The 72,089-nt window shown below is 39.8% G+C and overlaps 1 long non-coding RNA gene across 12 annotated transcripts; it reads right to left on the reverse strand.

Annotated features, from left to right (window-relative positions):
• Window positions 1–4,931: 4,931 nt before the first annotated feature.
• Window positions 4,932–58,423, reverse strand: LOC309636534. Of its 12 annotated transcripts, XR_014250061.1 has the most exons (8): window positions 47,415–58,418; window positions 24,567–24,823; window positions 21,859–22,206; window positions 20,644–20,698; window positions 20,214–20,292; window positions 18,745–18,813; window positions 18,385–18,533; window positions 4,932–13,225 (listed from the first exon to the last, which is right to left on the reverse strand). It is a non-coding gene; the product is annotated as an uncharacterized lncRNA (long non-coding RNA). The 12 variants fall into 12 exon arrangements; XR_014250060.1 differs by having other exon boundaries at window positions 20,214–20,698; window positions 47,415–58,420; XR_014250051.1 differs by having other exon boundaries at window positions 18,385–20,698; window positions 47,415–47,584; window positions 47,669–58,422.
• Between the last annotated feature and the right edge of the window lie 13,666 nt (window positions 58,424–72,089).

Consider the following 72,089-nt stretch of genomic DNA (forward strand, 5'->3'; position numbering starts at 1 on the left):
ATGGCTACTGTAACAAATTACCACAATCTTAGTGGTTTAAAACAACAAAAATGTATTCTCTTGAGTTCTGGAGGGCAGAAGTTCTGAATCAGTCTGCTGGGCTAAAGTCAAGGTGTCAGGAGGGCTGGTTTCTTCTAGAGGCTTTAAGTGGAAAAACAATTCCCTTGCCTTGTCTACATTCCTGAGGCTTTCCACACTCCTTGGCTTGTGACCTCTTCCTCAAATCACTCCAACCTCTTGCTTCAGCCATCACCTCTCCTATTTCATCTTTTCCCTGCCTCCTTCTTATAAAGACCCTTGTGATTACATTTAGGGCCTTTGTGAATCACCTAGGATGATTTCTCCAACTCAAGATACTTAATCACAGATGCAAGTCCCTTTTGCCCTGTAAGTTAATATTTACAGATTCCAGGGATTAGGACCTGGATATCTTTGGAAGCCCTTATTCAGCCTCTCAGATCTGACAAGGGCAGTATTTTTGGGGCTTTACAGCTGTGAAAGACAATTTGCCCAGGTGAGGAATGATTAGTAGTTTACCATGCCTGGAATACAGAGATGGGAAGTACTGGGATATAAGACTATGAAGACAGATGGGTCTATTGGTCAGCTTGGGCTACAACAACAAAACACCACAGACTGGGAGATTGAAACAACAGAACTTCATTTCTCACAGTTCTGGAGTCTGGAAGACCAAGAGAAGGTATTGGCAGATTTGGTTTCTCCTGAGGCCTTTCTCCTTGGCTGGCAGTTGGCCATCTTCTCGCTGTATCTTCACATGACCTTTCACTCTGTGCTTTAATAGCCCTGGTATCTCTTTCTCTTTCTTATAATGCCAAGAGTCATATTGGATTAGAGCCTACTCGTATGACCTCATTTAATCTTAATTATCTTTAAAGGCCCTATCTCCAAATATAATCACACTCTAAGGTACTGGGGGTTAGGACTTCAATATATGAATTTGGGGAGGATATAATTCAGTTCATAACAATTGGGATCAAGTTTTGAAGAACCTTGACTCTGACCTGCCTAGTAACCTTGATCTTGAGAGTTATAGTGAACTAAGAAAGGCTTTTAAGAGGATTAGAATGACAAAATCAGATTGTTTTTTAGGCCAGTAACTCTGAAAGTAGAAGGAAGAAGGAAGCAGTGACCTGTAGCAAGGAGAACAGGTAGAAGCTTGCTGGTATTTAGGCAGCACATGTCACAGGGGAGGTACTGAAGGAGGTAGTGTTGGCACTCTGTGAAGACAAGGGCAATGGAAACATCAGAATTGTCCCTGTTTTCTCCCACCACAGACTCATGGAATCCTGAATAAAATATTATAACAAAACTACCTTTTTGAGGGGGCTGCATAGCTGAATTTAAAATAAAGCCCAGTTGCCAGAAATTGGGCAGGAAATCAGAGCCAGAGTGGTAAGAAGGGCCTGGCACTGCATGGGTATCAGATGAGATATTGCACCTATGATCTGGGAGTGGATGTTTTAAAGCCCATGTAGGGGATAAGACCCACCTTTGGGTCCAAAAGATTATGGAGTCTATAAATCCAAGAACTTCAAAACACTGTCCTGCCTATGGAAGAGGAACTAGATAAACTTGGATCCCTTATTCTGGGAAGCCATAAGAAGCTTGTGATTATCCAAGAATGTAGATGGAGGAGAGTAGAGGGTGTACTCTTTAAGAAATGGAACCACTGATCCTACTTTAAAAGACTTTAAAAGGTCTGAATTTATTTTTCACGTGTTGCAAGGGAAACCGAAACTAAGAAATTAACTCAAAACTTCCTCCAGAACTGTTGAAACCCCTAGGGCAAAAAAGGATTAAAAAATGGAATGGACTAAAGAGAGAAAAAAAATGAGAAAATGAGATGACCAAACAACATCCCAACATCTGAATAATAGGAGAGCAAGAATAGAAAATGGAGGACAGTCTAGCCTGAAAGAAATAAATCAAGAAATTTTCCCGAATCCAACGAGTATGAGTCAAATGGAAAGAGTCCACCAAGTACCCAGAGTAATGAATTTCAAACACTAGGGACCAAAGTTTGTTTTTTTTTTTTAATAAGTTTTCAGAAAGAAAAACATAGAATTTATATAAATAATCAGAATGGTTTCAGGGTGTGTGTGTGTGTGTGTGTGTGTACACAAAAGACAACTAATCCTTTTCTTTCAAAGCACAAAGTCAATAAATAATGCTTAATAGTGGAAAGTGGAGGAGTGGCAGTGTATGTATATTTTTTAGAAATGTAAAGTAAAATGCCAAAAAAATTCATCTAAAATAGTTGAAAGGGACTACCTTTGGATACAGCTGGGAATTGGTGTCTTTCTTGTTCTTTATTTCTATTTCTGGACCCTTGTCCCTCCCTTCACCCTCCCACCACACCATCTTTGGACCACACCATTTTTTCCTTCTCCCTGTTTCAGCCACCTATCCCCTAAACACTACTCTCAATCACTGAAGATTTTAGCAATCAGCTCACTGTCTTTCCCTCCACTGTTATTCGTGCCATTATCCCTGGAAATTTCAATATTTACACCCTGCCTCTCATTTCCTTGACCTCATTACATCCTACAAACTTTCATCTGTAAACCTCTCAACACCTTCCATGGTCTGATCCTAGGACTTGAAAGTATTAATAATTTCACCACTTCTAAAAGTTTGAGTGTCAAATACCCCATACTCTAAACATTAAAATCTTAATTAATGAATACTTACTCCTGGCAAATTGCAAGCCCTATTTAAAATTTACCCTTATGTTTTAGCAGCTAAATAGAGCTGTAGACAAAATAAAACAACACAGAACAAAATCAAAAACTATACAGACTAGTTTCCTTTTAAACTGACGACTCAAATCTCAAGAAAACTTTCAGCACAGTCTGGAAATCTTATTACAGTCTATTAATTAATTTGCTTTTCTATTCTCTAAGATGATTATCTCACCTTGTGCTCTATTTTCAAAACTCCAAAATTGTTTCTTCCTTTTCACTTTCAGCTAATGATGGTGCCTTTTTATTTCACTCAAGAAAAAAAATGGCACTTGGAAGAGGCAGTTTTAGTTTAAATCCTAGTCTTGCCACCCATTAGCTGGGTGAACTACCTGGGCCAGTTACTTGTTCTCCCTGGGACTCAGTTTCCTCATCTATATAAGGGGGAAGATAATAATAACAGTATCTGCATATGAATGAGACATTGTTTATGCTTACAGAGAAAGAAACTGAAAACTGCCTCTTTTTTCCATTGTCAAGTCTTCTGTCCTACCAGCCCATGTACCCCTGGACCTTGCCTCTCTTCTGATACATGTACCTGTGGACCCTGCCTTTCCTTGTGCATATATCCATGGACACAGCCTCCCTTTCTGTTACAGTGGGTGAACTGCCCCTGCACCTATTTAAGGACAATCCTTCTACATGTGCATTGGACCTCATTCCCTCTCCCCTATTCAATGACTTTGTTCCTGCAATTATCTCTCCTCTATCACGTCTCATGTGTTTTTCTCTGTCTACTAGATCATCCCATCAGCATACAAGCATTCTGTAATATCTCCCATCTTAAACGTTCTCCTCTGATGTGATGGCTCTCTCCATCTATCACTCATTTCTCTGCTTCTCTAGGTAGCAAAACTTCTTGAAAGAGCTGTCTATATTTGCTTTCCTTTTCCGCACTGTTTTCAACCAATTTCAACACTTCTTGTCAAGGTTCATCTTAGAACATTCTAGTGAATTTCTGGCCTTATTTCATTGAATGTTTCAGAAACGTTATCTTTCTAGGCTTCTAGATTTTACTTGGTGCCTTAGTCTTTTTAGGCTGCCAAAATAAATACCATAGACTGGGTGGCTTAAACAACAGAAATTAATTTTCTCACAGCTGTGGAGGCTGGGAAGTTCAAGATCGTGGTTCAGGCAGGGTTCAGTTTCCAGTGAGGGCTCTCTTCCTGGCTTGCAGTATTCGAGTTTCTGCTCAAATATCACCTCCTCAAAGAGGGCTTCCCTGAACACCCCTCCCCAGCATCTAAAGTCACTTTCTTTGTGTGGTATCACTGTTTTCTATTTTTTAGTAGAGCATTGGGTTTAAGAGCCTGGAATCTGGAGCCGGCTGCTTTGGTTGAAACCCTCGCTCCATCACTTATAAATGTGTGACCTTGGCCAAGATACTTAACTTCTCCATGACTTGATGGCCTCCTCTGTAAAATGAGGATAATGATAATACCCCTGTCCTATGAGTTAAATGAGTTAAATGAATTAAAATATGCAAAAAGCTTAGAATGTTGTCTGGTGAAATTTAATGGCTCAATAAATGTTAGCTATTATTTTTTATTCATATATGTCTATTGTCCCCAATAGAAAAACATAAAAACTCCAAGAGGACAAAGACTTTCTGCCTTGCTCACCACGGGATCCCCAGAGCCTAGAACACTACCCTATGCATAAGAGATGTTCCATATGTAATTGCTGAAAGAACGAACTATGAACGAATGGTTTCTTGGAAGAATTTCAGGCAGCGTGGTGGATGGTGTCAAATGCTTCAGACAGCTCAGCAGATGAGGACTTAAGCCATTTGTCTATCAGAAGGTCACTGGTGACTTGGGCGGTAATAACAGCCGTAATTTATTAAGGCACCTTGCTAAGTGTGCTAATCTACACAACGACCCTACAAGAAAGCCATTATTATCACCATTTTATAGATTACAGAGCATTTCAGCAGCTCTGTGGCACAGAAGCAAGACTGAAAAGGATTTAGAGATGAACAGGAATTAAAGATGTGGAGACAACTTTATTATGACTGGCAGCTTGTTTAAACATATTAGCCTATATGAGGAAAATGAATTTAACTGATCAGAGACATAATCTATCAGCCAATGTTATCAAAGAAACCAGTACCACTGATGAAACAGGAGTGAGTAAAATATAAAATAAATAAAATTTCTCAATTTTATAAATTTTTTTCTCTTGGGTCATTTTAACTGCTACATCACTGATGACCTCAGTTTCAGTTGTTCTTTGGATCAGAGATGATATATAAAAATTGCTGTCTTGTTAAGAACCTTACTGGATGAGAAATATCTTTTTACAAATCAAATTGCTGAAGAGATTCCAACTGGATTTGGAATCCAAATTAACTCAGCCTGTGGCAGAATGACTTCAGAAACAAGTCCCTGGAACATTTGAGAATTTCCAGCCTGCACTTCTGCGAAGATTGGTATGTTCTTTAGAACATAAGTAAGGGGCTAGGAGGAAATTTTCTAGGTAGGCCTACAAAAACAAGCTTTCCGATAGGTTGCAGTGATTATGAACTACATTTCTGAAAGCTGGGACTAGGGTTTGAATGTTTATATTGATCTTTCTTGGATAATTAAAGACACAGTTGCCCATATCAGAGAATCTGCCTTCTTCTACCTCGCTTTATATAGGTGGTATGACCTGGATTCTTTTCATGTCCATCCTGCCTGTCACTTTTCAGAAGCAATAGCAATGAAGAGATCTAACAGTCACCCTGGCTATGGAATATTTTTAAATTTTTGATTTTTTGTTTTAAATGGGGGGCTGAAATACTATTGTTTGTTTTCAGGGCAATCGAGGACCATGAGCGATGCTGGGATGGTGAAGTTGGATCCAGAGAAGGCACGGTGCATATTCACCAATGTGTTCATTTCTTTATCTGTGTTAGTTTTCACGAGCCATGTCTCCCCTCAGCCCAGCCTCCCTGTTTCTGTTTTTCATCGGCTGTTTCCCGTTCTCCATTTCCCTATTCCTCAGTCCTAGCTGTTTGAGAATTGATAAAGAGGCCTGCTAGGGGTTGGCAGGGGCCAATGGGTGTTTAGAAAGTCTGGTTTGCCAAAATAAGAAAGCTCATTTCATAATGTATTTCTCACTTGGAGTAAGGAAAATTAAAGCTGAAAAATAAAGCTCATCACCAGTCTTTTTTTTTTTTTTTTTAATTTAAAGCCTCCGTATTGCTGGGGTGACCTTTCCTGTTCTGTCCTGTGTTAACATTGCCATATGAATTTTAAGTCCTCCCCTGCCCCTGTAGCTATGTTAGCTTGGTAGTTAATTCCCAGGCTTCTGTTCTGAAGTGCTGCACTGTTCGTCTCAGCTCCGGGCCACAAGGGGTTAACTGAGTCTCCAGCGCCTTCCAAGTTGTAAAAGGAACTGCTGAAGCTGATCAATGACCACTGTTAAGACCTGGAAACCAATTATAAACCTGAAATTTGTGATGAACAAAGCCCTGAAACACTGGGATGAAAACTACTGAATTAGTCCAGTTCATTAAAATCATTAATAGTCATGAAATGAAAACCACCAGAGTCCAAAAAGGCTTAATGCTCTATCCATATTAATTAGATGGGAGCAAATCTGAACTGAAAAGCAGCACATGCTTTGTAGAATTAGCAACTGGTCTCTACAGACTACACAGATCTCTATTAAAATTCAGTTTAATTAAAATTGATCACGTTAAGAAACTGATGTGGTTAATTAACTGAATTCCTGGACTTCTTTTCATACATTTCACAGACGCCTGTACCCTGCTTTCCTGGGTGACACTTCATGTTGCACAGAGCAAATCTGATTGCAAAGGTTAACTCTCTGTGTTCCTGGAGAAGATACAGACCACAGAGGAGGGGTGTGGATGGGGGAGAGAACTCTACACTTTGTGGAGGATCAAACCCCAAGCTAGACTCCTTTGGAAAATTTGCACCCTTCGTGGTGTATAAATTAATGTGTACCTGGCAATGACAAAGAGTTTCTCTCTCCCAGGCTGCCATCTCTGGAGGAGCTGAGAAGTATTACCCCAAATTAGGAGAGTCGCTCTAACATCAAAGGTAAGACAGTGCAGAGCTGGCAAAGTGCAGCCATGCAGCTAAGGAGATACAACACTAGTCTTGCTGCAGGCATCTTTTTTACTGCCCTACACAGCTTCTTATTCTGTTGGGTTCAGAATCAGTCATTTTGTGTTTTTCCATCTGCAGAATGGGGCTGATGACATTTCTGGATTTCACCAGGGTGTTGTGGGCTGCCCTGGCCAAGTCTACTCCCCTCCAAGTCCACCAAGCATATTGCTGCCAATAGAGCCTTCCCCTCAACTACTGTTTATTATGTCATGACCTGCTCAAGACTCTCCAAAGAACGAATGTACTGCCAATGGGAGAAATTCCAGACTCTGTAGATTTGAATTCAGAGCTCTCCATCATCTGCTCTGACATACCCTTATCTTCCTCACCTCTTGGCTTCCTATGAAATATACTCCCTTCTTCTGACCAAACTGGCCATTTACAGACTTTGACTTTCTCATTTTCTCTCCCGCCTCCACTCCCTCTTCCTCTTAGAAATCTATTTTTAACCAGTGCACCCTTCAGGGTTCAACTTGAATCCCACCTCCATGAAGTCCTTCTGCCATCAACCTACCAAAAGGGATCTATCCCTCCCCTGTTCTCCCATAACAGGTATTGAATATTATCTCAACTGCCTATTTGCCTCTTCTTCCCCAGAGTCTGAAATAGTTACTCATATGTACACATCAGCTCCTAAAAGATTTTAAGTTCTTGGCAGGTAGAGGTCATCGCTCATATTTCACTGAAAGGCCACAGGTCTTGGACATGATGTGTGCTTCATAAATGTTTATTAATAATGAGGATGATGCTTATCTTTGATAGTTTCTGGAGATTTTTCTCAGAGAGGCAAGTTTGACCTTTATCTTATAATGAACTGATAGAAATATTTGAATGTGATGTGCTAGTAACAGTAATAATGATAGATGACATTATTAAACTCATATGTAAAGCATTGGGCTAAGGACTTACATTTTACAAAGAAATCACCCCTTTCCTCTGGTTTGTTGCCAGGATTGCAAGTGCCTTTCTGAGCATTCTCTTGATTTCTTTTGCATCTATGATTGTGTCTTCCATCTCATTTCTAATCTTGTATATGTTTGCTTTTTTTTTTTTTAATTGGGCTTTCTGGATTTTTTTTTTTAAATAGATCTTATCAAAGAATCAGCTTTTGAATATCTATGTTCTTTGTTTTTGTCTTCACTTAATCAATTTTAGCTTTTGTCTTTATTAATTTTCAATTACTGTTTTTTGATAGATTTTATTGCTTAATTTTTTCTAATAATGAGTTTAAAAATTCTTTGTAAGTATTCAGTTCCTTTTCTCTCCTTTTTCCCTTTTTAGTCTTTCTTCTTTAATGATGAAGACATTGAAAGCCATACATTTTCCTCTAAATACAACCTTTATTATGATCCTTTCATTTTGGATGAAATATTTTCACTTGCACTCCCTCCCAGACCATCTGTAATTTCAGATTTGATTTCTTTTTTGATCCAAGGTCTTTTATTAATTATTCTTTCAATCTATTTAAAAAATTACTTATTCCCAACTTTATTATATTTTAATCATGGAGCATGCCCTATACAGTTTCTTTAGCTAAGAATGTAATTAATTCTTATAAACATTCTATGGATATACATATACAATGTATTTTTCCATTTAAAAGTTATAAAATTGTATTATTCAGCTCTTTTTTGTATGTTCTCATTTTTGGTCTAACACAATTGTCTAATTCTGAAATAGGCAAATTAAAGGGTACCACTATATTTGTGTTTTAATTAAATTTTAATTGCTTTTCTGTGCATTTTTGCTTTATATTCAGTTGTTATGCATTTTGATGCATGAAGGCTTATGACAGGTATATCTTATTCTGCCTAGCATTTTTAAACTAAATTCATTATCTGATTTCACTAGTCACTCTTTTTTTCGTATTATTTGCCTTTGACTATTATCTCTTTGCCATTCCTTTACTCTCAAGCTTCTTTTGATTCTTTTTGTGTGTGTTTTTTGTCATATTTTTCTCTAAAATATTTTTGTATGTAGGCTCTTTTTTTAAAAAAAGTATATTACATCTTATTATCAAAGACTTTTCAAAATGTATACTATATCTTGTTATAAAACTTATTTAAGGCAATTTACAAAACTACATGGACTGTCAAAAAAGAAAATATCTGGGAAAATTAGTGCCAAAAAGAGAAAGTTAGAAAGTTCAGAGCCAAAATTTTTGCTCAATTCTAAAATGCAAAGTTTATGGTACATATTTTTCTATTAATTAATTTTTTGCCTCCATTTAGTTTTTTAAATTTTATTGTTCTTTGTATTTCAAACCATTGTAAAGATAGAAACAAAATCAGCTGATGATTGACCAAATCCATGTGCCCTTTTTTCTGAGATTTGATCAAGCAAACTACTCCAACCACTGTACCTTACCTGCATCCATTGACTTAGTATGGCTAATGCATTTTCCATTTCATTAGTGGTGAATTTCTCTTTCCTGAAACTCCTACTTTTCTGTTAATACTTCTCTATTATTATATGAAACCAAAATACTAACACTCCCCTCCCAACCTCCATCCCAACTCAAGAAGATCTATTTTCTCACAGTTTGTCTGCTGTCTCTTATTCTTTCTCATTTCTACCACCTTGACAACTCAGGTTTTGCTAAGACGGTTCAAAACTTTTAGTTCCAATCCATTATTATGTCTTCTCTTGAAATATAGCTCTTATATTTTAAGAATCCTTGTATTGCTCGTATATCTATGCTCTCAAATTTTGGCTGCATATTTTGCAAGGTTTATTGTTTTTCCTCCTCTTTGTCTTATCCTATCTTGAGTTCTCTGTTCTGACTCATTTATTTATGTTTTGATGAAAGTCATTTCCTCAAAAGGGGCATAAGGGCACTAAATTTTTTGAACTCTTTCTTGTACCTGAACATTTTCCCAACCTCCTAGTGGTTGAATGATTGTAAATCCTTCTCTCTCAATCATCTGTAGATGTTATCCCAATGCCCGAGTAGGTGTTTTCCTTTGCAAATAGTTGTTATTTCTTCTCAAATAATACTTGGAACTCAGTGAGGACTTCTACTCATCAGACTCAAGCTTTCTTTAGCATGGGTACTTTAAATCTATGCCTCTCTTCTGTTTTATTTTCTCCTTCTACATCTTCTATTATTTATGCTTAGCATGTTCCAAGTCTTTGACCTTTTTCCTCACAATTGCTTTCATTTGCAGTTTTGCAATGTTTCAGGATACATATTCCACTTGATATGCTGGAATACCAATTAATTCTCTCATTCAATTTATAAATTAAATTTTTAGTTCAAAAATCATGATTTCTAGGTCCACGGTTTCCTTTCAGGCTGAAATTGAATCTTCTAAGTGCTTGCATTATTTTAGTTGTATTATTTTAGTAATTGCCTTCTATTTAACAGCTCTATTTAGCTAAGGACCACATTTTCTGGATGTTCTGAGTGTTCTTCCTCTCTCTGGACATTAGGACGCTTTACAGAAATTATAGTTTTTCTTTGCCTATTCAGAGGGCTCAGGCTGAACTCATGGGGTACTCATTTCTGTGGGTGGTGAATCACAAAGATGTCTCTGCCTGTAGGGCTAGTCAAGTACCATCTGGCAGGTGTCAGTAACCAGTTGAAGCTCCCAGAGAAGAGGAAAAGGAAATTCTCCCTGGAATACTTTGGGGGATGACACTACTCTTCCTCTTGGAGTGCCATAGATTTCTAACAGCTATGTTCTCTCCAGGATTATGGATGTGCTGATGTTTGCTCCAGACTTCTCCACAGTTCCAGGCTCTGCCCACGGCTGGAAGAAAAACTCTGGCTCCAACATCCTCTGTCTGTATCTACAGAGCCCAAAGCCACACTCCTACCATACAGGCCCTGCCTGCTAGATGGACTTGGGGGAGGAGGATAGCTATTAGATAGGAACTGAGATTAGCGAACAGCTGGGACACATTCAGGGTGCCGTAGTCCCAGCCTTCCCCTAAATACATTTTAAATGTTTTAAATATGAAATATAAAACTCATACAGAAATGTGCATAAATCATAAATGTCAGTGTAATAAATGATTATAAAATGAACTCTTGTATAGGTACTTCCAAAGTCAATACATAGGATATGCCAGCAACCCAGAAGACCCCTGTGTCTTCCTTCTTTAACACAATACCCCTTCTGCCTCTCTAGAGATAAATAACTATCTTGTCTTTTATGGTAATTAATTTTCTTGCCTTTCTGAACAATAGTCATATACATGTCTCCTTTTGGTTCTGTTTCTCTGGAGAACCCTGACTAATTTAACCTATAGGCTTTCCTCTGAGCCTGGAAAGAGACAGTTCTAGTGTCTCTTCCTCTTTTTATAAGGGCACCAGCCCTATGGGATTAAGCCCCACATTTGTGACCTCATTTAATCTTAATTACCTCCCATTTTATCTCCAAATATAGTCACATTGAAGGTCAAGTCTTCAACATATGAAATGGGGTGGGGGGATACAATTTCATCAAAATGGTGCTGCTATAAACATTCTCAACATTTCTCTGATTCACAGGTACACACGTTTCTCTAGAACATATAATTAGAAGTAGAATTGATGGCAAATCAGGCTGCATATCTTTGATATGAGATGATGCCAACCTGTTTTCCAAAGTAGTTGTATCAATTTACAACAACTAGGAATTTATTAGAGTTTTTATTGCTCCATGTCCTTTTCAACATGTTGAATCGTCAGATTTTTAAAAATACATATTTACCAATCTGCTGGGTGTGTAAGGTTATCTCATTCTGTTTTTAATTTACATTTCCCTGATTCAAGGTTAAGCAATGTTTTACACAAGAAAAAAAAAAAAAAAGAGACAGGTCTAAGGAGCCATTTAGAGCTAAGAGAGTGGAAGTAACATAGCTGTGCTAAGTGTTTCATAGAGTAGTAATTCCTATAACAAACCTGGAGATAGGTACTGCTATCACCCCATGTGACAGATGAGGAAGCTGAAGTTTCGTGAAGACACAGCCAGACAGTGTAGAACTGAGATTTGAACCCAGACTTGAACTTCTCAGCCCTGAGTGCCCTACGCTTTCAGAAGCTCACACAACAGCCATGTGGATGATTGTCTAGAGGCAGGATTTACTAATCTGAGGGAGAGCAGACACGAGGCTGCAGCAGTTGGTGAAAATTTTGAGTCAGTCACAAAAGTGTAGTTTTTAAAAGCTTGTTAGCTAAGGACTTAGGAAAAAAAAGCAAAATGGCAGATAAATTGAGATTTAGCCTGAACTATGACATGGGGATTTGAGTATTCGTGGCACCTAAAGTGAGAGGTTTTTGAATTTTAAGACTCAAAGTGATTTTCAAAAATAACTTTTAAACATTTCCTGATGTTAAAAAAACATGTGCATTTTTACCGTCAAAATTTTGGAAAATTCAGAAAGCCACAAAAATGAAAAGAAAAATCACTTAATCTTACTACCCAGAATTAACCATTATTAAGATTTTATTTTATCTTTCCAGCATTTTCAAGCCCATAAACATGTACTATTTTTAAACAAAGTTGAGATCAGATGGTTTATGCTATTTTGAGGTTTTTGCCCTAAACAAAATATTAAGAATAACTTTTCATGTCATCAAAAAATGTTTTGCACATGATATTTAATAGTAGTTTACTTTATGGTTGTATCACAATCCTTTTATAATATTTCAGATAACTAACTGCATGATGAAAATGCGCATAGATAAATTTTTGCTAGTTTTCTAATTATTTCTTTAAGTCATAGTGCAGGCCTGTGACTCATATTCCACAAACTTAGGTTTGCAAAAAAATATATCATACCTGTGTAGTGTCTTTAGATCAACGCAAATTTGATCCCCAATCCTCTTACCTCTGATTGGCAGGAAATCAGATTGGCCCTTTGGATTTTAAAAGAATCTGAGAGGCTTCTGTGGTGCCTGGAACGCAGGGGAAGGACACAGTCACCCCACACCACCTGGGTCAGCATGGACAACACCCCCATTGTTCCTTGAAGCCATGTAACTACTTCTGTAGCAACCACGAGACAGGAAGATTTTTCCAGACCTCGGAACCTCAGTGCCCGGTGTCTCCAGGAACAAAATCCAGCAGCTTCTCTCTGAGCTTTTGTTACCATTCTGGGTGATGCCAGGCAGAGGGTATGGGGTCACTGCAGCCTCCCTCTGCAGTTCGGGAGAGAAAAGCTCGGTCTTTACCTTTTCATGTTCTTCAAAGGCACTCTTCTCTCCCATTCTCCCTGGAACACTTAACATTGGCTCCTCCATGATTTTAGGCTTTTATGTGAGACAGAACGTGTTCTTGACTGTAAGCAGCTTCAGCTTTCCAGCAAGCAGCAAACTTCCCTTGGGGAAAGGGGGCCTCAAGATTTTACCAACAGCTTGAAATGGGGAGGAGAAAAAAATATGAGAATACTACCAGTCCAATTACCTGTGATTCTCATCTTTAAACATTTCCCTTTTTTTTTTTTTTTTAACCACCTTCACCCATTTCATCCAATGCCCCCCACCTGCCTCCAATAACCAGCAATCTGTCCTCTGTATCTATGAGTTAGTCTGCTCGTTTTTTAGATTACACATATCAGTAAGCTCACATGGTATTTGTTTTCTCTAACTTATTTCACTTAGCATAATCCCCTCAAGGTCCATCTATGTTGTAACAAATGGCAGGATTTCAGTCTTTTATGGCTGAATAATATTCCGTTATACGTAAGTACCACGTTTTCTTCATCCATTAATCTATCAGTGGACATTTAGGTTGCTTCCATCCTTTGGCTATTGTGAATAATGCTGCAGTGAACATGGAGGTGCAGAAATCCTTTTGAGTTAGTGTCTTCGTTTCCTTCGGTTAAATACTGAGAGGTAGAATTGCTGGATCATATGGTAGTTCCATTTTTAATTTTTTGAGGAAACTCCATACTGTTTTCCATAGTGCTGCACTAATTTATATTTTCATTTGCACATTTCTAATATATTTTCTTGTCATATCTGAAATGCTTCTCAAAGTGATTTCTGTTTAGTGGAGTAGATAGAATATGAGTAATTGCAACACAAGGTGAAAAAGTAAAAAGTACCATATGAAAGACACCGATAGAGTTCTAAGGAAAAGCAAACAAACAAAAACCCTCAGGGCACCTCCTCATGGAACAGAAAGCTTGAAAATGGGTAAATTGGACACTTCAAGCAGAGAGAACACTGTGAACACAGGTATCGAGGTGGGAAATCACAAGTGTTTAATGTCTTGCTATGGAAAGTGTGGTCCATGGGCGAGCAGCCTCTGCATCGCCTAGGAGCTTGTTAGAAATGCAGAAACTCAGGCCTCCTCCAGACTGACTGAATCAGAATCTTCATTTTCACAAGAACTGCAGTGATTTGTAGGCAATTAAGGTTTGAGAAGCATTGCTCTAGGGTGGTGATTCTCAAAGCGTGACCTCAGACCAACAGGATCAGCTCCACTTGAAAATTTGTTAGCAATGCAAATTCTCAGGCCCCTCCCCACCCCAGACGTACTGAATCAGAAGCTCCGTGAAGGTGGTGCCCAGAAGGACGTTTTCCCAAGCCTACAAGGTGATTCTGGTGCATGTGCAAATTGGAGAACCACTGCTCCAGAGCAGATTGGAAAACAAAACCTAAATGTTTCAGGCTTTGCGGACAATGAGGTCTCTGTCACAACTACTTAACTGCTATGGTAACAAGAAGGTACCAGTAGGCAACATGCAAACAAACGAGCATGACTGGGCTCCAGTGAAATTTTATTTACAAAATAGCTGCTGGCTTTGGCCATATCCATTGGGTCACATTTGCTTATAGCTGCCCTAAAACACGGACTTTGAAACTTGACTGTACATCTGAATCACTTGGGGGAGGGTCATAAATCTTGATACCCAGTCCATGCCCCATACCAATTAAAGCAACATCTTTGTGGTTGGGCTGAGAACTCAGTATTCTAAAAAACTCTCCAAGTGATTCGAATGCATAGCTAAGAATGAGAATCAGACGCTATAGGACGTAATAGATGGGCCCAGAAAGAGGGTGTGAGAGGACCAAGGGAGATTAAGTATAAAGGATGGCTGGGAGCCTGAATGTGGAAGCCTTTTAAATGGGGATATTCCCCAAGCACCACAATCACACGGGGATTTTAATATCCATATAGGTCAGGGTGCGTATTTTCATATTTTCTTAACCACGTGTTACTGCATTTACACCACAATATTAAAAATGAGAAACGTCTGAATAAGGGATAGGCCAAATGGCCTTTAATTCCCCAACAGCAAAACCCTGTTAATACCTTGCCCTGTGTCAGCAAAATAATTGTGGTTCAAGTGAATATAAAATACTTCCATTCAATCTTCTCCCTCCTCCCTAAGGCAAACGCTTTCTTATCATGGAGAAACAGTAGTCCTCAAACTGTCAGACTGCATCAGGGGAGCTGAACAAGAATTATAAAGCCAGGCTAAATCAAGGCATCAGCTAAGAGGGTAAAATTCGTTTGCAGGTGAGCTTTTTAGCCTCTTCTCTGACCAGAGCCTCCCTGGTGCTGCTGTGCAAATGCTGGAAGAGAAGAAGCCAACACTTTTGCAGGAGAATGAACTAAATTTCTTTGGTAGCAGAAGCTGTCACTGACTAACTCAAGTGAAAAAAAAAAGTATTAGCTGAAAAGATCTGCAGTGGTCCATAGATCTGGGTCTTTGTAACAGGATCTGTGGACGATCTCTTCATGGTGCTTCTTTCTAGGTGGATGAGCTTTGTCTACTTTCTGCCCTAGAGTTACTTCATCTAAGATGTCAGTCTCAGGAAGAGACCATCTGATTGGCCAAGCTTGGGTCACGGGACCTTAATGAACAGTCCCACCTTGATTGATGGGTCCCCAAAGTCCAACTGGGATTCTTTCACCTCAAGAAGGAAGAAGAGATGCTAGGAAGGCAAAACAACAGATGTCCACTACAGAGGGCAAGAATCAGTATTTTTAAACACTGCATCTAAGTGCAGTGTTTAAACTCTAACAGTTTGTCAGCATATCCACACATTGATCATGAGTCTGGAGTACACCATCTCTTAAAATTCAGAAAGGAAATTGCTCATTGAGTCATAAACATTGGAGCAGGAGCAATCTTAAAGATCCAACCCCTCATGTTACAGGGGAGGAAACTGAGGAAGATGGAATAACTTTCCCCTGCTTATTCCTATTTATATTTAATGTTATTCATGAAAAGCATACAATTAAACAAGAGTCCAAGTTAGACTCTTCTAGGTCATTCTGCCTGTGGTTGTGAAAGTGAATGTTTTTAATTTCCCTGAAGAGTCTGTGCACACGTCATGGCTGCTCTTTTAAAGATGAAAAATAACAGGCTCTCACATTTGTCCAGAGGTTCTTATTAAAAGCACCAATTCCCAGGCCCCTGCCTCCAGAGATTCTGATTCAGTAGGTCCGAGTTAAGACCTAGGTCACTGCTTTTTTAAACGAGCACCTGTATACAGATGGTCTGTACATAACACCTGGAACAACAATGTGGTCCCACACGTAAATGTTTGCAGAGGCCAAAATGTAATATGAGTAAAGCTGGGTGGGTATAAGACAATAATAAGAAGAGCTGAGGATGGTAAGTGGGCGTGTCCTATCTAAGGGTACTCAGATTCAGTCTATTTTTTTGAACACCTTGCAAACCGAACAAATTCTATTTGCAGGACATATTCTGCTCTCATAGATGCCATAAATTGTAAGCCCTATTAGTGCTTTCACAAGAATTTTATTATTCACTGAACTTCTAAGATAGATAAAACAACTATTATTCCCAACTCCATGAATAAAAATTGAAGAGAGAGAGAGACGTAAAGTAACCCACCCAAGGCTAATGGCATCTGCTGAGTATGTACACACATCTTCTAATTCCTAAACTTAGGTACTTTAAAATATACCCAAGTAATGCACCCCTGCCCCCTTTATTTTTTTTTAACTCTTCTCTGTGACGTAGTTTGCGTAAACAACATTCCTTTCAAATGTGATTATGTCTGTCCAATCACAAACAGAGCAGGAAAAAAAGCCTAGCTATTATTTTTTAAATATGTGAAAAGCATGTAAAACATACATAATCCTTAGGATTTTAAATCATGATACAAAGCTTGGCACATCATTATATAAAATTACTACATGCCTCTTTAAGATTGGCCCAGTTTTCATCATTTTATCCAATAAAGTTAATATATTATTTTTGTATCACAGCTGGATGATTTAGAAACACAAAATATGTTTGGCACAGATTCACAATTCCTTAATAAATAAAAGACAAAGTCTCCACAGCAGTTAGAAAAGAAATATAATTATTTATCTTGGCCAAAGACTCCGAATGTGCTATGTCAGAGATTTAAAAAGCACTTTTCAAATAAGGTGGCTATTTGATGTCAAGCTTTGAAAGTGCTGGGCTGAGTCTCTCTCACAGTAATTGAAAATTCTGGGTGTGTGATTCAACACTTCAAACCATTGCAGTATTTCTATATGATGCTGGAGTTGGAGAACAGAATTAGGACTAGGTTAGAGGTTAACTCTGTAACATCAATTTTTTACTGAACAAAGCTTGGTTCAGGAAACATGCTTCGACCTATCTTACCTTAAAATCTTGGTGATAATGAACCAAGTTATAACAAGGTTTTGCAGTACATAGAAGACCTTTTGTGGACGTTAGAATTGATCAAAGGAACAGAGAGAAATACAGCCCCTTTGGTTATAAGGAAACATATACTTGTGGTTTTAATTGGATAAAGGTAGGATTAAATAATTACAAAAGTATATTAAAATAACATTTAAAATAAAGTTTTATAACAAATGAGAGAAATAAGTCATTTTCTAGAACATGTAAAGAGTGCTTAAAAATCAATAAAAATATAAAAATCAACCAACTAGAAAGATGGTAAAAGGATATTGACAATTTACAAAAGAAGGAATCAAATGGTCAATACGCAGATAAAAAGGTCTTTCTTTCACTAGAAATGAATTAAATTCACATTGAAACCAAAATACGATATTTCACCTATCAAAATGGTAAATATTGTTTAAAAGATATTTGAGGGAGGAAAATGTGCAGTGAAATAGGAATTATGAAATAATGCACGTGGAAGTTAAATTTGGTACAATAATTTTGGAAAGCAATTTTACAAGTTATATCAAAATTTTAAAATGTCCTTACCTGTAAGAAGATATTATAAATAAAACACTAGAAGTACAGGCCAATATTAATTTATAATAATACCTATTGCAGTATTTTTTATAATTGGAACTACCTTAAATATCCAATCGAAGATTATTTAAATAATCCAAGGTGTATCAATATGGTGAAATATTATACACCTATTTCAACAATCAGATTTTCAAAGAATATTGAAAACTTTGGCAAAATTCCAATCACTTAAAAGGAAGGATATAAAATGGTATATACAGTATAATCTTAATTTTGTTTAAAATATGTATTCTGTATTAGTGTGCTCAGGCTGCCATAACAGAATACCATAGGCTTGTGGCCTGAATAACAAAAAATTATTTACTCACAGTACTGGAGGCTGGAAGTTAAAGTTCAAGGTGCCATCAGGCTTGATTTCTGCTGAGAATCTCTTCCTGGCTTGTAGGTGGCCCCTTCTCACTGTGTCCTCACAAGGCCTTTCCTCGTGCATGCACACTCCTGGGGTCTCTTCCTCTTCCTACAAGGAAACCAGTCCTACTGTATTAAGGCCCCACCCTTATGATCTCATTTAACCCCACACCATTCAGCAGCTCCCTGACATCAGCTGGATGTGGTACAATTCAACTCAATTCTGACACCATTTGCCCATAGAGAGCACTTGATTCCACAGGTTGTGGGCTCAGTCCCACATGACCACCCATCTTCAATCACAAGTTCCAGGTTGTTACCTGTGCTTCTGATCAAATGGCTAAAAGTCAGAGGTTCCCATGACCGCTTTCTTGGATTGAATTAATTTGCTAGAGCAGCTCAAAGAGCTCAGGAAACCAGTTTACTCATGAATCAACAGTCAGATGAAGAGGTACATAGGGTAAGGTCCTGAACAAAGGAGCTGCTGACCTTGTGCAGTTTGGGGCCAGGCATGGTGGCACGTGGAAGCTTTCTGGTTCACCAACCTGGAAGCTCTCTGTACGCTCTCCTTTTTTGGATTTTTGTGGTGGCTTCATTACATAAGTATGACAATTAAATCATTGGCCATTGGTGATTGATTCACCCTACAAGCCCCTTTTCCCTCCCCTGAAATCAGGGGATGGTACTGAAAGTTCCAACCTTCTATTCCAGGTTTGCTCCCCCGGCAACCATCCCCTATCCTTACATGAGGTCCAAAAGTCACTTCACTAACATAACAAGAGATACATTTGCCCCTCTCAACACTTGGGAAATTCCAAGGGTTTTAGGAGCTCTGTGCCAGAAATGGGTCTAAGACCAAATATATGTTTCTTATTATAAATCACAATATCACAATTCACTTTGAGAATATGTAAACATGCTGTTTCTCATCAAACTTTTACCCAGTATTTTTAGCCAGTGGATTGATGATTCTTAGCTGAATCAATTATTACTATGATGGTTACCAAATGGTGATTTCTCTAATTTCATCATTCATTCCACGTTGATTAGTTGGCATTCTATCATAAGGAAGAGCTTTTACTTCTCCCCTACTTATGTATTTATTCATTTGTATCAGTACTGACTCATGGATTCTTATCTTATTCAATAGTATTTAATAGGTTCTAATCTGCTATTATTTTGATGTTCAAATGGTCCCAATTGCTCTCCCTTTTTATATTTTCACTTCTCCTGTTGCTTCACTCTCCTCTTTTTCTTAATCTCTTCTCCAGTCACATATTTCCCTCTTTCTCTGTTTCTCACCTGCCATCCCCTTGGTTTCCTATCCCCACCCTACCTCCTCTACTTCTTTAGTTTTGGTTCTAAGCTCACTTTTCTCCTTTATTCACTGGCTGGTCTGAAATGCATGGAGCTTCTCTTTCATCACAGCTTTTCTCCCTCATTTCCTTGGAAGTGCCCCAAACTTCGATTGCTACTGGAGCAAATCTAGTAGTTTCAAAAGATGGTACTTCTCTTGATCTAATCGTAAAGATGCCAACTGCAGTTAAGTGTCTCAGTATTTCCAAGGGTTTATAACTTAGCTATAAAAATTCACTTTAGGCTAGAGCTTGACATATAATCTTTCAGCCCAAGTGTGAATTTCTTTAACCGTTTTCCCTTTAATCCAACACCACTTGATTCAATGTAGCTTTCATCCTCTAATAATATATGTTCATAAGTTATTACTGCATCAATACAAATCATGTCCTTTGCTGAAGTAATTACTGCGGGTAAATAAGAAAAAGGATACAACGTCCGTGGTTCAAGGGTTATAAGATGAAAAAAGTATTGATCTTCTGTGATGCTTTCTCTTCTATCTATCCTTCGACCTGTAAACCCCCAAAATATGAATCCTGAAAAAAAATCTAATGTTTAAAAAAAGATAATATGTTATTTTTAAGATACTAGCTTCTCTGGGAGTAGACTGGGTCCAATTTTTGTTTCATGATACGGCTTCAAATTAAAGGACTTAACCTGACCAAATAATTGGTCAGCTATTGTATTTTTTGAAGTAGGTAAACAGAATTTGTAGAAGGAAAATACTTAGGAATATTTTTTGTGGGAGACTGAGTAACTAGCTGAGCAGCTGTGGACAAATGTTAGGGAGAGAAACATGTTATGGGAGAGAAAGGGTTGAATTTGAAAGCAGGAGCCTGGGATTCCAGGCTTGGTTTACTCACCAACAATCAGAGTACATCAGTCACTTCAGCTCTCCCCTGATTCACTTTTCCTCATCTGTAAAAATAGGTAGTTTGGGACACAATGACCCTTAAGGTCCCTTCTAACTCTAATATAGTTCTACAATCCTTCAGATCCATGAAAACAAGTGCTCTCCCAGTTAGTTTCAGTGGATAAAGCAAGTCTAGCCTAGGTTTGGGTGCGATGAAAAGGGTAGGATTGGAGTCATTTCATCCAGAGCAATTGATTTAACTAACCTAGGAAAGAAAGAAAAAAGAATAAAAACTAGGGCAATTTTGGTGGGAAAAGTTGTTTACTGATTTGCCTAGTTACTTGTTTAAACTCATTTAATCCATTTGATCAAAGTGGTCTCCTGTGTATATTGTCTCAAAGGGCAGCTGGAGGTAGAACTGTCTTTGAAATTGACTGTGCATACTTTTCTCTCTTTCTAGTCCTTTACCATCATATGTATAGGAGGAAGGATGCTCTTCCTGGATAGAAGGAGAAGTGTTCAGGAATCTTGTAACAGAATCATCCATTGAACCTAACATAGTGCCTTAGGCTTAATGGGCACTAAATGGATATCTATTGCATTGAATTACACCCAATCTAAATAGTAGCCCTCTTAATTCTTTTATAGTTTCTTTGTGTTTCTTTCTCTTTGTTTTTCCACCTCTTTAAAACAAAAGGTGGTCTCAAGCATGTCATTGGTGCTCTTATAGTGTTACTCTATGCTCTCTCCCTAAATGATTTTGACCTATTTTCTGGTTTCATTTACCTCCTGAATGCCAATGACTCCTAAATCTTTATTTCTGAGCAGACTAAACTTGAATTTCCAAGTCCCATTTTCAACCAGAGACCCATCAGCATCATAAACTCAGCACGATAAAAATGGAAATATTTGTTTTCACCAGGACATAAAGTGGTCTGTGTTGTGGTTAAGGTGATCACCTTTTGCCTGGTGAGTTGGCTGGACACTGTGGTATCATCTTGGATTTCTCTCTCTACTTCCTCTACTTTTTCCCTTCCCTAAATCTAATCATCAGACTGCATATACTAGTCAAGTTGATCTCCACTTCAAGATTCCTGTATTTAAATTCTGGCTCTGACAAGAGCAAAGAGACCCTAAGCAGGTGGATTTAACTCTTAAATTTTAGTTTCTTTCTTTATTGGTCTATGGTGAGGATTATAGAGGATAATGCAAGTGAAGTACTTACCTCAACTCTTGGCACATAACAAGCACTCCATAAATATTGTTATTATCTTTGCTTTTATTATACTTTCCTTCGGCCTCTGCAATCCCTTGACATTCCTGTTTTACCTCCTTGGGGCATGTATATCAAACTGTCCTGTAGTATCATTTGGCGTTCATGTGCCGATTTTACCCAGGATAGTATAAACTCCTGAAGTCCTAGGCTGCGCCCTCTGTGACCAGCTTTCCGATGAACAGAGAAGGCGCATGGAGGACCATGTCTTAGGGGCAAACTTCTCCTCTTGCTACATTTCAGTGACCAGGATTAGTCACAGGGCTTTGCCGTGGGGAGAGAGGGCAAGGACTTGTCTTCCTGAGGACCCAAGAGAGAAATAAAAAGGGGTGGAGAACGCACAGCACTATCCCACGGGGGGGGGGGGGGTGGGGAATGGACACAAAAAGTGAAAGACGAGGTAAAGATAATATAATTTTCTTCCCCCCAGATGTCTACAGGTCTTTAATGTAATGTCTACAGTGTCACAAACTTCAAACATTCCAGACACACTTAATAAGTTTTACATTATGTTACGTATCATTATTACTTTTTCTTTGTACAGATTTTTTTTTACTAAATATGTTTTTTCTAATAGGTTTTCTGTCACTGCTGTAAATGGAAAACCAGTATTTTTCCAATCTGCATTAAAATAAATCATAAATACTAAAATAAATTCCTCCCCGTCTCACCTAACACATTGTGTACATCACTAGCGAGCATTCTACACTTGGGGAAACACTGCTTTAGTGAAGGAGAAACACACACATGTATACCCATCTCAGATGAGGAATGTTTACTGTTCAACACATGTGTTAAAGAAATATATACCACGGAAGAAATTCAACCCTGGAGACTTCTTCCTAAAGGAGGATTTTTCTTTTCTTTTTACCCTCTTTCTCTCTTTCCTCTTTCTACCATTCCTTCTTTCTTTCTTTATTCCTTTCTTCATTTCCTTCTTCCCTCACTCCCTTCCTTCCTTTCTCCCAGTCTTTCTGTTAGATTTTGAAGAGGATAAAGTAGGGCAAGATCTGGGGAGAAATACGGGCTTTCTTAACTCCCCGCAGTACTTTTCTTGAGCTTTAATGAATTCTGATCATGAGGGCAACAGCCCAGGAGAATTTAAAAACCCTGTCCAATTAAATGCCCTTTTAAGCTCTGGGATGACCTCACAACTCCCCTTCCCACCCCATCCCCATGCCATCTTCATTCCCCAGAGGCAGCCTCCTCAGCACGCGGGGCTTCTCGTCACCATCTGCGACCCCTCTTCAGAACAGAAGAATGGGAAAATGTTTCATCTCTGACCGTAAGTGTTAACAGGAGCAGAATCGGTCAAGGCCCTTGAGTGGCCGGTCAGATCACACCTGTCAACCTTGGCCACAGGGCTGCAAAGCTGGAGTTGTTATATTTACCTGCCCTCAATTATGCTGAAACAGGAGGAAAGCCTTCTAGCAAGGTCTGGATTCAGTACAGTGATCAAAACCACTCAGTGAGAGTGCTTGTGAAAACAGTTCATTTTCCTATCAACAACGTTTTACATTTATCCAGTAAATTTTATCTGAACCCTCCAACTCTAGTAAAATACAGCAAAGCGTAATAAATTTCACTTTATGGGTTTCACAGTTTGAAAACTGCTTCAGGGCAGTCTGGTTACTGAGCGGACCCAATGGGAGCAATTTCCAAGGGTTGTTTTCTGCACACAGGGAGCTCTGGAGACGACCCGATACCCTTTGGTGCCCAGTTCACTGAGGTGAGGCATTACCCCCAACCTGGCCATCGTTTAAGGCGTGATACACGTCCTGTGTGTATACCTGCAAAGCTGGCTTTAAACAGTGAACAAAGAGAGCAATTAAATTACAAAGCAAAGGGCTGCTAGCTTGCCTGGACAACGAGCAAATGAGCTTCATTAAAGACTGGGATAGGGCTTCCCTGGTGGCACAGTGGTTGAGAATCTGCCTGCCAATGCAGGGAACACGGGTTCGAGCCCTGGTCTGGGAAGATCCCACATGCCGCGGAGCAACTAGGCCCGTGAGCGACAACTACTGAGCCTGCGCGTCTGGAGCCTGTGCCCCGCAACGGGAGAGGCCGCGATAGTGAGAGGCCCACGCACCGCGATGAAGAGTGGCCCCTGCTCGCCGCAACTGGAGAAAGCCCTCGCACAGAAACGAAGACCCAACAGAGCCATAAATAAATAAAAATAAATAAATAAATAAAAATTTAAAAAAAAAAAAGACTGGGATAAAGTCACTGACATACTACAACATAGCTGACTACCCCAGAAGGTCCCTAGGTCTTTTTCTCTTTTTCCAAGGGGTTTTCAACTGGGAGTAAATCAAATAACATTTCTTAAGGGAAACTCTTCCAACTGCCCCCCAACCAAAAATGTATCTGCAATTTACTCAGAGGCAGGCTTTCTTATTTTCAACTGGCCTTTCATTGACTGTTTTCCTTGTCTTTACAAATTGTTAAGACTTGAGAAGTCCTCCTACTTTAACGAGGCCTGGTCACTGTAGCATTTTGCTCCACATAGGACCTCCCTCTCTCTCCCCAGACTTCAACCATCAAATTGTGATTCCTATCATCCTTTGTTTCCACTTTTTTTAAATCAGTTAGGATCCATGTTGAATCCTTGAGATGAAGCCACACTTGAAAGTCTTTTACCTTCATGTGATAATACTCACCACCATGTATTATTTGTCAGTCACAGTTGGAAGCACTTCATCTATATAACTTGGTTTCATCCTCACCAGGAGCCCATGGGGTAGAGCTTTTCTTCTAGTTCCTTTAACAAGTAAGGACACTGAGGCGGATGCCAGTCACAAAGCTAGCAAGTGGGAAAGTCAGTATCAAACTCAGTTACTCTCACTCTTATCTTGGGGTCTTATCCTGAGGCTGTACTTCCTCCTGGGGAGTGCCTGGGTGGTGGGCACAATGTTCCCTGTGTCAAAGCAGCCAGGGGCATGAATTGGTAAGAAGGAGAGCTTTAATTTTGACCTAAGGAGGAAGGAGTTGTCTTTGGAGAATGGAAGGAGTCTGAGGCAAAAGGGGTAGAAGAAGGAATGAGTCCAGATGAATGCTTCAACACCTTGGAATAGAAGGTGAAGGGCGAGAACCTAGAGGTTCTGGTTCCATGAAGGACTGGGAGACTTTGTGTTTCGGGAATCAAGTGATGCAGCTGAGCAGAGGTGGGGAGGCTGAGGAGGAAACAGAGTTTGGATGATAGAAATCCACTCCTTCCACAGCACGACCAATTCCCTCCAGCCACAGGTCATAGGCATTCCCCCCGAGAAAGCACCAGCAGAAGCAGTTGTAAAGCAAATGACTTATGTGGCCTGCAGACATTCTCATTGTTCCCCAGAGAAGCCTTAGGTGCCCCCACTTCCCCCTTCTATGTCTTCTAACCTAACCCTGTTTTATATTCCTGGGTAGTAATCATCACTGCTTGATATGAACATACTTATCTTGTTTTCTCACCTTCCCTCTCACTGAGATGTCATCTTTGCGAAAGCAGGGACCGTATTTGTCTTGTTTTTTGATTCTCAGTGCCTGGCATATGGTAAGACCTTAGTAAATATTTGTTGAGCAAATGAATAAAAGACCTAGAAAGCCAAATCATAAACCCATAGACCAATTTGTCCCTAGGTAGACAGGAGATGCACCTGGAACTCCCAGAAATAATTCAGAGATGGTCAATTGGCACAGGGGTGGAGGTTGAAGGTACCGAGACAGAAGTCCTAAAGTAGGGACCAAAAGGCATCATCATTTTGGAATAGTAAAGACTTGAACAGTTTATTACAAACATCATCTCAATATAATTACAACGTGTAATTATACATCACCATTTCGTTTTTGCAGATGAGAAAGCAAAGGCTCATAAAAAAACTAAATAAATTACTTGCCCCTGGTCCTATAGCTAGTATCTGGGAGAACAGCCATTTGAAATACTGTCTAGCTGTTTCTATAGGTCATGCTATTTTCATTACACCACATTGGTTAACGTCTACCCTTGGGCCTGTTTTCCGTCCATGAGGGGGATGTAGGGGAAGAGACAACACGTACATAAATCTTTCAGAAGAACAGCTGCAGCTTGTACCATGCAGAGCCCAAATTAAAAAACAAAACAGAAGCAAACATGGCCGAAGGTCATGGCCTTTGCCTGCCAAGGCATAGCCAAAACATAAAGGAGATCTCTTTGATGTAGGTGATCTTAAATGATCTCTTCATGGTCAGCTTATGACATAAAAATGTTTTTAAGCTGCAGTTACACAAAAATGATATTGAGCTATCATATTTCATGGCCCACATAACTGTCTAGGTACCAGAGCATGTGACTGATAAGGTCACTTGAAGGAGACTGTGGTGTTGAATATGTGAGGTCTCCTTGTTTAAAGCTAGCTTCTTTTTATTGTGGTTGACAATCAAAGGATTTGCCCAGTTTTCACTATCCTTGAAATATCTTTTTAGTCATCAATGATGGAGTCTTTGTCCCATCTTTCTTTCCCTCACAACTCCCATGAGAACGCTCAACCTTGTTTTGCTGGTGCAAAGAGAGTCAATGAGTAGTCAATCATTGTAACTAATCAATTCCTTATCCCCAATTCAATTTCAACATTGGAGAATGAGGTGACTTTTAAAAGACCAAAGGGAAATACTTTTACGAACATTCCAGAAACTACACAGTTAGGATTAAAATGAAATCTTCAATCTTTTCTAAGAAATTCCATTCTGTAGATAATTCTTAAAAAAGTAATACTAAAAGCAGAAGAGGTCTTATGCAAAAAGCTCTTTATCAAAATAGTACTTATGGTATTAGAAAATTACAACTAAACATCTATAGCAGGTAAAAAGATATGTAAGTTACAGTTACATCCATATAGGGGATATTATTTAGCAATTAAAGGGATTATGAAATAACATAACAACATAAGGAATTGCCCATGTTAAATGTCAAATGGGAAAAAAAGCAAAAAATAAAAGTGAATATTAGGTATCAGAGGAACTATAAAAAATAATTTTATTACATGAAAAAAAGATCGGAAGAAAATACGCCAAAATGTTTAAAGGGCTAGATTTGTGTTTTGGGACTATAGATTATTTTTCTTTCTTCTATCAGCCCATCTGCATTTTTAAGATATGCTTTATGTTTATAAGAGATAAAGTACTCTAATAAAATTTATTTTTTTAACTGCATTTTTTGCAAGAAAGATTTCCAGCCCTCCACTAGGAAAACAAATTCATATCAAATAATTTGTATTCCTTAAAGATTATGGCTTCAGGCTGAGGAGCAGTCTGCATGAGAAGAATCACCCAACCTCTTTTAGAGCACTGTATATGAACTGCCAGATATCTCTGAACATCCTTGAAAGATGCAGGTACTTTTTAGAAGTGTCCCTCATCTCAAAAGAAACTGGGAATTAACAGACCACAGTTCTCATATCTGAGTTACATTAGTTACATTGCTAAATGAGAGAAGATGCTGGGGGTGGTAGCCAGAATTCTAAGATGGTCCCCAAAATTCTTGGCCTCTGGTATGTACAAAGCTGCTCCCAGTTATTCAATCAAACACTAATCTAAGTGTTGCTGTGAAAGGATTTTGCAGATATAATTAAATTCTCCAATCAAGTGACATCAAGATACAGAGAGGTGGCCTGACCTAATCATATAAGCCCTTTAAATCTGGATCTAGAGTTCAGAAACTGGGAAGTCAGAGATTCTGTGCACAAGAAAGATTTGACATGGCTTTGCAGACTTGAAGATGGGCCATGTGTAGGAATGTAGGCAGCTCTAACAGCTGAGAGTGGACCTCAGCTGACAAACAGCAGGGAAACAGGGACCTACCTCAGTTCTACAGCCTCAAGGAACAGAATTCTGCCAACAACCTGAAAAAGCTTGGAAGTGGATTTTTCCTCAGAGCTTCCAAATAACAGCCCATTCTGGGCTCTACACTGATTTCAGCCTGTGAGACTAGGCTGAGGACCCAGTCATGCTGTGCTGGACTCCTGACCTACAGAAGAAATACATATTGTTTTAAGGCCCTAAGTTTGTGGTAATATGTTACTTAACAATACAAAGCTAGTATAATGGGTACAGAGTATTTATAGTGAATGAAGGAAGTTTTGAGCTATACAGAAAAGGAAAATTTTCCTATCTTACCCTCACCCCCAATCCATTTCCCAAATGCATAATTCGCTCCAGAACATTCTGCAGAGTGTTGATGATGATGGTTTTTCTCCTTTACAGAGGTTCAATACTAAGGAAATAAATAATGGTCATAATACTAATAATAGATAACACACAGTATTAGCATTTTGCTAAACACTTTATTCGCATTCTCTCATCCAATTCCTATGACAATCATTTTAAGACAGGAATTATTATTATCTGCATTTTTTCAGGTGAGGAAACTGAGGCTTAGAGAATTATAGGAACATGAATCTGTCTGATTCTAAACCCTTTGGTCTGGTGTGGAGTTATCAATGGTGTTCAAAGAATTCACTGTTCTCTTTGTGTTTCATGTACTCAGGTCTGGTGGTAAACATGAGAAAATGAGAGAAAGGAAAGTATAAAGGAGATGGCAACAATTTAAAATCTCAAAATGAGGTTGATTTAAAGTGAAATTTGGCAACTATTGCACAAAAAAATTTTTAAATGCATTTTCCTTAGCAGGATAGATAATGCAATTGCTTAAATTAAATAACTGTCTAGGCTTGGTTCACTAAGATTTTTCAACTATTTTTTATCTGTGGGATTTTGAAAAATATCAGGGAAGTTTATTTGCTGAGAGTTAAGAGTCAATCACTTAAGTAGAAATTATAGATTCCATTGAGAGGGACATAATAATCTGATTCTCTTTATTACATTATGGTAGTGCAGATATTTTAAAAACCAGGAAGTAAATTCTGTAGAGTAAAGCAACTCAAACACACATAAAAAGCATTAGAAGTAATTGCCACTGTTGACCAGTGAATAGAAAGAAGGATCATGTATCTCAGAAGGGCCAAGTGTGAGGAACTCACCCAAGAGCATGCTGTCCAGTAAAAATAGAATGCAAGGTTCAAATGTAACTGTAAATTTTCTAGTAGCCACATTTAGGAAAGCAAAAAGAAGTGAAATTAATTTTAGTACTGTATTTTATTTAACCTAATACATCCAAAATGCTATCATTTCAACATGTAGTTAGTATAAAAAATATTAATGAGATATTTTGCATTCTTTTCCATACTAAGTCTTCAAAATCTAGCATGCATTCTACACATAATACTTCCATTCAAACTAGTCACGTTTCAAGTGCTCAACAGCCACAGGTGGTTACTGGCTCTCCTTGTACTGGACCGCACAGCTCTAGCATGTGGGTTCTCCTTGGGGGGTGACGCCTTACACAAGGGAGCAAAGTTGAAATTGATTCTAGGGGATAGGGATCTTAGTTGTTTTATGTATAAAACACAGATATAAATACAGGGCACAAAAAGATATATAGATCATCTGTGGTATTAAAATTTTGCGGAGAGGGTGTGTATTCAGGGCTCTCCAGAAAAACAGAACCAGTAGGATATATGTGTGTATATATATAGTATAGCTGGGGGCTGACCCTTCTCATTCTGAAAGGATAAAATGCCATGGAAGATCAACTGAAGTAGTTTAGGAGCAAAGCACAAAGATCAAGCTCATGTTCCCCACAGCTGTGCTGTCTGATATGGTAGCCACTCTCTAAAGGTGGCAATTTAAATGTAAATTAATTGAAGAAAAATTAAATTAATAATAAACGTGGCACTAGCCACATTTCACGTGGCTACATGTGGCTAGTAGCCAGAGTATTAGATAATGTAGTACAAAACTTTTCATCATTGGGGAAAGTTCTATTGGGCAACGCTGGTCTAGAGCGTGATGAGTCAGCATTCAAATCCCACTCCCTCACTTGCTATTTGTGTAACCTTGGGCAAGTTGCTATACCTTTGTCTCTGTTTCCTTACCTGTAATGTGAGCTAATGATAAAGTATCTATCTCAGGATGTTTTGTGGGAAGTAAATGAGTTAATGCATGCCAAGAGGCTAGAAGTGCCTGGGATATAATTAAATATTTCATAAATGGTACTTGTTTTTTTGATTATTGCCTTTCTATTGAGGGTTTTTTGGGGGGGGCGTTGTTTTCTTTTCTTTTCTTTTTGCTTCGGGTGACATTTGTAGTACTACTTGACCTGAAAAAAAAGAAATATAATGCCCACCCACCCAGATAACTTAATTTTTGCAGCTTAAATTAAATCATCTTGAAATAACCTCAGTCATTTGAGATTTTCTCTTGGTGACTCCATTATTATAGTATTTAAAATATGATTTTCATTTTGGACTGTTTCAGTGACAGAGAACTCACCCTCATCAAGATTTTAATTAATGCCTCAAATACTGCTGTACTATCATTTCATCAGTGTCATAATTTAGCTGTTATAATGTCAAGAAAACAAATTGCATTAATCAGAGGTGCTTAGTCACACAGAGGTAGCACTGGAACTGGCTAGGCCATTGGCAAGTGCTAGGTGGGAGGTAGGATGTATCCTTTTCTTTCAGAATTGTCCACTGAGGTCATTTTATATCATCGAATTCCCATCTCCTACCCTTGACATATATTTTCCCCCTCAGTCACTTTTCCAGTGGGTACAAACCTTGCTATTTCCTGTTAGAAACCAGAAGGAACTCGCTCTCTGCGTTGATAATACATTGCTCATAAAGTGTCACATCCATGAATATACCAGTTTGGCTCCTGCGTTCCAAGACTTGGTGAAAATAAGAATTTCTGCTCATTGGCATTGCTGGCTTTTGATCTGCTGAGTTCACCGACAGTCTGATTATTTAAAAGCTACCCAGAGATGCTTTCCAGGAGAATGGGTGAAGCTTTTGAATGCGTGAACATTTAGCAGTAAAGAAAGCTGCCCAAGTTTCCAATTCTACTTGGTACAAAAGTAGTTTTTATTTGTTTAAAATAAATGTTCGATGCTGATCAGTTATAAGAATTCTACAAATTAAATGCAGAAAAGCGCAGTGTCTCTTTTACAGAGTGGCTGCAAATCAGAATACACTTAGAGTTAGTGAAAACTGGGGGAAAAGCTGATGGGCAGCTAGTCTCCCATCTGCTTGTTTCAGGCCCGGAGAACACTCAGTGAATATACAGCATGAGCTGCTATTCTAGTTAGACCCTGGATTTAGGTAAACCTTTTCTCATGTTATCCTAGAAGCTTGTAGAGTTTGATGAGGTTTAGTGATTTCTAAACTTTTTTTTCCCAAAATTAATCTAATGTGGAACATCAACATATCTTTAAAGGCGATAAGAGTGACACTGTTCTGGTTAGAAATGAGATGGATCCCCTTTCTCCCCCTCACCCAACCACCATCTTCCTACCAAATTGCTTTAATGCCCTAAAGCCCTCTCTCACCCTTTTTCTTTTCTTTTCTTTGGCCGTACCGCACGGCATGTGGGAACTTAGTTGCCCAAATAGGGATCGAACCTGTGCCCCCTGCATTGGAAGCACGGAGTCTTAACCACTGGACCACCAGGAAAGTCCCCTAAAGCCCTCTCATATTTAAAATTTTGTAGTTTAGGATGATTCTGAGTCTTGCCAGTAAATAACCTTGTGTGACATCTCTGAGAAAAAGTGCGGAATGCAGGGCTTCAGAGAATATTGTGCTGAAATCAAATTAAGGAAACAGAGTAGAAGGAACTATTCAGTTTATGTTACTTTGTGGAGAACACTCTTATCATCTCTGGGTCATCTTCAGAAAAAAGAAGAAGTTACAAAGGTGAAGCTGAGAGACAAATTTGAGTCCTGATCTCCACTCAGCGGCGGGGTGTCCTTCAGCATGTCATTTAACCTCTAAGCTCTGTGTACTTTGATTTCTTCATCCGTAAAATGAAAGGATTGGAATAGATATACCCTCGTAACCAGGTATCAAGTTCTACAATGCTGTGATTCTAAATCTAGACACATACAGGGGATCCAACGTGGGTTTGTGGGCAATACAAATGCAAGTTGAATGTTGGTAATTTCATGTGGTTAAACTACTAGTACCTAGAGGAATCCGGACAGTGACTTACTGACACTAAACACACACACATACACACACACACACACAACAGTACCTGAATATTAAAATTTATTATACAGGACACAGTAGAAAAACAATTAAGGAAGGAAGAAATGGGAAATTTTTAGAAAATGTATTTTGAGTCATGTATGTATCAATAACTTTTTCAGGGAATAAAAGTAAGTTCTGTTACAGTAGCATAATGTGTCGGAGACGTGACATTCCCAGGTCATTTTCTCTGTAGTGTATGGTGAGCCAAGGCATGGTAATAGGAGCCTGTGTTAATTCTGTCTGAAAACACCATCTGGTTCTAAGCACTTATCTAGGCTATGGATGTTACAGCCTAGATGTGGTCACCATGATATTCAAAGGTCAGAGAGGGGTCTAATTACACGCCCCAGTACTTAAAGGGCAGATTCACCAGAGCATGAACATAATCACTCAGGCCAAAACAAGACCCATTTATAATTTTAATTATCAGTGAATCAGACAACTCTATCAAATACCAATTATTTGGCTGTTGCTGAAAATAACTGTCTTGTCTTGTTAGTCTCTAGAATAACCCCTTGAGGGATGTTGAAATGTTCCCCTTAATGTAAATATTTGTTAATATCCATCAAGCAGAATTAGACTCATTTAATGATGTTCAGTATTGGTCGTTTCTTTTATTTATTGTTAAGGAACTTCCAATATGGGGAGAATGCCATGGAAAAGCTATTAACATTGCACATGATTGCCATCCAGAAAGGTGTGTCGGGACACAAGGCAGGTTCTGCTCCAGAAGCTCACATTTTGTTTTCATTTAAAGAAATAGTTCACTTCACAACTCAGCAAAAGCTTTATTTGGGGTCTTATTCATAATTATCGCTCAGGGACAAACATTTTTTGTGTGTCTGTGCACCTGGGACATACAATAGGAAAAACAGGGAGCCTCCCTCAGGAGTTGACAGAGAAATGAACACGTGCTAAAGAAAGATTTAGCTTTGGGCTATAAATGATTTATTTTTCTTTACTTCCAAAATTATGTTTTGCATAAGGGATTCCAAGAAATATTCTACAAACAATTGATCTTAACTTGAAGCAGTGGTTACCCTGAACATTCTATTAAATGAACCATTCGAAACAGCCAATTCAGTAACCGTAGCATACCAGCAATTTCATATGGTTCAACCTAAAAGCCTCTGGGAGAGACAAAAAAATGATAACATCCAGACTGTCCCAGTTTTTTAAAATGGACTATCCTGAGAATGAATACCTTTGAATAAATAGTTTGTCATCCTGTTCAGGGCTGTCATTCTGAGCTCTGCCCTCTTGAGAGCGCCTCTCAAAAACGGGTCTGACCCCAGCTTCCTGTACTCTGCCGTCATCACTCTCCCCTTTGCTTTTTACCTACAGCAATTAAGACACAAGTAATATGTTATCTCCATGGCTTTGATATTTCCATTTCATTTGCAACTTCAGAGCTCTTCAGTCATTTTTGACACTTATAATTTTTATCTGCAATTATGCTTTCATTATCCTCCTTCCTGATATTTTAGATGTCCAATAAGCCTCTCAATTTCCTTAATTAACAACTAGCCTTCCTTCTTCATGCTAAAGGCTATTTTTATTCCTACAATATTTATTACTAATTGGCACACATACACTTTTATACTAACAATAATTTTTCTGGTCTGCCCTTTATTTACCCTCTGTTTCTCTCTTCTAGAAACGTTCCTTCCCCTTGGTAATACTCGATTTAAGTTCTTGGGAGGGGCAACATACTGTCCATTCTCCTTGAACATAGTTTGAGGGCTTGCTCTTCATTTATGAATAATACTTTATGCTTCTGGAATGGTTGCCTCCACTCCCTCCCCCAACTTTTTTTTTCAAAGAAATATCACCATCAAGCCCTGTAACCAGAACACTTAGTTCTTTCTATGTGTTGCTGCTTGGTTTTGCTGTTTTTTCTTTTACCACTTAAATATTTTGCTCTTCTCATTCTGGCCTTGGAACAGAGAATTTGTGGCTTTCGACAGACAGCACCATTGATACCGCTTCCCTGTACGTTTGGAGCACGTCTCAGAAATGCTGTCTCAGTTACAAGTTTAGGTTGCCAATGGCTTCTTCATGTGAGTGGACACTGGACTTCCGCTCGGTACATTCTACATTGTCAGAAATGCATGAGAAATTAGCGTGTTGGATGTGCCTCACCAGAACATGCCCTTTTAAAAACAGTAGGGCTCTCTTTTAAATATATATGCTTTATTAAACTAGAAACACATATTAAGTGCAGATATATCAGACAATAAAGATAAGAAAATAAAAATAAAACCATTTGTGTTACCCGCACCCAGAGATAACTACCACTCTTGAATATTTTTAATAAAGTTTTCTTTAATTAAGTCCCTTTCTCTACTTTCCAGTTTATATTTTTCTCTCTCCTGGTGTAAGGGTTCTTGTTTTCTCCAAAGATTTATAGTGTGTTTTTGCTTTTTCTTTCATTTAAGAAGTCTAATTTGTATTTATTCTTCAAGAATGATTTCTCCTAAATTCTCTGAATTTATCCCCTTTCCATTTAGCTGAATGAGTTTCTCTCCTTGGCTTTTCCTTCTTGACTCTGCACTACACACAAAGCTAACATGCTTGGAGACTCAGCTTTCCTTTTAGTCTGGATGAAAGTTTTAATTTCATACAGTGCAATGAGAAGCCATTAAGTCAGAGACTAAAAACCCTCTCCTGTGCTTGGGACAGAAATGAAGGACAACTGGTGATTATGATGAGGTGCCCGCTCTGCAAGTCAAGTGTCTGCCCCCAAAGCTGTGTGATTGGAAAATGTAGCAGGCACGAGAACAAAAGAACGCTCGAACTAAAAGTGTATTATCCTAAAGAGCACGTTGTTATTTAATTTGGGGTAAAGTAGAATGAATCATAATAGGTCAATAATAATGACTTATGGCTTCCTTCATATGGCACATTTACCATCAATGGTAATTTACCGTTAAAGAGTGGCATATTCCTTTTTTGTGTGTGCAAGAAAAATCAGCATTAGGTCATACTGAGAAAGAACAGGTTCTCCTGTTCTTACATTTAGGATTTGTATTCAGTTATTCAGGCTAAGAATATCATATGACAGCCACTTTCTCCCAGCTTCCCCCCTCCCCATTCCCATTTAGAAAATACAGGAAGGATTAAAATGTAACCATTTATGACATCATTCCAACTGTATGCTGATGGACTACAGATCCATTCAGTGGAGCCATTTGGAAAATATTTCATGTTCTAGTCATTAGACTTGCTAAATGAGTTCAGACTCGGAATTATATGAGTTAAGAAAGAGAAAGGTAATATCTGCAGGCGACTGTACATAAATATATGTAATGTGAGCATATCATCCAGGCTCCTATTACCCTGATGTTTTAGTATGTTTTGTACTTGGCCTGCCTCCCTCCCTCTCTCCCTCCCTTCCTTCCTTCTCTCTTTCTATATAAAACACTCTGATGCTTTACTTGAGGTATAGGTTGCTTGATTTTGTTTATTGACAAACTTATAGGCCATTATTGTTTTCACCAATAAAAAGCATCTCAGACCTGGACTCTTATTAGGAAAAGTGGAAAGTGATTGACCCTAATTTGTTTGGTATCAAACCCCACTTTCTTTCTCCGGGAAAAGAAGTATCAGTGTAAAGTAAACTACAAAAATACAATTCTGAAAGTTCAGTCTCTCCATCCATCTTTTAAGTATTTGGCTAAAACTCTCCTCCCTCTCAGAGAGATGCCAGATTAAATTATAGGGAACACCCTAACACTTTCAAACCTGCATATTCTATTTCTGTGGTCTATAAACTGGCTCACAATAACTTGATTACAGAAAAGTCTTGAGTAATTGGATGAAGTCAGGCTCAGAAGATTTGCCCAGTAATCAATGAAATCTAGTGCTTCTAACTCTGCTGGTTCCACGTTGCTTTTCTATCTATCCAAATAGCCTTTTCAAAGCTGAAGCTGCAAAGAACAAATATCTAATCCTCAAAATTGAGCTAATTTCAACAGCTTTCTGAAAGTATATTGGATTTAACAGGGCTGTGCTTTTGGAAATGAATGGTTGATATAAATCAGAGGTAGTGGAAAGGTAACGTTTACCTGATTTGATTTAGCAGCAATCTGGTCCAGATGGCAACGCAGAATTTAAAGATATTGAAATATACGGTTGCAGCTGGAGACTGTATAAAACTAAATATAAATAATTCAGATGTGCTTATGCATTTAACAATGTCGGTTTTAAATATAGATAAGAGCCAAGCCTTTAGGCTAGCATTTGAAAACGGGAAGATGACTAAATGCAGGTGCTCTTATGTATGTGGCCATATTTCAATGCCTAATTTAGCTCCAATCTGAAAATGCAGGTAGAATTCACCAGATGTACCTGTCTGGCCTAAGGGAATGAAGCCCAAATTAGTATAAGGTTAAATCTGGTATATCAGAAGCAAGAGGTCTGATGAAAAACACAAGTCTGTAGGATGAACACCTGATTTAATGACTCAGAAATATACAACCTTTCTACCCATGCCAGGATCACAGACCTATCTTTTTAAAAAGGAAACAAAGAAAGATGGAACTATGTCAGTGTGAGTCAACAAAGGTTTGACACCCTCCTGAAAGCAGATTGGAAAAAATCCCACGATGCCAGAATGTGGAGAAGAGTTTCTAGTGTTTGTCATGCCACTCATCTACCTGTCACAAAGAACCCTGAGCTTAAAGACCTGAATTCAGATCTTGCCTGTCACTCAAGAGCTCTATGGCCGTGGGCCAAGTACATAAAGAAGATACTAATCCACGTCTCCACGTCAGAAGGACCCCTGTCGGTAAACGTTACTATATATGAGCGCCTCTGTGCTGTGCTGTGTGGAATGGAATAGGTTGGCTTCTGGACACACAAGTCTACCCAGTGGGACTATTTTTTGTTTGGAAAGACGTAATGGGTCCACCCCTGATGGCACCCAACATAACATGGGGTGGCAGACCTGTACTGTGGCTGCTGACTCCTGCCTAGGCCACCAGCATGTTTCTTTCAGAGCCGAGGCCCACCCCTCCCCATGGGGGTGGCTCTGGGTGTTTGTGGTGTCTGGTTGCAGTGCCCCCTACATACCTGACCCCAGGGGTATTGAGGAAGAGGGGTGGACCACGATTGGGAGAGTCATGCAGGGTACGAAGAGATGGAGCGTGGGGTCAGGCCACTCAAGATGGCTGTTCTCTTGCTCTTGGTACCTCCTGTGCCTGAACAGGGCCCTACTCACGGGACTGACCTTCCTGCTTACTTGCCGCAAACCCCAGCTAATGATTGTTCTTATCGAAGGGGTGGTGAGGGGCGTGCCTCTGCTGGTTTCCCTGGTAACTAAGCCAACCTGAGGTCAATTCCCCTATAACTGGCAACCTCGCCTTCTCCCAGGGAGTGAAGACTGCCCCCCTGTCCTCCTGCTGTGCACAGCACACGGTGGGGTGTATCTCCAGGACCTTGCTTCAGGAGTGTAAGATCCCCCACCCATTAAACCATTGATGTCTCTGTAAAAATAAACAAACAAACAAATAAATAAATTAATTAAATAAAATAAAATCCACATCTCCTAGGCAGCTGTGAGGTCTTATTGATCAAGGAGTATGAAACCGTGACTCCGGAATACTTGCAACTTTCTTTCCCTGATTCGGTCTTTCCTTTTCTCTCTTCTTCACTGTCTTTCTTTCAATATATTACCTCTCTGGGCCAGGGTTGGACTAAGACTTGTCTGAATTTGGGCTCTCCTGAGATTCAGAGAGATGGCAATTTTTGCCAATTGTGCCGACCTCAGATGATCTTCGCTCTCAGATCAATCCTACACACCTACACTTCTTCAAGGGCAATCTTTTGTACGTTGCTTTGGACTCTGAATCTTCATTTCTTTCCCTTAACCAAGGACCTACTGAGAGGACCCTCAAAATAATGGATTGATACTTATAAAATCTTAAACTAAAGTTGGAGATAGAAAAAAAGCAATGACTACAGAAAACATTGTAAATGAAAAATTAACAAGATTTGTATAGGGTATCTGTGGAAGGGGAATGGTGATGATTAGGAAATGAGAATTTAAAGATGACTGTAGGCCTCACACTATCTTATAACCACACCTAGAATCAAAAACCTTGCTTGAATATGAAAAATCTTCTTGGGATATTAAGTGACTTGTGGAAGGTCACAGAGCTAATTATAATTTGGCTTAGAGAGTAGGTTCCCTGGCTCTCAATACAGAGTCTGTTCATTCCATCTCCACAGAAGAATTGGGTAAAGAAACTCACTAGAGTCATGGAGAAAGCAAGATTGATCTAGAAGATTTTCATAATTGAAAACATGTCTTTGGGAGGATGCTGGAACCTTGGCATTCTTTCTAAAGTAGATCGATGTCATCATTTTTCCTGGAGTCTATTTTAGGAGGAGGAGCAGGAGGAGAAAAACTTTTATGGGAGGAGAAGAAGGTTGGGAGGGTTGGACAAGAGGCATTTTCATCTTGACACACCTAACATTGTCTCAGCTGCTTAAAAATCATTTTATGATGTTTGTGGTATCACATGTAGTAAGGCAGTGCCAACAAGTCATAGCATTACATCATGCATGTCTCACAGTGCATTCCGAAGGCTCACAGCATCTGGTCTGTACTTCTCTTGTGGTCCACTGAGCTGCAGTCTGTGGTAACTATTCACTTATACCTCAGACTTTCCTACTTGACTGTGAGTGGGAAGGGGAAGAAAGATTTTTGTCTATCCATCCTTGTATCCCCAGCCCCTAATACAGAATCTGGAACAAGGGAGTCAAACTCTAAATGTCAGTTGAACAATATTATGATAAACTATTTACATCTGCATAGCAATTTAGTCATTCACTCATTCATTCATTCATTCATTCAAATATGCATCCCCAAACAATTCTAATTCTGGGATTACTACAGGAATTATGATATAATCCCACCCTTGAGGAACTAAGATAATCTTGTCATTAAGACTGTGAATTAAAAGGCAATTCCAATAGAGTGTAAAAAGTATTATGATAATGAGAATACAGGGGGCTTTATGTAGAAGGACCTGGAAACAGCACCCAGCTCAATCTTAGGGACAGAGAAGTCTTCTCTAAAGATGCAAGAACTAAGTTGAGAGTCAAAAGACTGAAGGAAAGGAGGGAAGGATGGAAAGAAGGGAGAATGGAAGAAAGAACATAAAAATGTATGGAGATTAACAGGTGATAACATGGTAGAAAGGTATTACTGGGGTAAACCTGGGGAGCCAAGAGCACATTCAGGAACTGCATAGTCTCCCATTTTCACGAGGACTTTCAATCCCGTTATCTCATTCGATCCCTATCGTCACTCTGGGATAGACAGTGCATTGGGGGTGGGGCTGGGTTAACTGTTATAGCTACTTTACAGGTAAGGAGAGGGAGACCCAGACTCAGACAGTTGAAATGACTAGTTCAGATCACATTTGCCAGGGGCTCCTGGTCCCAACTTCAATGCTCACTCTCCCATATCACAGTGAAAATCATTTTGGCCTTGCTTGATTCCTGAGTTTCATGCCTAAGTGATCCAGGCCAGGCTTGCCCCTGGGCCAGAAGGGCATGCTGTCCCCATGCTTGAGATAGCATTGACCTTGCTCAGCCCAGTGGTCTCTGGCCTCCGCCTAAGTGCACAGATGCCCAGAGGTTTTAACTTCAAAGACATGCCAATCCCAGAGGCTCCAGCTCTCCGTGGCTTCTCCTGGAATCCACACTCCCTGTGCCAGGAACTCCAGCTGCCATAAGAGGAACAGCTTGCTCCTGAGCCCATCCGAAGGCACCTTTGGGAAAGGCCCTAGGAAACCAGGATGATGGGAAAGCTCCTCTAGGCTGAGCTGACCTCTTGGCCCACCACAAACGGACACCACATTGCACCAAAGTCATAACCCTTCTAGGGTGGGGATGGTCACAGGGTGAATTTCAGTTCTTCCTCTCTTCCCTTCAGGATCCAATCAGCACCCACCTCCAGAGGAACTGTTTCTTAAATTCCACTAGAATCTATACCCTGCTGTTCATAACTGTTGCACGTTCAAAACATGCCAGATTCCAGGAGAACCTTTACAGAGCCCTCACTGTGTGGCAGGCACTGTTTTAATTGCTCTACATGGATTAACTTGTTTAATTTGTACAACAACCTGTAAAGTCAATAATAATATCCTCATTTTACCGATGAGGAAACTAAGCCAGAGAAAGTTTAGGTAACCTTCCCAAGACTGAATAGCCTGATACAGGGAACTGCCAGGTTATGAGTCCCAGCAGCCTGGCTCTGCAGGACACACTGAACTGATATTTCATCAGCTGTGTCACAGACTGAGGGTGGAAAGAAGGGGCCATGGGGCTGCACATGGACTTTCCCACCTCCCTGTGCACACTCATACCTTCCCTTTCCCCCGCTGCCTTGCTCTCTTTACCTTCTTCTCCATTCTCTCCCTTCTGTTCATAAAACTAAATTCCACTCATTTACTCACTAATGAGTAAATGCAATCTCCCTTCGGCTTCTCCTACCTCCCAACGCCCACCAAAATCGGGCTGAATTTATTACTCCTTACTCAGTGTGTTCATGGATATGCAGTACGATGTTACTATGAGCCTGACCTCCTATACCCCCAAAAGAGGCAGTTCTTTCTTCGAGAGTAAGGGCTTATTCATTTTGCAAACCTACCACACAGCACAGAGCCTGACATACGCTGGCAACCGCACAAATGTTGAGTTGAGAAAACAGGGAAACATGCAAAGGCTGCCACTGCAAGAGGGTTTACATTTGTTCCTCAGCCCAAGCAGTGAGAAAAACAACAGATGGAAGCTGCCCCAAGCCATAGTTATCTTAATAGAAGTAAAATCCAAAGGTGGAGCAAGCCAACAGCAGGTCCTGGGTCCCTTGTCACCTGCAGTCTTCAAGCAGGTCTGGGCAGCGACATAAAGGAGAGGTTATGAGGGGGTCCCAGGTTCAGCTGGGGATGCAGATAAGATTCTGAAGAGAGACTCTGATTTCCACTGCCAAGGCCCCCATGAGTCTTGCCTGGGCTAGCACAACAGCCTGCGTGAAGGTTAAATTTTTGTGTGCATTTGACTGGGTTAAGGGATGCCCAGCTACCTGGTAAAACATTTCTGGGTGTGTCTGTGAGGGTGTTTCTGGAAGAGGTCAGCATTTACATTGGTAGACTGAGTATAGAAGATCTCCTTCACCAAGGTGGGTGACACCATCTGGTCCATTGAGGCCCAGAACAGAGCAAAAAGGCAGAGGAAGGGAAATTCTCTCTCTGCTTGCCTGGGACACACATCTTCTGCTCTCAGACATTGGCATTCTTAGCTCTCAGGTTTTTGGACTTGGACTAAATTATACCATCCACTTTCCTGGTTCTAGAGCTTGCAAATGGCACATCTGGAGACTTCTCAACCTCCATGTGAGCCAAATCCTATAATAAATCTCATTTATATATTATGTAGTGTATATTAATATATTCTATATTACTGCATTCTAACTGGTTTCACTTTCACAGCTATCCCCGTGCTAATGCCAGTTACTTCTCCCCCTCTCTCTCCCTGTCTCTCTGTCTCTGTCTCTGTCTCTCTCTCTCTCACACACACACACACACACACACACGGTAATTTCACTTTCCTACATAAAAACCTCCAAAGCTTCCCACTGTGCATAGCAGTTGTTCTTAAATTCTGTTCTGGCATAATTCCATGGCTTCCTGTGGAGTAGAAGGATGGAGGTAGAGAGACTCAGCCAAAAGGATGCTGAAAACCCTCTCCTGCTTGACAGCAAAAGTAGCCTCACTTCTTACCTTTGCCCCCAAATTCCCCTGGGGTCCCTATCTCTATGTTTTTGGACAGGCTGGAGGTGGTAGGGATCCTGTCAATCACTTTCTCATTTTCGTGAAATATTCTTCTCTTTAAAGGTTCAACTCATTTATTGTCTCCTTGGTGAAGTCTCCTATTAGCCTTCCACCGATTTTGGTACTTATCACAGGCTTAGCACCTACTACTTAGATATCTATCCCACTAAACCATGACTCCATGTCTTCAATGCCTTTCACACCTGCTGACACACAGTGGGTGCTTAGTAAATGCTTATTAAAATAAAGTGATGGTGATACCCAAAGAAGAGTGATGCTTACCAAAGGTTGTAAGAAAATCTCAGATCAAGTCTTCAGCAGCAAGATAAAATAGTAACATAAAATGAAAATGCATGCCCAGAGCCTACAGTCCAACTCAATGTTTTGCTCTAACTGTTGATGGTCTTGAACTTTCTTGCCTGAGATTCATGACTGACCCCATAGGAGGGGAGAGAAGATGAGCAGGACTTGAGGTATAGTTAGGGATGGGGCAGCTTTCCAGAGCCTACAGAGCTGCCCTATTCATGCATGTTGTCAATTAATCTAAATCATATATCGTCCCCAGCTCTGTATAGAATTCAAGGAAGCAAGAAAATAAATAGTCTGATGAGTAAAGGGAGAAGGCCAGAGAAATGCTCAAAGATTCCAACCTGAGCCTTTTCTAATTTAATGAGATCAGACATGGTGTCCAAGCGTTGTCATGACTGGAAGCAAAGGAGTTTGCACCAGGTGTCACCAGGTGGAAATACCCACAGGGTAGAAGAAGAAAATGATGTCAGTTCTGCCAACTTTCCCAAGAGAAAACTGGACCCCTTGAGCTGTACATACTCTTATGGAATGTGCACTTGTTGTAAGTATATATGTATATTAGATTATGAAAGCTGTGAGATTACCCAGCAAAGATTAATTTCACTTCATCTCAGGAAGAATGTTTCCACTGTGAAAATCTGACAGGCAGCAAAGGAATTGTGACAGTGTGTGTGTTTCTAGAGTCCAAGGAGAAAATTTCAGCTGCAGCTTCTGAAAACTGCTCTTTCATATCTGAATTTCTAGCAACCAGTATTTTTATGTTATAGCACCAAGGTTTCTAAGAGTCATTCATACCAGGAACTTTAATTTACGAAGGCCAAATCTGAAGCAACTTGAAAGACCTCACCTTCTCCTACAGTGGTCCAATGATGAGAAAAATGAAGGGAGCTTTGATTCATTAAAGGCTGTGGTCACCAGATTCCAAGATAGCCCCGCCTGATCTTCACCTCTTGGTATTCACACCTCTGAGTAGTTTCCTATTATTATTCATTGTAAAGAGTATGCTATGTATCTGTTATATTGGTAAAATTTATAAGAAATGAATGTATGTATATGTATGCATAAATTTCCTGCCCCTCCACCCCCAGAGCACTGGTCATTAAACATTTACCAGGATACTACAGAATAAAGGAGTAAGTATGCAGCCTTATGTCAGGCTAATAATTTGAGACTATTCTTCAGGCAATGGGAGCCATCAGGGGGTTTTGAGGAGAGGCATGACATGATTCGATTTGCATTTCAGAAATTTCATTCTGGCAGGGCTATGAAGAATAGATTGGGGGTGGGGGGAGATGAGAGGAAGAGATCGCTTAGAGAGTCTATTCAAATTCAAAAGCACTGTATAGCACAGGGAACTCTTCTCAATACTCTGTAATGGCCTATGTGGGAAAAGGATCTAAAAAAGAGTGGATATATGTATATGTATAACTGTTTCACTTTGCCGTATGGCAGAAACTAACAACTTTTTAAATCAACTATACTCCAATAAGAATTTTTTTAAAACATATATATATAAACTTTTGAAAATTCTATAGCACAATAGAATTTAAAGAATCTTTCATTCAATAAAAAAAATATACTCTTTGTTCAAGCTGATATTTATAATCATGGATTAAATCTTGGCTCCTTAAAAAAGCATAAACAAAATTATTATTGCATAAAAAATATATAGTTGTAAAAAAAAAACCAAATTCAGAAGCAGTTAATAATATCCTTCATCCAAATGCTAGACTTTATGCTAAGCAATTTCTTATGCTATTTCCTGTGCTCCTTATAGCTACCTTATTGAGGTAGACCTTAACACAACAGAGGCAGCGGGGCTAGACAAAAAGGTAGAGACTTAAGAAGGAAATAGAATGAGTAGGGCTACTGACGCTAGCACAGATGTGGACGTACAGGGCTGTCTGGCAACCAGCCCTTCTAGTGAACAGCATGTCTGGTATCCTCTGAAGAATTACCTCTCCCATCCATCGTACGTACCAGCCCTCGCTACCCAAAGCGTAACCACATCACCCAAACTGGGCCATTGGGCCTCTCTCTCCTTGTATAAAAATGCAAGGATGGGAGAAGGATGGGAAAATCAGTAGAGGACATTTATTTCAGAAGTAGTGCTTAGCGTAGCTGGCTAAATGGTTAGTTCCGCCTGTACCTAGAGCCCATTTGTTTCTGTCCTATTTCTAAAGCTAAATTCTGGCCTCCAAACATATTCTTTCTTCACTTAAGTCTTCCAGAATTGGCCTCTATTGTTCACAACCAAAAACCTCTCACCAATACAATGACTGATGAGAAGAGAGGGTATAGGACTGAGCGATGTTTAAGGAGAATAGTTCTAATTTTGAAATGTCACTGACACAAGTGACCATAATTTGTTCTATGGGTCTTTTTTTCTCTGGAGAACTATCTCCATTTTAACACATGTGTACGGTGAGTTTCCTGAGCTCACATAAAAGGGAACCTCGGCTCTTTTATTTCTCTCACTTTCCCGACCAGCTTCACTGAGGTGCATGTTAATGATGGTGTGGCAGACCCCTGCCCACGAGGCTCTGGAGCATGAAAGACACACCTATGTGTGTGTGATCTGTGCTATCAAAGGCCACGGGAACATCAGTGAGAAGGAAAATTGACACAGCCACAAGAATCCACCCCTCATCAAACAGAAGGTCTTGACAAATCCTCATTAGAGAGGGCTCTGTGCTTTGGCCTGATTGAAATTTTCAGTCTGAAAGGATCCCGAAGCAAAGGTCAAAGTGGCCTTGCAATCGAGTCTTTTAGCTTCCCTTTCTGTGGAGGGGATGAAGGGAGACCTTAACATCAGCCAGGATCAGACCCTGGGCTAGCAGCAGTGCTTAATCAACTGCCCTAGGTCCCAGACAGGAAAATTCTGCCTGCTGCCGAAGAGGTATTAATGACGGAGACCATAAAAGGCAGTGACCTCATATCTCTCAACTTTTCTGTCCAACCTCTTTTTGGCCACAGAACAAGAAGGCAGGTTGCCAGGCTGGTCACATCTGGCTGTGTCTATAACAAAGATCAAAGTGACAGACCTGTGAGTATGAGAGAGGCCCACTTGTCAGTTTCTATCTCAGCAGCCCACTGCCTGGCACCTGGGGGATGCTCAGAAAAGTGTATGTGGGTAAAAGGATGAACAGTAGAAGAAGGAATGGACCATCCAGAAGCTGGGAGAAAGGTCTTCTCTTTCTCATCATTGCCTTTGGTCCAGAGGAAGAATTTCCACCTGTTCCACTCCTGCCTCCTCATTCCCAGCCTCCTGAATAAGGTACAACAGGTTCTAGTGAATAAGGTACAGGTGCTTATCGAGGCAGGTCTGGGACTCTCCTGACAATACTTCCCATCATTTATCCTGGGGACCACTTGAAAAATAAGTATAGGTAGAGCTCCAGCCTGGAACAGCTACTTCAGATATCGCAGCTTTGCCTATAACAGTAGCTCCTTCAGGCATCAGTCTCTTCATCTGTTAAAAGAAAGGATGAACCAAATAATTCTAAGGGTCCTGCTCAACAATAACCTTCCCTGTGTTGGGCTGAACAGATTTGTATCTGTCACTGTCACCCCGTATGACAGAATGTGTCTTTCCTTAATACACAGATTCCCTAAACAGTGTAGAATGCTTTCCCTTCTTGACACCGTCTTTCATGTCATTATTATTATACCGTTTCTCTGACATTATCAATGTCCAGAAAGCAAAAGCTCGATGCCAGGGATAATAGGGCAAAAGCACCCGCCACAAAAAGCCCAAGTCATGGTCCTCTACTAACAGCCAACACAGCCACCACGGCCGGGGGATGCAATCTCCCGGTTAAGCCATTTCCTGGAGTGAAAACCCACATTTCTTGACAGAGTCAACCATTCAAAGCTGCCCTCTCTGCCCTTTCAAATTTAATTTGTTTCAAATCTTATAGGAGCCACGGAATTATTTCAGGATTGGAGTCAAGTGAAAACAGGTGTGCTGCTCTTTTATCCCTCCTCCTCCTCTTCAAAGGGGACTGATTAGGCGCCAGATTAATCAGACTGGCCAATGAGGATGGAGGAACCTCTTTGCTCTCCTGGGCACCAGTCACCAGAATGCTGACCCATATTCCTGGAGGCCCCAGTGTAGGACCCCTGGCCCAACTGACCTTCTCATGCCCCATCCAAGGGCCCAGGCAGTGGCAGGACCTGGCTATGGCATCGTCCATCCTGTGCCAAGAGCCTTCTTTGCTTTTGTGCAGGTCGGTCTGGCCTTGAAAGCCAAGGCCTGGTGGTCCTGCCTTCCAAGATAAACCAGAGTTCTGTTCTTGGCTATCTCAGCATTTGCTTTGGCAGTTCAATTTAGGCTGACCTTCCTGATGTGTCAATATTTAGGGGGCTAAGCATGGAAAACATTCACAATGTTTAAAATTGTATAGAAAAGTCTTATTCAAATAGGAAAATTGGAGTTCAGCAAAAAGTCAAACTAATGGTAAAAATGATTCTAGCTGTGCAGTCCTGGGAAGGGGAGCTGTTAGAACTCAGAGACACCACTGATGGAGATTTTTTTTGCCGCAGTTCTTGCTGTGGAGGGCTGCAGGGCTCAGGCTGGGCCGTGTTCTCTCATAGGTTGTCTATACAACCTCCTTGTTTTTCATATTTCTTCTCATGGCTTTAAATACCATCCTGATGCTGGCACTCCCAAGCTTAAATCTCCATCCCAGATGTCTCTCTTTAACCTAAGTCTTGTATATCAGTGATTGACTTGATATCTATTAACATCCAAAATATGCAAATCCACTCCAGCCTAAGCCTTACTCTTCCCTCAGTCTTCCCTATGGAAGCATCGTCCTATCCTTTGCTCAGGCCACAAAGCTTGGCATCATCCTTGCCCCCTCTCTTTCCACATCCCCACATCCAATCTGTCAGCCTGTATCATCTATCCTGCCTTCAAAATGTTTCCCAGGTTCAACCTTTTATTCTTACCATTTATATCACTACTATCCTGGCACAAGCTGCCACAGTTTCCTGCCTAAAAATTGCAGTAGGTTCCTAGCTGGTCACCCTACTCCCACTTTACCCCTTCCACCCCTTCCCTGGTTGCACAGAGAAATGAAAAGGATTCTTTTAAGATATAAATCAGGTTATATCACCATCTGCTCAACACCCTCTAATGGCTTCCCATCTCACTCACAGTGAAAACCAAAGATTTCACAATGGCCTTAAAGACCCCCCAAAGGCACCCTGTCCCCTTTCCCACCATTTAGCTTCTAACCTCATCACCTACCTCTCTTCACCTTGCACCTACTGTTCCAGCCATATTTGTTTCCTTGATGGTCCTCAGACTCTCCGCGTATGCTTCCACCTCAGCGCATCTGCTCTTGCTGTTCCCTCTGTGTGGAACGCTCTTCGGCCAGGTGTCTGTGTCTAGTTTTCTCCCTCATTTTCAAGTGTCACCTTAACAGAGGTGAGAATAAGCTCCAGGTGAAATTTCATTTTGTTCACTACTGTATCCCTAGAACCTAGACTGATGTCTCTTACGTAGGATCTGAATACATCACTTCTTAGATAGTTAACACTCAGCACCCTTTAAGCCTCCTGGCACCCTCAGCTTCCCTTTGCACGATTATGCCAGTTTTTTGGGTGGAGCATGAGATTCAGACCTGACCAATGATGTCATTTCATATCACTCCCTCCACCCTCCCCCCAAAAAACACACAAAATGGATTGGATCAAGGATGATCAAGTGACTCAGTCAGAGCAGATGAAATGCAGTAAAATTTCTCTGGCTTGTGGGAAAACAACACTATTGCTCTTTGCCATTAAACTGGGAGCTAACAAAACATAGAAGGGACCAGACCTGCTACAGCCACTTGGTTACTGTGAGGAGAGTCTGTGAAGCCTTTGAGATGTTCTGGTGGGAGGCATCCACCCATCTTGAGGACAGTGATTCCACTGACTGTGTCCTACTTGTCCCACATAGAGAGGCTTTCTTCTTGGCCCCTGTCCTCTTGCTGAGCCTTTCCATTTCCACCATCTAGAACTGTGATGGTGTTCTTATCTGGAATAGGGACAGCAGATAGGTGGCCTGTCATATCCATCTCCAGTTGACATGTGGTGGTAAATGGGAGCTTAATTTGGAGAAAGATACAGAAGCTGTAAACAGCTCAGTGGGAAAATGTGCCCTGATTGACTAGTAATGTCTGTTATGAGCACAAGAGTGGGGAATGGTGTGTGTTAGTATAGAATTTCTCTGAAAATAAAACATGAAAATGACACAAAGCAGGGATATGCTTTCATGGGTAAAGCATGAAAACTGAGCTAATTTCAGGAACAAAATCCTTATTCAATATGTATATGATGAGGGAACACAGAAAATAAAAAGTGTGATTAGACTGAAGGGAAATTCAGGGATGGTGTCTGGCAGGTGAACAGGAATGGAAGCCAGAAGTACAAACGACCTGCAGACTGGTTTATCTGGAGCAGAGGGGACGTGTCAAGGAGAAATGTGAGATAAGGCTGGCCATGTTCCACTGGGGACAGCATAATTGACGAGGGCCTTGAATGCTAGGCTGAAGGGGGGGGATTGGATGCAGGCAGCAACAGGGAGGCTCTGTAGGGTCTTGGGCAGGTGAGGTTGCAATAAGATTGATGTTTGCGGCAGATTATTCTGTCAGTTGAATCCAGGATGAATTGAAGCCGTGGGAATTGGCGGTGGGGAAGCCGGTTAGCATCCTGCTGCAGTGAGTCAAGGAAACGCATTCTGGAAAATGTCTTAAGCAGACCTGTCATGAGTATGACCACAGACTCCTTAGCTGTGTCCAAACCTGTGCTGTGGATATATTTAGAGAAGTTTCAGAACCTCCTTAGAGCCATCAAAGGAAATGACCTGAGCAATTGGGGAGGGTCCTTCAATTCGGTTTACTTGACGGTGGCCAGGGCAAGGAGCGAAGCAATTCTGGAGCAGCTGTTAAAGATTCTGGTATGGAAGGAATTTGGTGCATTTTTTAATTGTGGCACACAGAGTTGGCTCAATAGGATCTCCTGAAGTTTCCACTGACTCATGTAAAGGGAAGATTTGTTAATGATGCAGTTTAACTCATGTAAGTGTAGGAAGTCTACTTAGGTCAGCCACGGTAAGGGCGTGGAGTACAAATTCAATGTCGGCAGGGTCCAAGCTGGTAAAATAACAAAGCAAAGCATGGTGGAGACTGTGGATTTACTGTGGAGAAAGGGAGGCCATATTCCAGAAAAGCAGCAGTTACTTAGCTTTTACTGACAGTTTCCATCACTAAATGTGGGTTAACTACTTCAAAATTTTAAAGAGAAGTCCTCTGTCTAGAGTTGTATGTACAATTTCCAAATGTTTAAACGGTCATGTCTAATTTATTTTTCAAAATTAGTTGAATCCTCCATTCAGATCCCTCAACTCAGAAACTGCACATGTGGGTTTAGTCCCTAATATTGGGTCTAGCCCTTAATTCAAGGGAAGCAGAAGATGAGATCTGAAACAGACTAGGATAAAATCTGGCCTTTCCCTCCGTAATCATGAGCAGGAGATCCAACAGCAAGCAGGTTCCATTTCATTACCTGATGAAACGGAGATAATAAGGACAACATTAATTTAGCACTTACTGTCAAACGGAGATAATAAGGATAACACATTAATTTAGCACTTACTCAATGCCAGGCACTGTTTTAATGGCTGTACTTGTATTATTTTCATTATTTCATTCTCACAATCATCCAGTGGGGTAGTTGTTATTATTTTCTTCATTTTTCAGGTGAGAAGACTGAGACACAGAAAGTTTAAGTAATATTTCCCTGGACCATGATAATAATAGATGTGAAGCAGTTGTGATGTTTGCAAAGCACATTTATAGATATCAGTTATTTTTCACCCTTTTTCCTAGTTTTATTGAGATATAATTGACACATAGCATTGTATTAATTTATCTTTGCAGACTGATTTGATACGTATATATATTAGAAAATTGTTACCACAATAAGTTTAGTTAACACCCATCACATCCATCACCTCACAGTTAACAATTTTTTTTCTTGTAATGAGAACTTTTAAGATCTGCTACACTCTTAGCAACTTTCAAATATGCAAAATGATGTTCTTAATTATAGTCTCCATGCTGTACATTACATCCCCAGAACTTATTTGTCTTATAACTGGAAGTTTGGCCGCCGCCTTTGTCCGTTATTATTGATATTTTTATTAGTAGTACGATGGAGAGAAAAAGTGGCTTTTAAAAATCACAACTACTGGCAGTTGCTTCTGCTCCTAAGGGTGCGGCATGCTTCCTTTCTTGAAAGGGTTCTTTATTTAGGAAAATGCTGGGAAGTCTTAGGGTCTAAATGCTGAAGCTTCTGAGGGATGACTTGAAAGATGCATCCAGGCGAAGAGTGATGCTGAACCATTCTGCAAACTAGTGGGAAGGTTTGGAGCGTCCAGAGGAGCCTGAGTGGAGGGAATTAGGGGCCAGGAAGAAGGAAGGAGGAGGAGGGAGAGAGGAGGGCACAGAAGAAGAGAAGCTCAAGTCCCCTGGCCAGAGATGGGAAGACCGAGGCACAGCCAGTGAGCTTGCTCTCAGCAGGACAGGTGGGGGACCTGCAATCCCTGGAAAATCAGACCAGAAACACATTCACCTCTGTGACTGCTGAGACTTGAATCAAACACTTGCACTTGCAAAAGCTGCTTCAGGGAAGCAGAGGGAAATGGGCTGTGTCCCTCTGGGTAGGTGAGGAGCAGGGAGAGTAATGACTAACACTTACAAGTGCTTTCTGCTCATTTAATGCCAACAAGAACCTCTGAGGAGGTGTTCTATTAGCCCATTTTTACAGATGGGGAAACTGAGGCAGAGTGGATACTTGGATTGCCCAAAGTTACCCAGCTACAAGTGACTCCAGAGTCTATGATCTTAACCTCTATATTATCCCGAAAGAAGAGCCCAACAGCAGGAGAGGAGATACTTGTGAAATGAGGATTAAAAAGCAAGGAGACAGCAAGAGTAAAAGTGGATAAGACACATGTAACCCCCCCCCCCCACCCCCGGCGAGAATCTCCAGGGACATTGGGAGGATCAGGAAGTGGGTCACTTCTTACTGGTTTTCCACTGATCTGTGAGGTGGGGGCTTGAACCATTTTAATAAAAACATTAAAACAAAGTGACCCAGCTTGGGCTCATCTTTGGGTGACACCCTGTTTATTTTCAAGACTCAAAGTATGCAAGTGACTCAAGTTCATCACTCTGAAGTGAGTTCAGATGTAAACCTTGTCTTTGACCACTTGCCCTGTGCTGATGGGTCATTAATATATCCAGGTAGTGCACTCAAGTAGTGATAACTGCTTCCCCGCGTGTGAGGAGAAGGTACTAACACCACAGACACCTCCTACGGCATCAGAGGAGACTTAGTTTAGAGGGTGTTCTGAATGCCGAGGGGAGGAGATCATGTTGTTAAGCAGAGGCCTATCAATTGCTTTCAAAGACACAACTAATGCTTAGATCTAAAAGGAGAAAATGGTGGAGCAATCATTAGGGAGGCTTTGATTGTATCTGGTCACGGGGGAAAAGAGAGACAAAACTATTACATTGTTTTGAACTTTGTTAATTTGTGTAAAACATACTACTTATGTTCTTAAGGAAACGAAGATCTGCATGATGGACACTTTTTTTCCTTATTGATTCGCTAAGCATGGGGCATTGCAATTACCTTTAAGAAACGATTTAACTTACAACAATGGAAAAAAATCTTGGAACGAAAATGCTATCCATCAAAGGTAAAATAGTTGAGGCTTGTCACAGAGGAAAAGGAGACAGGCATGATCAAAATGCAAAGCATTTAATCCTTAAAGAGATCAGGCGATCCCAGGATGTGTCATCTCTAACATTCTTCTCTTTTTTTTTGCTAATAATCCACCAAGCAATTGTCAAAAGCTTATATTTTACTGATGACACCTTATCAACGTTGCCAGCATAGAAACAGCGTCCTTTTTTCTCTGCTGCTTCTGCTTTTTTTTTTTTTTTTCTCAGATATGACAGTGGAAAGCGGAGGGGAAAGAAGGCTCACCCATGAATGATGACCTCCTTGCAATATCCCCACGCGGAGCCTCGAGAGTTACTTTCCAAATCCCTTTTTCTTTTATCAGGAGTGCATTGCTTTTGCACTTAGCATACACTTTGCATCCACATTTTCTTTCTTGGAAATTATACACGTGAAGCAACTACAAGGGGCGACTGTCCTGAGTGACTGGCATATGTAGGGAGTATTTACAGAGAATCAAATCATGTGACCTCAAAAAAGACGAGCTTCTTTTAGGTGGTATTTTGTTAGACTGATTGTGAGGAGGTAAACTCGAGGCAGAAGGGAGGCAAGGGACTCAAAGTGAGAAAAAGGCACTTATGGAAGCTCAGAATTAAACAAAGAAGTCTTTTTGAGTATTAAGAAACAAAAACAATGGATCCAGAGCCATGGAATGGTGCCCGGTGGCCCCAAATGCTCATTTGCTTTTAAGGTTGTTTGGGCTTTAATTAGTGAAGCCTTGCCCAGAGGGATTAAAAATCTTGAACTTTGAGAAAGAACAATTTTGCAAGGCCAAATGGGAGGAAGGCTGAGCAGATACAAATGGCAGTGCAGAGCTCTCAGCTTGTTTAGCCAAGGATTAGAACTCTAAGTGCTAAGGCGGGGTGGTAGTTTTATTTAAAAGAAAAGTTCAGGCCACTTTATTCTGCTTTAGGCACGAGATCAAATTTACCATGAAGAAACTTATAGAAATGATGTTTCTCTTTGTGTCATTTTAATCCTTTTGCATTTATCAAGAATCAATAGCTCGCTTTTCCCCCACGCTCGGTGCCCCGAAGCATATTCAATGTCATATAATTCTTCCAAAGCTCAAGCTATTGGTATTTTATGTGTCTGAACCCTCTGCATAAAATGCCCCTCTCTGCTTCTACCTGGTAATCTCCTGTGTCCCCTCATATCCTTTTCTCTCTGAAATGTCTCTGAATTTTGTGTCATTTACTTAAATCTACCTCTGTGGTTACACTTATCACATTGTGTTGCAATTATTTGATAACAAAAGAATGCATGTAGCATATATGTACATTTTTAATAATAATAATTAAAAAAACACATATGTGCTAACCAAACAGCTTAAGAAAGAGAATATTGCCGATAACTTAAAACTTCTTTCATGACTCACCCATCCCTCTGCCAACTTATGCTGCAGAGGTAATTACTAAAGAAATTTTATATTTGTCCTAACTTTGCTTTTCTTTCTAATTTTATCACATATGTATGTATCCTTAAACAACATATTGTTGAGCATTGCCTGTTTTGAAACTAATATAAGGAGAATTATATATGTTTTTAGGATTCATCAATTTTGATGAATGAATCTTGCATTCTAAATGGGGTGAAAATTGGTTCTAGGAGTACAGAAAACTCTTACTCTTTTAATGTATAAAGCAAATATATACATAGAGTATATAAATATAGTTTGTCTGTGGCATTAAAATGTTATGGGGCTATTAGGAAAAAAAGTCTAAAAACACTTCTGAGGGGTGTGATAATGAAAAAACATTGAGAAACAGTCTGTGAGTCATATTTTCATTGCTGTATAGTATTACATTAGATGATTCGACCACAATTTATCTATTTTAATGTTGATGGATATATGGGTTGTTTCCATTTTTAAAAATTAAAACAGTGTCGTGCCCACAAATTTGATAACCTAGATGAAATGGCCCGATTCCTTGAAAGACACAATCTGCTAAAGCTCACACAAGATGAAATAGACAATCTGAATAGGCCTGTATCTGTTAAATAAATTGAATCAATTATTAATAATCTTTCAAAACAGAAGACACCAGGCCCAGGTGGGTTCACTGATGAATTATACCAAACATTCAAGGAAGAAATTATACCAATTATCTATAATCTCTTCCAGAAGATAGAAGCAGAGGGAATACTTCCTAACTTATTCTATGAGGCCAGCACTACCAGCATTTGGTAATTCTCAACAAAATTAAAAAGTCAAATCCAACAATGTGTAAAAAAATTACGCACCACAGCCAAGTGTGATTTATCCCAGCTATGTAAGACTGGTTGAACATTAGAAAATCAATTAATGCAATTCATGACATCAACAGACTAAAGAAGAAAAAAAAATCACATGATCATATCAATAGATAAAGAAAAAGCATTTGACAAAACCCAACATCCATTCATGAAAAATACTTTCAGCAAACTAGAAATAGAGGGGGAACTGCCTCAACTTTTGTAGCCGTAAAGAACATCTACAAAAAACCTACAGCTAAAATTTTCTTAATGATGAGAAACTTGAAGATTTCCTACTAAGATCAGAAACAAAGCAAGGCTCTCTCTTCTCACCACCGCTTTTCAACTACATACTGGAAGTACTAGCTAATGCAATAAGATAAAGGACGAGTATTCAAAATATACAAAGAACTATTAAAACTCAACAAGAAGAAAACCAACAACCTCAATAAAAAATGGGCCAAAGACTTGTCACCAAAGAAGATACACAGATAGCATTTCATAAGCATATGAAATAATGCTCCACAACATGTCAGCAGGGCAACACAAATCAAAACAACAATGAGATACTACTACACACCTATTAGAATGGCCAAAATCCAGAACACTGGTAACACGAAAGGCTGGGGAGGGTATGGAACAACAGGCCCTCTGCTACATTGCTTGTGGAAATACAAAATGGTGTGGTCATTTTGAAAGACAGTTTGGCAGTTTATTACAAAACTAAAGGTACTCTTACAATACCACCCAGCAATCACAAATCACTTGGTATTTATCCAAATAAGTTGAAAACTTATGCCCAAACAAACCAGCCCACAGATGTTTATATCAACCTTATTCATAATTGCCAAAACTTGGAAGCAACCAAGATATCCTTCAGTAGGTGAATAGATAAATAAACTGTGATACATCTAGACAGTGGAATATTATTCAAGACTGAAAGGATATTATGAGAATATTATGCCATGAAAAGACATGGAGAAACTTAAATGCATATTACTAAGTGAAATAAGTCAATCTAAAAAAAGTTATATATGATTCAACCTATATGGCATTTTGGAAAAAGCAAAACTATGGAAACAGTAGAAAGATCAGGAGTCGCTAGGGGAGGGATGGATAATTAGGCAGAGCACAGGGGATTTTTAGGGCAGAGAAAATATTCCATATAATACTACAGTGGTGGATACAGGACATTGTACATGGGTCCAAACCCAGAGGATGTACACCAAAAGTGAGCCCTACTGTAAGCAATGGACTTTGGGTGATAATCATGTGTTAATGTAGGTTCATGGATTGAAACAAATGTTGCAGGATGTTGATAGTGGGGGAGGTTGTGCGTGTGTCTGTATGTGGGCAAAGAGCATATGGGAACTCTACACCTTCCTCTCAGTTTTGTTGTGAACCTCAAACTACTCTCAAAAGTAAAGTCTATTAAAGAACAACAACAGTTGTTTAGGAAAATTTAGGAAAAGCCTAGAAAATGAATTGATTCATTGTATGGTACTCGCATGTCCACGTTTATTAAGCAATGCCAAGTTATTCACCAAAATAATTGTCTCAATGTACACTGCCACCAGCTGTGTGTGAGTTCCTATCACTCTACATCTTCACCAACACATGGGACTTCTGTCATATGTTAAAAGTTTGCCATTCTTCTGGATGTCATATGGAAATTTATTGTGGATTTAATTCACCATTAGCTGACTATTAATAAAATAGAGCATCTTTTCATACATTTATGCAAATGCAAGTTTCCTCATCTGTAAAAAGTTTATTTCTTTTGCCTATTTTTAGTTGAGTAGTTTGTCTTAATGGTTGGGAGGGATTCTTTATGTTCTGAATACTGGTCTTTTACGGCTAATACCTGCTACAAATGCCATTTCCAGCATGTGTTTGTTTTTTCACTGTATGGTATGTTTTGATGAACAGAATTTCTTAATTTTAATGTAATTGAATTTGTCAATCTTTTCCTTTATTTTTAATATCTGCTCTTATTTTTTAACATTTTTCCTCCACTTTCTTGGGTTTTTTCCTGTTCTAATTCAAAGGTTTTAATTTTCAGCCTTCCTTCTTTTCTTATATAGACATTTATAAGGTATTAAATTTCCCTCTATGTACTATTTTACTTTTCCATTATTTTTCAGTTGTATTTTTTAACTTCCATTGTAATTTCTTTTGCCCATGTGCATTCCCCCAATGCATAAGATTATTTTAATTATCTATTTGTTATTTATTTCTAATATATTGTGTTATGGTTAGGAATGTGGTATGATACTCTTTGAAATTTGCTAAGCCCTCCGTTATGGCCTAAAATGTGATCTGGGCCCCATGTGTGCTTGGGAAAAAATGTGTGTTCTCTAGTTATTGGTGTGGTGTTCCATAATGTCTGCTAGATCAAATTTCTTAATTGTATTGTACAAATCTTCCATATTTTATTCCTTGACAGTGTGAGCTATCAATTACTGAGAGAAATGTGCTAAATATCTCCTAGTCTGATGGTGATTTGTCCATTTCTCTTTTCCATTTTGTTGATATTTACTACATATATTTGATAGGTTATTAGGTGCATACAATTTAGAATTATGTTATATTCCCATCTCACTGTTGCTTTTTGCCTTAAAGTTTATTCTGTATAACGTTAATATAATGACACCATCTTTCTTTCTGCCAGTATTTGCCTGCAGTATCAGTCAGCGTTTGATTAAGACAACAGAAACCTTCTTAAATATCTAAACAGAGGGAATTTAGTTCAGGAAATGGGTTATACACATAATAGAAAATCTGAAAAACCCAACAGAGATGATGAGACAACTTGGAGATTAGCAACAACAAGAAGCTGCTACCACACATAGGGTGGGAAGCCAAGGGGGGATACAGTGACATCAGAGCCCAGAGTTCATGGCCACTGAGCAGAAGTGGAACCCCAGTGACCAAGAGGGTGCTGTAGCAACAGAGGAGAGCTCCCCCAGTGCTGGAGACTGTCTTAAGGAGAGAGTAGGGAAGAAGCCCCTGGCCACTGACTTCACTGTCAGTCCAAACTCAGCTTCTCATTGACCAAACACAGACAGAAACCAGCCAGCCTTGGGAAAGCAGCTACTGGGCCTCAGCATCGCTTTGATTTGACCAGTGGGAGCACCTTTACACTGGCTTCTGTGTCTTTCTGACATGTTCCAAGTGTTCTTTGAGCACTGCCTTGCGTTATGACACAAAAGATATTCCAGGCTCATCTTGTTCTTTCCCTGCTGCCCTCCAGGGAGATCTTCCTCAGCCTGCTCTGGCTCTGACACATTATGCAGGGCGCCCATCCTGAGAAGAGCTCTCCTTACTCGCTTGGACCTGATATCTCTTGCTTCCCCAGAGCAGGAGAGTAAGGCCATGAGTCTGAGGGAAACAGCTTGGGACCTTTTCAGACTTCATCCCAACCTTCTAGGTCTGGCTCCTGTGAACTGCGTAGATGGATTCTGGTTTTGAGTCCGATCTGATCATTTATATCTTTTAACTAGAAAGTTTAGTTCTTTTTTATTGATTTTGATCACTAATACATTTAGATTAAATTCTACCAACTTACTTAGTACTTTCTATTTGTCCCCCCACCCCCCATTTTTTAGTTTCTTATTTGTTTTGTTCCTTTCTTGCCTTTTCTTACATTGAACTGGTGCTTCCTCCTTTCCCTTATTCCATTTTTTTCCCTTTCTGCTAGTTTGGATGTTAAATATTATATTTCTATCCTTTTAGGGATTACCCTCGAATGTTTAACACACAGTTTTGGCTTAACAAAATTTAAAAATAAAATTCTTCCTTTTCCACTTCTTTTTCCATTTTCCCTCCTCTTCTCTCTCCTTCTCTCCTCTTCACTTTCTGCTTCCTCTCTTTTCCTGCCTTTCCTTTCCCTTCCCTTCTTAAGCAATTTGGTTCTAAATGTATAAGGTGGTCCTAACAAGGTAGCTGTTCCACTGGGGTGGAGGTGGCAGAGCTCAAGGGGATAAAGGCAGCATCTTCATGGGTGTGCAGGGGTGGCCCCATGTGCTGTGACAGCCCATGTGGGGAGAAGGGTGTTCCTGTAGGAGGGGTTCCTGGAACAAGTCTTACAGTCTGCTCAGAATGAGTGGGGTAACCCCACGGAAAAGGAGTTTGTCGAGGGGTATTGGAGCTTGAGTGGGTGGGTTGGCTATACCCTCCGGAAGGAGACCTAAGCAGGGAAAAGAGGTATCCATGTAGGGGGCAGAGGTGGTGGGGGGTAAAGACAGGCTTCTGGTTCAAGGTGTTAAAATTCGAGAGGGTGAAGAGGGTATTCATTTATGTGGGAAGGCAGCCTGCCGGGGTGTCAAAATCTTAGCTGTTAAAGAGGGCTTCCCACCAGGATTGGGGTTCTGCATAAGGTGTCAGAGCCTGAGCCGGGGTGGGGGGAGTGTGGGGGGGTGGAGGGTGGAAGATCTTCTTGTAGGGGCTGCAGAAAAAGAACAAGATGAACCTGGAACGTCTTTTTGTGCCATAAAGTAAGGAAGTGTTCAGGAATGCTGGGGACATTTCAAAACAACACAGAAGCCAGCTTCAAGGGTTTCTCATTAATAAAATTGAGGATAATTTGAGCAACAAAATAAATAATAAAAATCATGGATTACAAGCCATTTAATAAAATAAGAAAGCATGGGTCCATAGGACATAAATAAATAAATATTACATTGAAAATTTGATGAGGAATGGGCTATTTAATAATTTTATTACACCTTCCGTCAGGTACTTATTAACCACCAAGGGAAACACACACTCACTGTGGAAAAGCTTGGCAGATATCACTTTAATCCAGTGATCAGATTTAGCATCTCCAGAAAAGGACAGCCACAGGACAGAGTGCAGTGAGAGCACAGCATCCTTCTATGCTATTTCTGCCAAAGACGCATTAACTTAAATCAGATCATGAGGAACCATCAGACAATTCCAAATGAGGGATATTCTTTAAAGTAACTTGTCTGTAATTTTTAAGTGTCAAGGTCATGAAAGTCAAGGGGGAAAATGATTGAATTAGACTAAAGCGACATAACCACTAAAGGCAACCCATGATTCTGAACAGAATCCTTTCACTATAAAGGATATTTTTAGGACAGTTGGCAAGATCTGAATAGGTTTGAGGATTAGATGTTACTTTACTGATTCTGATGGGTAATTGTGGCTATGTAGGAGCATGTTCATTTTCGTACGAATCACACACTTAATTCAGGGTTAGTGGGGTATCTGGCCTGCTACTTACTCAGGGGAAAATGTTATTTATAGTGCCCTTACAACTCTTCTGTAAATTTGAACATAAAATTTTGTTTAAAGATAATTGATATTTTTACTTGAATCATTTTGAGGGAGCTGAGATCGCTAACTCCATTCATCTCCTTTTTGATTTAAATGCTACTGTGCAGGGTTTTCATTATATTTTTTTAGTCCAATGGATTAAACATTATCATTACTCTATACATCAAGGTATCTTTAGATTTTCTCATATGTTTATATTTTCTTTGCTACCAATTACTTCTGACACCACAGACCTTCCTTCTGAGATTATTTTCACTCTCTCAGAATAAAGTCCTTCAGGACCTCTTTTAGTGAGAGACCATCTGTTGGTAGCACACATATCTTTCTGTTTATCTGAAAATATTTGTACACAACACTCATTCTTGAAATGTAGCTTTGCAGGTTATATAATTTTAGAGGGACAATGATTTTCTTTCAGCATGTTGAAGATATTATTTCTCTGTCTTCTGGTGTCTACTGTTGCTTTAAAGAAGATGTCATTCTAATTGTTGTGTCTTTGTACTTAAGCTGTCTTTTCGTTCTGGATAGTTTTAAGGTTTTCACTTTGTCTTTGTTATTCTACAGTTTCACTACAAAGTCCATTGGCCTTTCTGAATCTGATGATTGGTATCTTTCATAAATTTTAGAAAACTGTCTCTCCCCATCTCTGTTAGCAACTGTGGAACTCCAATAGGCATTTATCTTTCACAGTTTTCAATTTTTGCATTACTCAAAATTCCAATACTCTTTTTATTTTTAAACATATTAAATAATATCAGTTATAGTCTATGTCAGATATGTCAGATAACTCCAACATCTGTAGTCTTTGTAGGTCAGATTCTACAGTTTGTTGCTTCTATTGACTTTCAATCATGGTGGCTTATTCACTCATATATTTAGTCATTTTTCATCATTGACACATGTTCCTTAGAACAATTTATCTATGGTAATTCTTTTGAATTCTTTAAAGTCTAGTCTTCCAAATAGTATCTCCATTGTTTCTGCCAGACATCTGAGGGTACTGTTATCTAAGACCTTTTAAATTGCATTTCACCTTGTGGTTTTTCAGGCCCAAATCTGGTAGAGTGTGGGTTTATGGTTATAGATCCTTAGGAGAGACATTTCTCCCACTTCTACCAAGAGCCAAGATCCAGAAATGTATATACTCCTACAATATCTCTTTATTTATTATTATTTTTATTTTACTTTTATTTTTCAAGTTCACATCCTGGGGGTATTATCCTACAGGGTTTCTATTGGATTTGTATAAGAGTCAGAAGTCCTTCAAACACTTCTCCTCCCATTCTCCCATTTTCCCGACCAGGAGGCCTCCCATATATAATAGGATATTACTTTGAGAAGGAAAAGGAGGCCGGTAAATATCAAGCCCAAATTTTTCACTACTCTAGCATGGTAGGATCTGGAAATCAGACTTTATTTGATTTAAGGCAAACAAAATACTGCCCTAGGCACTAATCAAGAAAAATATGAGTTTCCTCACTTTCAGCATGAGGTAGTTTCCTTTGCTTTGATCTTCTATAGCAATGTAAATCAAAGAATCTAAAGAAAACAACAACAACAACAGAATAATAAACTGGGGAGACAAGACATCTAGTATAAGACAGCAGGTGATGACAGAGTATTTCCCCCAAAGCCATCAGTAACTATTATATTCCCTTCTGCAATTTCTCCCAAATTCCAAATGTGTTGATGATTTATTTACACAAAGAAGACTTAAACAAAAGTAGTTGCCAAGTAGATTGTAAGTTCTTTGAGAGCAAGAATAATACCTCCTGGTTCTAGAGAGAAAAACAAAAAATATAGATTACTTAATTGATTGATAAAGTATATCATATAACCTTTCATTGACAGGAGACAATATAACAGAGAGAAAGCACACTGACTATGAGTCAGGTCTCCTGGTTTCAAATCCAAACTCAGTTACTTGCAAGAAATATGATCTTAGGCGAACCTTACCTAAGCTCCATTTTTAATCTATAAAACAGAAAAAATAGCAATGGCTTTGCTATGAGGAGTTGCTAAGCTAATTTGGGTGAAGTGATTACTATAGAAAGGAGTATGGAGGTTCAGAGAATCTTTCAAGAAAGCAGTTGTAGAGAAGTGGGCTCTGACCAGAGCCTTGAAAAATGGTGAATATTTGGATTGTCAGGAAAAAAAACCTAAGAAACTTCTCACATAGATGCATTCAGCTTCCTGATTCCAGAGGGGTTAGCAAAGCTCCTAAAGCCACTTTGTATTTCAACTTTTATCCTAATTCATGGAAGAAACACCAAGCAGTACTTACATTCTCAGACTCTGGATACATTGCCTGGGATCAAATCACAGCATCATAGGTCTACCTGGCTAATTGCCTATGTAAAAAATAAATACATAAATAAAGATGAAACCTCAGATTTTTTAAATCTGAAAATCAGGAGAGTACTTACTTTACAGTGTTGTTGAGAGGAGTAAATGAAACAACCAATGCAAAGGGATAATATAAAGTAACTATTCAATAAATATTAACTTTAAACTCTTATTAACATTATCATTTCCCACTAATGTTTCCTTCTCAAGTCCTCACTCTCTGGAGTATTGCTACACTTGCCTGCTCTGCCTTCCTCATTCCCCCTTTGCCCTAGGAGGAAGGACACATTCCCTGATTAAAGGGGGCATCCCGCAAAGACTGACTATGAAGGCAAGTCCACAATAGATGGAGAGACAATGCAGTCTTGTTCAGAGCAACCACCAACAGTGATGACAACAGCCAGCAACAGGCTGGGGTCAAAGGTCAGCAGTCCCTCTGTCACTCCATTCTTTTTCTGGCTCCCAATGGAGTACACAGGAACTCAATCTCAAATCTCAAATCCAATCAAAGCCCATCCATACAAGCCCAAAGTAAGACACAAAATGAACAAATTCACAAGGCAAAACAAAGCTCTCACTCAGTCTTCTGAAAAGTAAGTTCACCATCCCTTTGGTGGTTGTGGAAACACGGTGCAGCCAGCAGCCACGTGGGAGACATTGGGGGAAATTGGTGATTCAAACCTTGGAGGTGGGGACTACAGGTTAGCAGGAAAGCTAGATGGAAACCCTGGACACCCTCAGGAAACACCAGAATGACAGCGGCCATGTATCTCCAGGTAGGCATCTGAGGAAGCTTAAAACACTGTGTGAGCACAGAGGGTGTTTCTGACAAAGCTCCTTTCTTGTCTCTGTCTCATGGAAAATAGGAATATCAGCTCCCTTGGAAGCCATTAGTGTAGTTGATGCCCTTCCTACATTGCTCAGGGCACGTGCATGACATTTGTCCTGGATGCAGCTGGAATCCGTCCTTTATGGTGCATTTTATCCCTTGATGCCATTGTCTGCTGGGAGATTGCCCGGATACTGAAAGTGTGTAAGCAATACTTTTCAATTACTGTACTATACGTTCTGACACTCTGTGAGGCCTTCACCAATTTGCTGCACAATCTGTCTTGATAGTATCCACAAAGCAGGCATCTTGATAGTGTGGACAAAGTAATTTCTCTCTTTTGTTGCCTAGGAATCCTTTTACAGGCTCAATTCTCTAAATGAGCTATGCAGATGAGCATGTGGGAGAAGCTTGAGCGGTCTCTACTAAAAGAGGATGGGAGTGGAAATGGAGAAATGTGGACAGAGCCCCTGTAATGAGTTTTGGCTAGCAGATACTCTGCTCCAGGGAAGGATGTGTCCAGATCAGGGAAATCCAGCAATCACATCAGTATGAATGACTCTGCTAGGTATACTTGGTACCCTGCTCCCCTTTAATGTGGTTGGTTAATTTGTCTTGGGGAATAATCACATTGTGAAAGCAACTATTGCCAAACATTGTGCTCAATAGTTTAAATATATGACTTCATTTAATCCTCACAGTAACCATATGAGGTTGATATAGTTGTCTCTATTTTACAGATGAGAAAATTGACATTTAGGCTTAAGGAATTTTGGTAGAAGCTGGAATTCAAACACAGGCTTGGGAGAGTCTAAATCTCAGTTTCTCGAAATATAAAATCTGTCCTCTTCTCTCTGCTGCAGCTTGGAGTGGTTTTTCAGCAGCTGAGGCTGACACAAAGAGTCTTAGAAGAACAGAGGCAAAGGATTTGGTCACTTTTTATAGTTCTTTGGATAATAATGATACATAATTCTCTTGTTAAAGTTCTATAAACTTATATTGTTTCAAGACAAAGTTATTTCTCCCTGTTCTGACCAGTCCCGTGTATCACCAGAGGAGTCTGGTCTAGTCACCTCTCTGCTTGGAAACCTCCCAATGCCTCCTGATTATCCCCAGGCTCATGGCCACGCTTGGGTGTCCAAAGCTGGCCACACCCTGCCTTCCCAGGCTGACTTCCTACTGCTCTAGCCGCCAGCCCCGGGGTTTCAACTCTGTCTGTGAATCTCTAGAGAAGCCAGGATTTTAGATCAGAGCAGCTCTGCTTTTAACATTTTGTGGGTCTCCACAGAGTCTCATTTCAAGAAAGATTCAGAAGTTTTACAAAGTTTGAAAAGTACTTCTCTAACCCCTCTACACCCCAGATCATTCACCTGGATGAATGAATCTCCGTACTGTACATCTCTGCTCAAGCTCACCCTTCTCTTGAACCGCTCTCCCTTCCAACACTGCTTTTCAATATCTTACAAGTCCTTCAGGGCTTAGTTGGGGTATCACTGTCTCCATGTCCTCGAAGTACGTCCATAGCTCTGTGACTACACTGCTCCTGCGGAACTCGCCACATCAAACCTTGTGGCGCGATAGCACAGCGAGACCAGCTCGGTGCTTTGTGTCCACCTAGAGGGGTGGGAGGAGGAGATATGGGGATATATGTATATGTATAGCTGATTCATTTTGTTATACAGCAGAAACTAACACACCATTGAAAAGCAATTATACTCCAATAACGATGTTAAAAAAAAAAAAATCCTTCTGGCGCAGCTATTTGTGCTCTTCTCGTCTCGTCTCTCCCACTCTACTCTGATGGTCTGTCCTAGGGTTGGGCAGAAAGAGATTATGTCCATATTCCCATAACATCTGTGCATTACCTCAGCATCTACTATTTACGTTCTGATCATGCCAGGCACTTGATAAATATGTGCTGATTTGAACTTAACTGATATTGATAATTGGGTATCACTTTAAGCAATGAGTTTGGTGATCTGATTGGTAAACACCATCTTTAGTTCTTGAAAACTTTCATGGTTTAATTATGTCCCCCTCAAAAAAGATATGTGGCAGTTCTAATCCCCAGTACCTCAGAATCTGACCTTATTTGGAGATAGGGTCTTTACAGAGGTAACCAAGTTAAAATGAAGTCACTAGGATGAGCCTTAATCCAATATGACTGATGTCCTTGTAAGAAGGTGATATTTGGATACACACATAGAAGAAAGATGATGTGAAGACACAGGGAGAAGATGGCCATCTACAAGCCAAGCAGAGAGACCTGGAACAGATCTTTCCTCCATAGTTCCTCAGAAGGAACTTGATTTTGGACTTCTGGCATCTAGAGCTGTGAGACAAATTTCTGTTGTTTAAGCAGCCCACTGTGTGGTACTTTGTTATGGCAGCCCTAGCAAACCAATATAGAAGTCAAGTGTTACAGGGACCAACAAAAGCATCCTGTGCCTGCCTTTATAAGCCTTTCCAGCTCTCAGCTGTAAGGCAGTCTGAGCTATTTCCACTTTCTTCCTTCAGAGGATCTTTCTCCAGGCATGGAGGTGTGTGTGTGTGTGTGTGTGTGTGTGTGTGTGTGTGTGTGTTTACAGATATCCTTCCAGATATTTCTTTCTTCAGCTGGAGGTCTGCTGAGGGCCAGGCACGGTGCGGATGCTGGGATATAGCCCAAACTCATTCATGGCTTTAGTTTTGTCTCTCTCCAAGTTTCCAAATTCCTTAAGCACAAGAATGGTGACTTTCACTTTTCTTGTATCCTCACTAGCAACACTCTATCTATATGGACATAGTGTGAGTGCCAAAATAGCTGTGATTCTATACTTCCTCTGAATTCCGCTGTGCGATATCTATCCCTTCTGACCCTCATCACTTTCTAAGTCTACTTACAGTTATGTGTACGTGCTTGTTTCATCTTTCCTTCTAAACTGTAAAATTTCTGAGGTAGAATCCATGGATGAACAATACCTAGTACTCAGTTATAAATGCATATTAAATGATGAATAGATAAGGGGGGGGGGAGGGAGCAGTGGCCAGACACCTAATCTTGGAAATAATAGAGAGGAAAACCTAGTCCAAAAGAAAAAAAGGAGGTGGATCATCATTCTTTGGCTCTTGATTTAAATACATGATGCTAAGTCACGCCTGGGGCTCATTTATAATTATTTACAGCCACAATGTCAGAATCTAATGGACAGAACCTAAAGATGTATGAGGGGACCTATGGAATATTCAGTTTGGCTGTCACTGACTACACAGGACTTCTAAGAAAAGCCATTCATATTAATAATAATAACAACAATAATAATGATTCTAATAATAGGTAATGTTTATTGATCTTTTGCTCTGGGCCAGCCACTATACTAAGAGTTTATACACATCATTTAATTTAATCCTTCCCAAAACCTTATAAGATAGATGACATCTTTAAAATATAGCTTCATGAGATGTTAAGTAAAATACTGAAGGTCTCAAGACAGGAACTGGTGGAGGTAGAATTCCAACCCAGTTGGCACAGTGCCAGAGCCTAAGCTCGTGACCTCTGCTACAAAGACTCATTCGTAAAATTTCCTTGCCAGAAACAGCCAAAAGCTCTAGTCCTGTTTGCAAGGTTGTCTTTTGTGACAAAAATTATGAAAAAGTTTTGTTATGCAATGTATACTGTTTTGTTTTACAATGCATAGTTTCATGTATATCCATCTGTATCTAATTAAAGAAGTATAAGCAGAGATTTTAATGGGGACACCTTGGTGAGGGTAGAATACCAAATATTTCATGTAAAATTTGGTTTTTCATATCTACTGGTGGTCAATGAATGTTAATTTAATTGAATGCATTCGATTTTCTTGAACAGCCAAGAGTTATTTCTGGATGGCAGCCCTTGGATGCCATTTGCACCTCATGATGATTTAAAGCAAAAGACCAGAATCATCATCATAATAGAGATGGAATCGGTATGAGAACAGGGAAAGGAGGAATAACTCTGTCTTATAGAGTGGCCCTTGCAAACATTTCAAGGCTTTTAATTTAGAAGTCAATGAATTCTTTTATTCTTGCCTAGAATTTCATTTGTTTATTCAGCAACTATTTTGTGAGTACCAGGCACTGTCATGCACCCCCTGGGGACACAGTGGTGAGCAAGACAGTCAAGTTCTCTGTCCTCACTGAGCTTACAGTCTAGAGGGGGAGACAAGTATTAAAAAACAGGTGGATGTAGTCCTGTGTAACAGGGGCAATGATGGCAGAAATCGGGTGCAGTGGGAGCACGTGGGGGTAACTTACCCAGGCCTAGGAAGCCAAGGAAGACTTCATAAATTCTAGGATCTTCCAGTAAATTTTTTGAAGAACTGAAAGTTTTTAGATGAAAATGAAATATTACTTCATAAAGCATATGACTATTAAATTAAAGATAATTTTGTTAAGTTTGAAAGATGGCAGAAGGTCTTTAAAATGTTTTCCAGGCTAATTATCCAGGTAGGATAAAGGTCACCTCTTGGAGGGTCACGTGAATACAAGGGTCACCACCTGAGGAGGGATTGTACCAGAAGCATTCTCTTCCTCCTCCAAAAGGATGTTTTCTGAGTTCAGAAATACTGAATGCTGGAAGAGGGCCTTATTGTCTTTCTAAATCTGGCCTAAATGACACCAGGTAGCCTGTTAATTGCTTATTTAAATGCCTTTTGTGTCACATTTTCTGCTGGTGTATATAGCTTTTAATCACACATCACAGCAACTGGAGTTACCTGACAGTAGTGCCTCCATACCAACTTTTCCATCCTCGGATGCAATTTCAGAACAGCACTCCATCAGAAAGAACAGCTGGATTCTATCAGAACATCTCCTAATACAGAAACATAGTTCCTTCACCGCGGAATATTCCAGTTCACAAACGCTGAGTGTTTCAATGATATTACAACCATATAGTTCAGTGCAATTTAAAACGTATTTGTAAAACAGTATAGTGGATTCACCTCCAATGCATAGATCCAGCTTTCTGTGTGTTGAGATGCCACCTAGTGGACTGTATTACATACAAAAAGTAAAACTAATCCTGTATGAATTGCAACTAGCATTTTCTTCCTAAAATTTGAGGTCCGAGTGACAAATCTTCTTAGCTAGTGAAAGCTCTAAATTTTAAAATGTAACATCATATATTCAGCATAGGTTCAGCTTGAAAGGGACCAAATTTGGAATTCCCTTTAAACATTCTACCAAGGAAGATTTAAAAGGAGAGTATCAGAAAATATCTGCATCAAAGGGATTGGTTTTGAGTTATCATTACTGGTAGTGGAAAGAGAAGCTGATGCAAAATAAAAGTAGCCTGTTTTATCTAAGGTGATTAAGATTTGGAGCAAATAGAAAATTCAGGCTTCAGAATTTGAAGTAGTTAACAAATTTAAAGATATATAACGATTCACAACTTCTTATTCACAACTTCTTATCTTATTAAAGATTAGGCATCTTTAATGCATCTCTGTATTCAGTGAGGGCTGATGTTCAAAGAATGTTTATTGACTATCTACTATGTGCTGAGCACAAAGATAGGGACCGAGATAGAATAATGAGCAAAACTTAAGAAGAAGCAGAGAGTTACTACTTCAGAACATTCTGGATTTTGCCACTTAATTTACAGCACTATGTCACGATTTCACCCATGTTTTCTTTGGTGTAATCCTAAGGGAATTGATAGGTCTGTTACTAAAGGCCAAAGAGTACTCTGCTAAGATGATATGAGCTCAACGACTTTCCAGAATTCCAGGACTCTTTGGAGAATTGTAGCATCTACAGCAGGAAGCTTGTTGAAGCAGTTTGACCTTTCCTTTGACTTAAGATCAATCTTACCATTTGCTACCATGGGCTTTGGGAGAATTCTTTGTACTCACCTGGGGTTGGCTGTAAGTTGCTCACCTTTCATGGAGTGCTCAAACCATTTCCATAAGGACCGGGCATCAAGCAGTTAAAAGGGCTTGGGACAATGGAAAAGACCAATGTCCACCAAACTGAAAATTCAGTGCACACCTTAATTCAGATCATTCCCCAGGATTACGTGAGCGAAGGAGGAGAAGTTAAGGGGCTGAGCTGAATGTCTGTCTTGCTTTTCTATCATCTTGGTGGAAGCAGTAATTGCTTTCAACTCCCCTTTGGCTCCCCAAACCACTGTATGGAAAACAACATCAAAACTCCCAAGAAATCTAAATCTAAAGAGCAATCTGATGCTTTAAAGAGTAAAAAAGAGTTAATGAAAGTGTAGGCAAGATACTTCCTACTCTCCCACAACCTTCCCCTACTTTTGATATACTTTTAGTCCTGGGATCCAGCAGTACAATCTCTATCAAAGATGTATCATACAAGCAAAATGTACCAGTAATGAGAGCCCTAGCTCTGCAGGTCAGCAGACAGATTGTTAAAGGTTGGTGAAATCTTGGTGAGAACAGGTCAGGAAGAATGGCAAAAAAAGCTAATGGAGTTTCAGTGATATTAAGAGAAGTACAGTGAAGTGGATAGTGTGTGAGCTCTGGTCTCAGAGACACCCAGATTTGAATCTCATTACTACCACTTACTAGTGGTGGGAATTTGGGGTGAGTGACTTAACTTCTCAGAACCTCAGTTTCCTCATCTGTAAAAGGGGATAATAACAGAATCTCTGAAAGAGTTGTATGGAATAAATTAAGTATCGTAAGTAAGGTGCCCATCACAGTGCCTGGTATATGGTGAATGTAAATTTAGCTCAGTTAGTTATTATTATGACTTATGATCATTAATACTTAGCGCTGTCATGGGCTTTATTTGGATGATGCTTGGCTACTGCATTCAATTCTAGATGACACACTGTAAGAGGGCTACAGTGAAAAATGAGAGAGAATTCAAAGAGCTTTTGACCAGCTATATCATGAAATTATGTTGCCCAAAGTCTACATGAGAAAGTTATGCTGGAAAAGCATCACTTTAGACTTCAACTACTGAAAGGCCTCTCATATGGAAGAAGGGTTAGGCTTGTTTCTTGTAGCCCCAGACACAGAATTAATCAGAGTGACTAGAAGTCAGAAGCATATATATTTCGGGTAGATAAGGAAGAATTCTCCTTAGAATGGGCTGTCTGGGAAGGTGGTAAATTTCCTGTCCATGGAGGTGCTTAAATCGGGATGACTAGTTGTCATAGATACTATGTGGTGGGGGAGGGAGAGAGGGCTGCATTTCAAGCACTGGATAATAGCTGGCTTAGGAAATTGTCCAGATCTCATTCAATCCTGAGATTCTCTCATTCTAGGATAATGAAGAAGAAGAAAAAGATGAGAAAGAAGTGATAGAGGCAAGAGATGGAGGAAGGCAGCCATCCCTGGTTCCTTCCTTTTCTCCTTTACTTCTGGGTGGTGTGGGATTTAGCGATGGCCGCCGCTAGCCCCTAAAACACCTTGGTCCCAATTAGAAAACGGTATCTGCTCTGGGCTGATGCAACACCACAGTTGCCGGGGTCAGCGAGATGGCAGTGTCTTCACGAAAATTACAAGAAGGAGCCTCTTCCTCTGGGCAGACGTGTGATGAGAGGAATGAAGATGAATTTCAGCCCCACTTGCCTTCTCAGCTGGGCACTCCTGTGCAGTGGACAACCTGCACCATTGTGTGCGGCCATCCGAGCTCTGACCTTCTGGCCCTTTCACTCAAGACAAACTGGCAGTCGCCTTCAAATCTTCTTCAGCCCTGAGAACCTAGGAATGCGACTCCAGCAACATGATCATTACACCCAAGAGTGCACGGCTTAGAGTGAGAATTCTGTGGAATGTATTGTAGAAGGTTAGATCAGTAATGATGGACATTTATGGGTTTTAGTTGCCAGAGTACATTTTCCTTTCTTATAATATCCTAATTTCCCCTTGTGTCCGTGATTGAGGTAGGAGTATAATTTCAGGGACGGATCTTCTACAGATTTTCTTTTTCCTGCCCCCCTTGCACAGCCAGGGATTGGGCATGTAAACTGAGCTTAGCCAAACAAGTACCATCTCCCCTCTTGAGACTTAGTGACCTGGGAATGACAGGAAGTCATTCACACGCCTGGCTGTCCTGGATGCCGGAGGGTTTCTGTGTCCCCTGCTCTGCTTCCTGCCTTCTGCTTCTTGGGCTTCCTGTCTGTTTCCAAGGCTGGCATCCTTCCATCCTGTAAGCCTCCTGTTAACCTTCCAGTGATCTCCTGGTTGCTTATGTTGTCAATAGTAAATTTCTGTAGCTTGCAGCCAAGAACTCTAACTAAAATACCATATTAAAGTTGAAAATAGCAGGCAACTACTAATAATATGAAAGTCTTGCGAGTCAAAATCTCCACTGCTAAAGACTAAACTCTTTCCATGCTGGAATTATGTATCACCTCCTAGTCCAAACTCCATTCCTAGAATAACAATAATTATCATGTTAACTTTACACTGATTGAGCATTGATTGTTAGGCTAAGGGTGTTATATACATCGCCTCATTTAATTCTCACCACAACTCTTTTAAAATAAATACCAATATTATACTCATTTTAAAGATAAGGAAACTGGCTTAGAATAATTTACTCAATATTGAGTTAAGAAGTGGCAGAGGCAATATTTAAACCCAAGTCCAGGTCACTTCAAGACCTGTGCTTATAATCACTCTAATATTCTGCCTCTTATCTCCCCTTACTGACTTATATATAGTGAACACATTCATTATTTCCTCATATAGTGAAATAGTCACAATAAATCAAATAATAGGAAGTTGGAAAAAAACACATGTATTTACAAATTATGAACTAGCTTTAGGAAAAGACTTACATTCAGCTCATTTACATTTCAGCTTTTGCTTTCAACATGTTCCGGTCAGGAGTCCACGCTCCCCTCCCCACCCCCACCCCCACCCACCCCCACCCCACCCCCGCCATTCTTGGTGCATGGGGGCAGCCCAGCTATCTCAGCTGGGTCTTTCCTGCCTGTTAAATATCCACTGGACTGAGCACTCTTCAAGCTCCCAGCGAGTTCATTAGTTACCTGAAAATACCTACCTCATCTGTCATCAACACTCAAATGGCCTGCGGGATTTTTCATTTCCACTCCATTATCCAAACCCTTTCTAGCATTTACCTCCCACATCTGGAATCAATCCTGACCAGAAGCAAAGTGCTGAACGGTTGGGCTCCTCCTGGGGCAGCCTTCCTCCAGAGGAGTGACAAGAATATGTTGCGGATGAATTAGCCATTCTCTTCTAGAGGAAGCTGCTGTGGCAGAGGCAGCTTTCATGCATTTTAATTTGCTCATTTACCCCCTTCGTCTTTACTTGTTTAAGCAAAATATTTAGTTTAACATTTTCAGTCATTACAGCCTAAAAACACACGTGCTTTAAAACTAGATTTATTTGAGTTGCAAATTGTGGGAATCCTTTAAAAATACCCCAGCTCATTATCCTTTTATCT

The sequence above is a fragment of the Balaenoptera physalus genome (genome assembly GCF_965194825.1).
Source record: "Balaenoptera physalus genome assembly, chromosome: 10".
NCBI classification, from domain to species: Eukaryota; Metazoa; Chordata; class Mammalia; order Artiodactyla; family Balaenopteridae; genus Balaenoptera; species Balaenoptera physalus.